Source organism: Populus nigra, chromosome 6 (genome assembly GCF_951802175.1).
Source record: "Populus nigra chromosome 6, ddPopNigr1.1, whole genome shotgun sequence".
Taxonomy (NCBI): Eukaryota; Viridiplantae; Streptophyta; class Magnoliopsida; order Malpighiales; family Salicaceae; genus Populus; species Populus nigra.
This window is the reverse complement of record NC_084857.1, coordinates 7,819,407-7,886,217: the sequence shown is the minus strand read 5'-3', so window position 1 is coordinate 7,886,217 and position 66,811 is coordinate 7,819,407. Positions and strand designations below refer to the sequence as shown.

The following is a 66,811-nucleotide window of genomic DNA, read 5'->3' as shown; positions in this document are numbered from 1 at the left end:
TACCACGTATTACCACGTAGTCCTTGACTGATAATTATTGAACTCCATGTTCAATGAATTATAGATGGATGAATATTGACTTGATATGCGTGAAAATATTCAGGACTGTTCACTGGGTGCTTCATAGCCCTCTTCGTTGGTTATGTCATAATGGCTCATATCACGGGGATGTACAGACGGCAGCCAGATACTGTGTACATGGAAACTGTCTATCCTGTGCTTAGGCAAGTAGCCCTCGGATCTACCCTTGTATTAAGATCACATTTGAAATTCTTTTAAAGAAAGGCAGCTTACAGAAAAAAGGGACTTAATTTGTTATTTGCAGCATGTTCACCTTGATGTTCCTGCACTTCTTTCTGTATGGTTGCAACATTTTCATGTGGAGGAAAGCCAGGATAAATTATAGCTTCATCTTTGAGCTGGGCCCTACAAAGGAGCTGAAGTACAGAGATGTATTCTTGATTTGCACCACATCGATGACTGCTGTAGTGGGAGTCATGTTTATTCATTTGTCACTTCATACTAAAGGACACTCGTTTTCCCAAGTTCAAGTCATCCCAGGCCTTCTGTTATTGGTAAATTGTTGATTAAAAATCTGACAAGACTTAAATACACTTCAAGTAACTTCTTTTGTTTGGAGCCGAATTCTTGATAAAATTTGTCACTACGTTATGCGCAGAGCTTCATGTTATTGCTTGTGTGCCCCTTCAAGATTTGCTACCGCTCAAGTCGTTTTCGCTTCCTTTGTGTGCTAAGGAACATCGTTCTATCACCTCTCTATAAGGTAAAAAATAAAATAAAATAAAATCTGTTGAAGTTTCAAACATATGGTTTCGTAGGCTTAGCCTTCAGTGTGAGTTTCTTCTGTGCTCAAAGAAATTTTAACCAAATCATCTATTTAACTGCTTGTAATTATTGTCTCCGCAGGTTGTCATGCTGGACTTCTTTATGGCCGATCAACTTTGCAGTCAGGTTGGTTTTAGTGCCAAATAAAGGCTTCTGGTTGCAAAACAGTATTAAACCTCAATAGTTCAGTAGAAGTCAGAAAATTTACAGCTTGACTGATGTTATTTGTTATTGAACAGGTGCCAATGCTTAGGAACCTTGAGTATGTAGCATGCTATTATTTAACTGGAAGCTACAAAAATCAGGACTATGGCTACTGCATGAGGGCCAAGCATTTCCGCGATCTTGCTTATGCAGTGTCGTTCCTACCCTATTACTGGAGAGCAATGCAGGTATGGTATTAAGCTTTCCAGCCCCTTGCTTAAGTGCCGATCATTTGCATCATTCGCTTACTTGTGGTTCAATCTATCTTCTTTAAACAATTTCAGTGCATCTGATTACTAATTTATTAAACTTAACTGCGGGTGCAGTGTGCTAGGCGATGGTTTGATGAAGGACAGACAAGCCACCTTGTCAATCTAGGCAAATATGTATCGGCAATGTTAGCAGCTGGAGCCAAAGTGGCCTATGAGAAAGAAAGGAGTGTTGGATGGCTGTGCCTTGTTGTAGTTGTCTCAAGTGCTGCAACAATATACCAATTGTATTGGGACTTTGTAAAGGATTGGGGTTTGCTTCAGATCAATTCAAAGAATCCCTGGCTAAGGAATGAATTAATGCTTCGTCAGAAGTTCATTTACTACTTCTCCATGGTACATGTTATGTCTCCTTAATCACTTTCTTTTGCAGTGGAATGATATAGTTTCGTTTTGAGTGGCATACGAATTTAATTGCCAGCAAAGCCAAGATCTCAGAACACTCCAACCGATTATCCAATGCATGGATATTGGCACCAACCAAGTTATTCTGATTTCTGATTAGACATCCAACTTGCCCATTTTCATTTTTAGATATAAGATGATCAAGATAAGATTTTCTTCGAAAGAGCAGAATGAACATATTCTTATGACAAGTACTGATAGTGGCATTTTACAATGAAAGTAAGATTCCTATCCCATACCAGCCAGGCTAGGAATAGGTAGACAAGTAAAGAGAACTAGATTTCTGAAATTAAGGACACATTGCAGACACAGATTCGATTTGATTTCTTTTCAAGTTGCAAGTATAAGTCATTTCGATTCCAAAGTAAATTCTAGATCGAACTTTGGATGTTTCCTGCAGGGATTGAACCTTATTCTCAGGCTTGCTTGGCTACAAACTGTTCTCCATTCAAACTTTGAGCATGTTGATTACAGAGTAACTGGACTATTTTTAGCTTCCCTTGAAGTCATTAGGAGAGGACAGTGGAATTTTTACAGGTAATAGATTGTTTGAAAATGGATGTAGCCATTTGTGTTTTGTTATTATGATCATGCAAAATCAAATTGCAACATTTCATAACTTTTCATTAGGTCTCATAAGGTCTAATAAAAGAAAGTGTTTCAATGGTCCAGGTTGGAGAATGAGCATCTAAATAACGCTGGCAAGTTTAGAGCAGTTAAGACAGTGCCACTTCCTTTTCATGAAGTGGACGAGGAAGACTGATGATACTCATTGGCAGCAGTTTCTTACAGAAGTCGGTTGGGATTTACGTACATTTTTCAACTCAAATTTTTCTGATAAGAACCTTGTTGTACAAGTTGTTTAGCAAGACATCAACTTGGTCATAATTGTTCCAGGGATGGTAAAAGGTTCATACTTGTATACAGATTTTTCTTCAAGGAAAGAAAATTGTGCGCGTAGGGCACTTGCCTTAATTTCTAGTTAACTCTTTCTTGCCAATATTTTTCGCCTTTCTATCCAGGTTCTGCAAAACAGAGGACTACGTTAAGAAGTATTTAAATCCATAACTAAGGCAAGACCATAAGCCAGGACTATAGTAAAGCAACATTTCTTTCTTTCTTTCTTTTGGTTTTTCGAGTAACCGACAGCTACTTCACCAAGTCATCTGCAATGCTTTCCGATGTTTTAACACATCGGTGGATTCAAATCTTCTTCTTACTTGTGCGCTCATGAAGAAGAAGTGATTCTGCAAAACCTTAACTAAAATAAGCCCTGCTGCTAGCACGCACAAGAAGATTCTGCTCTGAACGGTCAAGATGCCATTGTATCTTAAAGAGTAACATAACCTAACTTAATAATTTAAACTACGTATAAGAGAGATTAACATGTGGAAATTTCAAGTTCAAAATACTTACATTTAAAAGATAAAGTTAAAGAATAATATAAAATTATTTTTAATTTCAACTTTAAAGCTTTGATTTTCGATATTTTATAGCATAAGGACACCTTCATACTAGACTAGTACCTGCAGTTAGCCCAGGCATAATTTCTTCAGTGGCTTTGCTGATCCCAATAAAATGAACTTATAACATTACACTGAGATTAGGACCGGTGCATTCATTTTTCCAGAACAAGATGGTTAGAATGGCAGGGACTACAATTTATAGGAACTTTCGTAAATATCATTCAGACAAGGAGGCTTCGAGGTTTAAACAAGAAGTGACTGGCACTGGCATATAATCCCGAACAAATGCTATATCACTCACCCATTAGTCCTCATCAAATGAAAGCAAGTTCGTTCGTTCTTTCCTTTTTTGTGTAAAACAAATCTTCAATTGACTTTCAAGATCAATCACAGGTTTGTGTTTCTGACATCATTTGTTTGTTTTTACGTATTTTCAAACACCGATATAATGGATTTTGAGCAGACCATCTACCCACATATGCATGCATTTCTTTCTTTTACAACTTTGAATCACAAAAACTTTCTGAAGGAAATAAACAGAGGGAGAGGCAGGCTATTCTGAATGCACAAAACAAAACTCCGTTCACTCAAATGCCCAAAAAATCCTCACGGTCTTGTCTTCAGATTTCATAATATAAACGGGATTAAAAATGTCAAATCCTTTCACTTTGTTGACTAGATAATAATAATAATAATTAAAAAAAAGTCCATCGTGCTGATGGGTTTTTGAATTTACTTCTTTCAGATCCTGCTATGGTATGGTCCAGATGACTCTCTCTCTTCTTACCCTTCTCCTTTTTGTTCTGGCACTATTTTGCTGCTACGAGTAGTCTTCGCTACTCCTTGTTGCTGCATTCGCCGTGTGTTTTTCCTTTCGTCCTTTTATGAATCCCATGGCTTATTAAAAAACAAAACAAAAACAAAAAATCTCCTCTCATCAAAAGAAATCTGTGTCATAAACGCTGTGGCCATCCATCTGTAATCTGGTTTTGCGATCTATGATAGGAGGGGGCTGTGGGTGTTAATGGTGCGGCGGCCAAGCTCCTATGGGCAGCAGTGGGTGGATCCACATAGATGCTGTCATTTGAGATTTGATTTCTTGGATTTTTTTTCTTGAATAGTTTTCGGTGGTTTATGGATTTCACAACCGTTTCCCCATGGCATGTAAGGGCTAGCTAGCCGACAATTTTACTACTACTATAAAACGACATGTCATATAAGAATTATCCTCTCCTAACAAAAAGGGTATATATATATATATATAGCCTGAAATAACTAAAAAACAGACAAAATAGTATCAGAATTCAAAAAATCAAACCACCATGGCCGCCGCCGCCGCCACCCTCTCTCAATGCAGTTTCTTACCCACCTTAACTTGTATGAAACCAAATCCCAAACGCAAACCCATTAATCCCCTTCTCTTCCCCAACTCTTACAAACCCATTTCTTTCTCCACCACAAACCCCAGGTCACACTCGCTCATGAAGTCTCTCTTTAAAGTTTCAAACTTTACTACTAGTGAACACTAAAGATCAAATCTTTCATAACTTTTAGTTGTTTTTCTTTTCCTTTCCTTTTTTTGGGCAGGTTGAGAATCTCTCATACAGAAGCAATATTACCAAAACGGCCCCGTAGGCTATTTGTGGTTTCTAGGTTGGTGGATGGCAATTCTGAGACATACCCCGAAGTAGAATCAAATGATTTGAATGAGGTATGTGGTTTTTGGTAATGTTAGTGTTAGTTGCTTTTAATTTTGATAGATTTGTGTTTTAAGTTAAGAGCAATATTTGGGTTTTTACTGTTGGTGAATAATTGTGGTCTTGATGATGCATTACCCGTTTGCTGTTTCCCAGTTTTCCTTGTTTTTTATTATATGTGTATGCATGTGAAGAGTGAGTCAATTTTACTAATAAGTAATTTGCATTAGTTTGATGCTTTAACCAAAAAAGAAGAGAAAACAGAAAATTCTTAGTTGTTTTATTTTCATGCATGTTCTTTTAGGAGAGTGCAACCATTGACATAAAGCTGCCAAGGAGGAGTTTGCTTGTGCAATTTACTTGTAATGAGTGTGGCGAGAGGTCCCAGAGGCTTATAAATCGCTTAGCCTATGAACGGGGACTTGTATTTGTGCAGGTACTCATCTGTTCTTCTTGACTGCTAGAATGACAATTCTTTTGTAATATGTTTCTTACCAGTAAGTATTTATCATGTGGTGTACTGTACTTTAGACTTAAAAAATAACAACAACAATAAAAGAGTATTCTGATGTGGTATTTTTCTTGGAAAAGTATAATCTAAAACTTCTGATACAAGCCTTGTATGCTTTATCTTCAAAGTGGATGCTCCATAGAGAAATGATATGAATTCGAGTAGAAAAATAGAGGGCCTTAAAAGGAATATGAAGCACTCAAGAAAATTAAAATTCCATTGCCTTTTCGTAAGGAAATGTTGTCGATGTTATTAGTGATCAACATGTTTTCAAAAAAATTTCTCAATAGAAATTAACCTGATACCATAAGACATTATTCTTATATAATAGCATGCTGCATGAAAAGGGGCTGTTAAAGGGCTGGTTCTGCTCTGGTTGTTTTCAACAACTGTTGGAATAGATTGGAGCATTCTCTGGGAGCTTATTTAGCATTTTGCATGAGGTTATTTCCTGAATAACCCTTATTTATTTGTTCATGGGAATGAACATGGTTATTCATATTGGTTCATTTCTGCCTAGGGAATTGTTTCATGAATGTTATTTTCTTCTTATTCATTTTTGGGGAAGCTTGCAGAACCTTAGTTTTCCCTTAGAACATTATAGATACTCTTCAGGGAAGAACAGTTTCTGATACAAAACAATGCATCTGAAGCAGATTGGTTTTTTGTTTTTATATTGATGTGTTATATATGCCACCACCTGTCTCCAGAATTTTGTCCAAGGATATTTTCGTATGCTCCCCATATTATGCCTCAGGTGCCCAATCTTACAGATGGTTTTTATTATTTTTTTTCCTGAACTATTATCATTATTTTTTCACTGCACTAACTCATTAATTCACCACATACAACGGTTATCTCATTTAGGGTTGGGTTATTATGAACGCTCAAAAACACCAAGCTTCTCTTGCACACCATGCAGCTAGCAAGAGCATATGGCAACATATTGTCTCAGTAGTACTTGAGTTTGCTGCCACTGCTTGTATACAATGAGTAGTTGAAATTCATGCTGGATTGTTGTTTGTCTGGTTATGATGCTGTATAAAAGTAATACAATTTGAAATATATTGCTCATGGCCAAGATATTCATTTACAGATACAAATCAATATGTAATCGAAAATAAAGACTAGCAAGATAATTTATAAGTATTTCCTGTTTATAAAGTTTGTTGAATATTATGTCTTAAAAAGACATTGTTGACTGGGGGTGTTAGTTTGGGAGGAAGTAGTGAATTTTTCTGCTTTGCCTTCTAGTTTAAATAAAAACTTCAGTGCTTATCTTACCAGCAGGTAGTGCTTCTTGTAGTGTGCAGGGTGTGAGAGGTATCACAAGTTAGCTGATAATCTTGGTCTTATTGTTGAGTATGACTTGCGGGAGGAAATCAGTGCAGAATCAAATGCAGATCAAGTTTGATAAGAAACAATGAATCAAGTTTCTATTCTGTTTCTTCTTTTGAATATTTTTGTTCATGGTTGTAAGGTTCGTCTTTATTATATACTTCGAGGGACTGAAAATGTACAAAAATGTTGACAATTTCTTGGCTTGCCTTTTACATTTTAATTCCTATAATATGAATTCCATACCAATCTTATTTTGTACATATAAAATAATCTCTCTTTTCATTATAAAAATAATTTCATGGCTTGGTAAGGTTTCTAGAAACTGTAGCCTGTAACAACCAGCAGAGAGGCAAATGCTAACACTGTCCTTGCCCACATTCTTGCCCTTCCTTCCTGGTGATACAATGTATTTCCTCCATTCTGCAAGTTAGAAAAAGCAGGGTACATTCTTTAGAACAATTTGACACTCATTACGATCTTTTCTGAAATGGAAATATTAGCGCATTCAGTTAATGGTTTAGAGTAAATAAATTTAATTGTTTAAAAGCGTACTGGGGATGGTGCAGGAGCTGTGTCCTCAGATGCTGTTGTCACTGTAGGTGGGGCTGGGGGGCTGGGGGGGTTTGGTGCAGGAGCTGGTGCATGATGATGATGCTTGTGCTTGTGTTTTCTTTTCTTCTTGTGTTTTCCAGGAGCTGGTGCTGGGGAAGGCACTAATGATGGTGAGGGGGCTGGTGGTGGAATAGCTGGTGCTGGCACAGGTGCCGGTGGTGGTGTTGCTGGTGCGGGTGCAGGTACTTCCTTAGCTGGAGCTGGTGCTGGTGGTGGTGTTGCTGGAGCTGGTGCTGGAGACACTTGTGGTGGCGGTGTAGCTGGTGGCGGTGGCAGTGCTGGTGGTGGTATTGGAGTGGCAGCTGGAGAACTTTGTGGTGGTGGAACTACTGGGGTGGTAGCTGGTGCGACTTTAGGAGATGGTGATGATATAGGAGTGGTTGCAGGTGGGGGTGTCACTGCACTTGCTGGTGATTGTGTTGGAGTGGTTGGTGTGGTTGTGGGTGGAGGTGTGGTGGTTGTAGGTGTTGATGGCGAAGCAGCTGGTGTTTGGGCATCAGTAATAGCTAGTGGGAAACTCAGACATGCCAAGATGAGAGCCCAATGCACCGAAGCCATTTAGTTGTGATGAGAACCAACAGGAAGACGTAACATTGTTATATAGAGTTATGGAAAGGCTTTTAAATTTAGTAAATGTTTGGTGGAATGTTAAGAGGGAGAGATGTTGTCTTCATTTGAATGCGACATCCCTTCTAATGATCTGGAGTGATGTCGTATTCGGACAGCTCTGCAATTGGCTGGTCCTATCAACCAAGATTTCGGGCCTAAAATTGAGAAATCTTGCTGAAGAAAAAAGATGTACTGCTTTAAGTTTTAGCTATATGGATGCAGTTATTTGTGTTGATAGGATTGTCAATAGTTGTGCTGTGTTTGATTTTTTGCTATGCATTTTCAACTCATTTAGAACCGAGCACGAAGAGTGAAGGCTCTGGAGTTTCTTTTTCTTCAAGGTGGAATGTCGTAATTAGGCAATATGTGTTTGCTTTTTACTAGAATCTTGAAACTAACAAAAACTTGAATCACGAGTTTATATTTTATGATCATAATTTCCGCAATCATCAATATGTTGTTGTAAATATGGCAAAATGGCAGGACAAGTGATGGAGTGAAATGAGAGGGAGGCAATGCAGCCGGCAATCCGGGCTAACCTTTCACCTACTCAGCAGAGACCACGATGTCGATCCTAACACAACCTAAACATTGGTAAGCAGTCCCTGTCCGATTTAAGGAAAGAAAGGTCAGGTTCCCTTTTCTTCTCTTTTTTTTTTGTTGGTGTTTAATATTATAGTGCATGGTATTTTAAAAAAATATATTTTTAATTTGAAAATATATTTCCAGATTTTTATTTTTAATATCATCAAAACCATTGGAAAATACAAAAAATATCAATTTAATATTTTTAAAAATTAAGTACATCCAAATACAATTTCAAATACGAAAACAAATTGTGCCTACCCGGTTAAGGACTATTGTTAGTTCACGGAGCACTCTCCGATCGAATTTTGAAAGTCGTAATCAAATGCATAATGCCCAACGCAGGAGCTGATAATTGTCATACCCACAAGTTCAGGCTTGAGACCATCTGTTGCCAGATTCTAACCACCCACAATTGGGAAAGCAAATTTTATCAACTTTCATGACTTGAGGCTGTTCTGCCAACCTGACGATATCCACCAGTCTCTGCCAACGAACCCACCCCCCCGCCCTTTTTTTTTTTTTTCCACAACGGACATACAAAATTTCTGCAGTTACAATTACAGATAATAACTCAAAAGGGTTTACACTTTACAGTGGTTTGCCACGGCTGATCTATGACAATTGCTACCGCAGGCCCACATGGAATCAAGATATCTGGGCCCTGAGGACTGATATCTGTGACTATTTTCAATGATTTGATTATCTCTCAATGTTAATAAAAGGTTTTATTCCCTAGTCATTTTTCACCTTTAGACGTGGCGATTTGAAGTTTGTTGGATTTCATATTCTCATAAAGACACCGAATACATATTCAATTGGATTGCAAGATAATACAGTTTCCAGAAGGTTTTTTATTTAACTTACCTGATGGTGTTCTACCATCTCTTACAAACAGAACATGGCATGGAAGATATCTTGCATCTTACCGAGGATTTTAGATTGAGGGTTTGTTATGGGAAGACATGAAGGTTGAGGAGGGGAATCTTCTTTCTTCTCCTTTTTCCTTCTCCTAAGCTGGAAAAATTGCTGCATTACATCTGCACACTCCAATTCCAATATTCCTCGCCGGATTGCCATCTTTGGATGGAAAGGATGGACTGGAGCGGCTGGCTTATCTGCCAGTTCTGAGCCATTTCCATCTCGTCCATCAGGAAAAAGCCTGCAAGGATTGTCACACAGGAAACTTTTGGGAATCATAAGCCTCAGAAATTTCTGTTATGAGTCGGCTGAATGCCTGATCAACTTGAATCTAACTAGTGTGTGAATGGTGGTTTGTTCTATCCTCTATACCACCAACACCGGTCAAGTAGAGATTCATGTAATACCAGCCATTTCAGCTAAAATAAGATAACGGCTATGGAAACCAATTTATCATTTTCTTCCCAATAAAAAAAATATAATAAGAAATAAATGACTGATTTAATAAATGTGCTCTATTAATTATGTTTTGATCCACGGATGCATTGGGAGCACTATGAACATTGATGACAGAAACAGGATAGGGGAACAATTCAAAAGGAAGAAAATGTGCCAAGTGTATCTAAGTCTAATTATATTGTAATGGCAAGGCAATGTTAACCCTTTCCCATTGGGACATAATGTATGGTCAGATCACTTTAATAACCATTAACCAGTCTCAGCAAGGACGGACCAAATAAGGCATTTCTGTTTTGAAACGAATTTGGCACTCATAATTTTTATCAAGTAAAACACTTTAAGAACAAGGCTTTGATTCTTCATAAATAATAGTCAGATGTACAAAAGACCAGTCTCCCATTTCAATGAGATTTCAAGGAAGATGAGCTTACCTAATCCAGCTTCCATTAGCTCCAAGAAGCTTATTGGGAGCTCCCCATACAAGAGTATTTATTCTTGCTTGAAGTATTGCTCCAGCACACATAGGACATGGTTCAAGTGTTACATAAAGAGTAGTCTCCTGCAAATCAAATCATTAAGCCCTCGCTGTGAATATCAGCAGAGTTAGAACAGTTCCTTGAAAAGTGATTTCCACTTTGAAAGTCAGCTTTCATTTGATAAGATATAATTTTCTTTGTATCTTTTCCTTTCGTATGTAAAACTTAGTCAATGAAGAGGTTAAAACAGTTGGATAATGACTAAACTAGTTAAGAGTGAATGCATTAATTAATAATTATAGTTTCTTTATGACATTGATTATTTCAAAAGAATCGAGGGAGTAAATAAAAGCTGTCAAAACAAAGAGAAAGTACCGAAAGCCTCCATGACCGGAGTTGATTTGATGCCTCCCTAATGCAAATCATTTCTGCATGGGCGGTGGAGTCTCGGAACTCCTCCACTCTGAAATATAAATCTCCACATAAAACCCCAAAATAAAGAAGCACAGTATAAGGTCTTAATCACAAGTGCATACAACTTACAGGTTGTAGCCACGAGCAATAATCTTCCCATGATGCACCATCACGGCCCCAACAGGCACCTCCCAAGAATTGGCAGCCTTCTTGGCGTCTAGCAGGGCTTCCCTCATAAACATTTCATCAATTTTCCGCTGCTCACTTTCACATAAATAAGCCTCTTCCCATTCATTGAATCTGTCTCTCCCAACTTGCTCATTTCGTTGAAGCTTCCTTTGTTTCAACTCCACACCCTTCCCCTCAGAGCCTGCTACTTCAATTAACTTTTCACTATCAGGTCGCTCCATAAGCTCCATTGAGCCACTAACAGAAATATTATTTTTAGCAGTACCAAAACTTTCTTCCACAATGGGACCGCTTGTGCTAGAAGGCAGCGATAAAACTAGTGATGATACCCCTACTTCCATGCTAGATGTAGCAACTTGAGAATTGTTCCTATCTTGACTACAACCAAGGTTTTCCTCTTCAGAAGGTGAGGAAATACTTTTTGACGTGAACCCAATTTTTAATGTAATTGAAGGAGATGAAGTGTCTCCTTCAAGCGGTCTTATTACGTTCTTTGATCCAAATGTGTCAGATGCTTTTACCTCATCTGGACTAGAAGTCTGTGTTAGATGCAGCTGGTGAGAAGAGGCAGCTTCCTTAGGCATAATTTTTCTTTCCCTTTTCAGATTCTTATCTCTGTTTTCATCAGGTTCATGGCCAGAAAAGCATGCTTCACCAATAACAGAATCATTTGACAAACTCTTTCCACCTGATCTTCGAGTTGATTTAGGGGTTTCAGCATGTGAACCCCAGCGCAGTCGTACTATATTTGAGATGATATTCCACATGGACCTTCCAGTTCTCCTAACAACAATACTCTTGATTGCTGTGCTACCTGCTGGTGCTTCTGTCTCTGGAGGTTCCTGAACAGACGGGTTTGTTACATTCCACATTTCATCTGAAGGACCCTTCTCTCCAGAGTCCCCAGATGATTGCATTGAGTCCTGCCTCTTCAACTGTAAGTCTTTAGTATCATATTGACTTGAACTCTTTCGCCTCTGCTTCTCAACTTCATTTGCCAACTTTGTATCAGAAACTGTCTTCTCCTTTTGGATTTCAGAAGTTGACACTTCATGCCTAGCTTTCTCAACAAACTCTCCAACAAACTGCATTGATGACGCCTCTAAACGATGAGCTGAACCAAGAGCATCTTCAGTCAAGGTAAGATTTGAAGCCTCCCCATATATCTCATCTTTCTTATTTCCACCATATTTTTCCCGCTGGAAAACTGCAGTTCTCCCTCCAGAATTTCTATACAGAGTACTAGAGCCGCTTTCCAAAGATTCTCTGGAATCCTCTTGATTTGCGATACCACCAGATGGATTCATATGAAATGAACCTCGATTTAACAATTGAGGTGAGGGAGGCATCGTTATTGTCTGTGATGTTCTTTCATTCCCCTCCCCCACATCAACCTGTTGAATTCCAACTTGGGAAACCATATTTGTAGATGCTTGAGAATCAAAGGCCTCCTGTGAAGTTGTTTCACGAAGCCTTGACTTGTTAGTAGCCCTACAAACCGCACTTGAAGATTTGGACTGAGTGACATTTTGCTCAATTTTATCGTCTCTCTCCCTTGTCTCACAAATGGCTTTCACAGCTGATGTCAATTCATTTTCTTGATCAAAAACTCTCTTTCCAGAAGTTCTGCCAAAATTGGTGACCATTGTCATATCGCTTGCATGGACCAGTGACACATTGGTGACATCCAGAGATATATTGGTGGCATCTCCAGATACCTTGCTGGATTCAGTTCCCTGACGAGCTTTTTGATCTGTGTGCGACTGGTGCTCTTTTGCTTCGGTACCTGATCTAGAAACAACACTTTTACTTACCTCCCGCTGCTTCATTCTAGTTTCTGATTGTAGAATCGAAGTCTTTTTGTTACTACTGTCATGAACTTCTGATATTTTAGGTAACAGTTGTGAACTTCTTCTTGACTGAACTTGTCCACTTGTCTGCCCACCCATTTGGAATTTTTGCTCATTTGTCTCATAAAATGATCCTAGAGCTCTATCTTCTACCAGAATCTTCATTCTAGACTCAGATTGCCTCTGCAAATTTGAAACTCTTTCAGTACTGGCATTCTCAGTTGTTGATGTGTCAATGAGTTGGTGAGTGGCTCTTCTTATATTGTTTTTTGCAGCAGTTTCACCAACTCTTTTATAACGTTCATCCCTTCCTTCCCAAACCAAATTTGCATCCACTAGATTTTCTTCTCTACCACTGAACCGCTTTTGGGATTGGGAAGCTTTTTCAACATTTATTCCACTCCTCTCCTGTTTATTGGTAATTTCCTGGTAACTTCTTCTGAATTCAGATTGCTCTTTGACTTGATCCATCTGACAATATCGCTTTCTTGTTTCCTTCTCCAAATTAACCGCCAAACTTTTCTCATCCTCATTGCCAATCTGGTTATGAGAACTTGATACCTTCCTGTAATCACTTTCATTGTTTCTCGCCATTCTTGATTGCATTTGTGAGAATTCTCTTTCTGATTGTGTTTCTTCAATCTCAGTAAGTTTCTTCTCAGATTTCTTCCTCGGATCCCACTCAACACCAGTCCTTCTTGCACTAGTTCTCGCTTCCAGAACCTCCCCCTTCCACCCTGTGCCATCTCTATGCCTCCTAAACTCTTCCACAACTTGCCCCTCTGATCTACCCTCTCCACTTCTTAATTCCTTCCTGTATCCACTTGATGATTCTTTGGGACAATCAACATATTCATCCAGAGATTCCGTGTCACTCTCAACATCTCCTGCAGAAGAAAGTGAATAATATGACGAAAAACTAGAGCTCACTCTCCTTCCCCTGTGATTCTCCCCTTTTGAAACCGCTTTCTTTTCTTCCTTTTCTTTCTGGTCTTCCACCTCTTCCTTCCTTGTAAACTCTTCCTTCCTCAACTCAACTTTAGCTGACTCAAATTCACATTTTGCATCACTCTCCAATGAACTGAGCCCAACATTCTTCTTCCTCCTCCTCCCCTTGCGAGTTCCGCCACTGTGATTCCCCCTCTTCACCATTTCCACTCTCTTCGACAAACCCCAATTTCTCTCCCCGTCACCCAAACACTGTCCACTCACTTCCTCGCTCAACAAACTAATCACAGTCTCTGCATCATTAACCCCACTAAAACATCGCCTTCCACGCAATCTTACCCCCCCAATCCCTCCCTTCCTTCTCCTAAGAATTTTCTCACTCCCATTATTCTCCTTAAAAGAACAACCATGATCAACACCATAATCCGCGACGCGGTAATAATCCCTACCCATCCCACCCAATATCAACCTTCTAGAAGCTGAACATTGAATAAGACTAGCTTGCCTCAACCCAAAAAACAAACCTGGGTTTATTGGCACTCTATGTAAAGTAGCAGTAGTAGTGAATGATGACGATGCACAATAAGAACAAGAAAAGCAACAACAAGAACCACATGATGAAGAACAAGATTGTAATAAAAATGGGTTTCCTTCATTTAATGAGTTAGAGTATTCATTGAAAGAAAATGAAAGTGGCCCTTTCGTTCCAAGAGACAAAGAAGCTAAGCTAATGTAAGTGTTGTGCATCTTTTCTTTTCCAATGTTATAGAGAGAGGCTTACCTTAATGGATTTTGTGGAGTTTTTTAAGCTGAAACTGGGAGTGAAACCATGTGAGGTGTTCTGTTTTTGAACTGGTTTCATGATTTCTACTTTCGGTTGAGAGAGAGCTAGTGGTTTTGAATCGGATGAGTTGACTCTCTCTGGGTTGGCTTAACTCGGTCGACTATACAGAGTGAAACAAACTGGGCTGCTGGCTTTTCATGTGGTTGCACTTAACCAAACACTACTGGGCCTTCAATGTAATACCAATTGGGCTCTGATCTAGAATTGTCTTCTTAAGAAGTCCAATCCATCCAGCCCACTATAAAGACTGAGTTTTTGTGCTTTTACTTGCCGAATTAAAGTCTCATTTATTAACTAGTAATCATTATTGATCGGCGCTATTCCGGGCCAATTTAAAATTTTATTAATATATATAAAAAATATTCATAATATTTTTCTTAGTATAAAAAAATTAATTATATGGAGGTTAATTCAATGTATCCTGATCGATTTGATGGATCTAAAAATAATCGAGATAACGTAAAAATATAGTTTGATTCATAAAAAATCAAGAAAATATTTTTAAAAAAATAATATTGAAATGAAAATATATTGAATCAATCCGGGCCAACCCGAGTTAATCCCATATAAAGCAAATCGAAATAAATTATGAAGTTCAATTCTCAATCAACCCAATGTTGAAGAATGAAATTGAAAAAAATTAATAAAAAAATAATTGAATTAACCTGTCAAACTCATTACTCGGATTATGAGATTATGATAATCTTATAGAAAGTAAACAAAAAAAATGATATAGGTCAATTTAGATTAATTTGTCAAGCCCGCAACTAAAGTCATGAGACTCGGATAACTCCATAAAAAATAAATCAAAATAAATTAAGAATCTCGGTTTTCAATAAATCCAATGTCAAAGGTTGAAAATGAAAAAAAATCAATTTAAAAATATAACACGATAAAACAACGTGAGTTACATGGGATAACCTGCAAAACATATTACTCGAATCATAAGACTAAGATAACCTTATAAAAAGCAAACCAAAATAAAAACATAAAACCTAATTCATAATCAACCTAACATTAAAAGATGAAATAGAAAAAAATATCAATTAAAAAATATAAAAACTACTCGAGTCAACTAGATTAACTCGTCAAACTCACGACTTAAATCATGAGGCTGATATAACCTTGTACAAAATAAACCAAGATAAATCATGAAGTATAATATCCCATCAACTCAATGTTAAATGATTAAAGTGAATAAAAATGTCTATTAAAAAATAAAAATCGAGTCAATCCGTCAAACTCGTGACACGGGTTTTGAAACCAAGCTAACAACGTATAAAGCAGATCAAAATAAATTATGAAACATAATCTTCAATAAACTAAATATTAAAGTATGGAATTAAAAAAACAGATTTAAAATGAAAAAAAACTATTAAAATGAATATTATTTTACAATGTAGTGTACAATAAATACACAATCTCTCTTAATTTATACTATATTAATTTTATATAAGTTAGAAAAAGTTTATAATACTCCAGGATTAACAAACGATGGCTACACTGTCAACCCTCCTTAAAGATACAGACAAGTAAATAAAAAAAAAGAGATATGTTTATTAAAAAATTATTTATTAAAATAATTTTTTAGAGTTTAATTGGAGATGATAATGTAAAAAGAAACTCACTTATGAAATGAATCAACGTTCAATTATGAAAAGTTATGCTGCTTGCAAAATAAATTACAAGATTGCGTACGTACTCTTGTTATTTTAACTATACATGGGATTTAGATAATAATATCATTAAGAGGAGCTCAACCCATAAAAATAATGATTTTGATGATTTATCGTAGTAGATTAATATTATACATGTGTTACGAGAGTATACTCGATGACGTTTTCTCCTCTTTTTTTTTTTTAGATAAAAACATAAAATCTCAATGGCTTGAAACTATCGAGGTGCCAATGATCTTCGCAATGATTTTTTTAAATACGATTCGGTGTCTTGGTACTGCAATTGGAAAGTTTTTATAAAATATTTTAATTTTTTATTTTAAATTAATATATTTTTAATATTTTTATATCATTTTAATATACTAATGTTAAAAATAATTTTTTTAAAAAAATATCTTTTAAATATATTTTAAAATAAAAAATATTTAAAAAAAAAACCGTCACTACACTCTTAAATTTTAACAACAAACTGTTTTTTCAAAAAAAAAAAAAAACCTGTACAGTACTGGCAATCTAGATATGAATTAAATAAATATATTTATTCGATTGATTATTCATCACTGGATACCTAATTTCTCTGTGCCTAATAAAAAGTCAGCAATTCTGTTTGATAACTTCAAATCAAGCATGGTGCCGGCCCGTGGAAAAAATCATGCATGGTGGCCATGGCTAACAAGCACCTTCAAAGTAGATTCTCTCTTAAATCCCAATTCAGAGCACTCACAATTGACATAATTCATTAATTATTATTCATTTGTCCGTGGAAACGCAGTATACGTTGCCAAAAAAGACTCGGTTTATCATTTTTTAATTAAGATGATCAGCTAGCGGCAACCCTTTATTCTGGTGATTATGCTTTGATTTTGTAGATTGATTAAACTCTTGACTTGGACAAAAGTCATGAATATATTTGGTTATAAACAATGTTTAGCTTATTTTAAAAATCATTATAAAATTAAATTAAAACTCTACTTTCATATTAGTTCTCAATCTTAACTTGTACTATTTTTCTTTAGCCAAATAGACGTTTCGAGTCCAAAAGATTCATCAACCATGTTTTTAACTTGATTATTTATAAGTTATTCATAAAAAATAATTAATTATTTCAATAAATAATATTAATTCGCGATTAGAATCATAATATGAGATAACAATTGAAAAAAATACGAGACTAAAAACCTCAGTAAACCTAAATGATGAAATTGCTGTTAATGGCAGTACACATTTGTCGGAACTTAGCTGTGTTGCGCATAAAATATTGATTTAAACATCTCTAAATTGAGAGCTGTTGCAGCTGTTCTTCTTTTTCCGCACGGTCCGCTTCATTAAGGCACATCTTAAGGTCTCAGCTAATCTCTTATATTCGTCAAAAGAAGATTAAATGATTAATTAGCTCCTAAAATTAATGAAGCCCTGGCATAAATAACATGTATTTTTCTTTTTAGTACAAAGACATGAATTTCACGTGGCACAAATAGTTTTACTACACATCAGTCAACATGCTTTTTTTTTATTAAGAAATCAAAAGACAGACTCGAACATGTATGCATGCATGCATGCATGTATGTATGTATGAGTGAGTGAGCAACAACAACATGATTAATGATAGTATAAATTAAGTAGATATACTATTTGAATGATAAAATCAATTAATCCAAGGATCAGGGGGTTACAATGGCTTGAAATCTCAGGCGTTGACGCGTTCGTATGAATAATTGAGTACAGGTCCTCAAAATTCTTCAGTCCTCTTCGACGTCTCCATTATTCCTTGGCCAGCATTACGTATAGTAATAAAACTCATAATATACAGAACCCTTACACACACATAATGTATATAAAATCTCCTGGGATGGCATGTATAAGTCTTGGTGGCTAAACTGGCTGGATCTTTCTGTATTTGTTGCTTTTGATTAATGAAGAATAATTCTAGTTTATCTATAAAAAAAGACTAACTGTAGAAGCTCTGGGCCTGAAATGTTTTAATATACACTCCAACTTGTTGGACGCACGCGTTTCAGGATGCCTGCCATTCCAATTTTGATTCTTTTATTTTTGTAAGAAAAAGAGAGGTTATTTAATGGGATAATGATCACAGCTACATAACATTAGAACGTGTGTGTGTGAATATATATATTCACACACACACGTTCTAATGTTTTGTGTTTTGAAATTAACGTCAATCATGATGAATGCAAGATCAGTTTAATTTTCCTTAGCAACTGCCGCGTCAGCTGGATTTGTGATTGGGATTTTATCTATGATGTTATCGGAGAATGTTAGGGAATAATATAAATTATATATTGGATTTTATTTAATGGTTTAGTTAAATAGATTTTTTAATGTGATATCGAAGTTTTGATAACCAAGCGATCATGAATTTGAATTTTATCATTCACATTTATTTAATAAAAAATAAAATACAAGTTAGTGTGAATTTGTATAAATTTCAAGTTTAAAGAGCTTTTATTTGAGAGAGTGTGTTTAATAATAATATAAATTATATATTAAACTTCATCTAATAATTTAAATTTTTAGATTAAATTGATTCTTTAACCATGATTGCTTCAAAAATAAAAAAAATAAAAAGAAGGAGGAGGAAAAGAAATGCCAGATTCTCTTCTCTCTTTTATCTTTTTTATGCATATCTATCCTGGGGTGTTTTGGTGAAGCCATAAACGTAACTTATCTAAACGAAGTCCCCCGCCATGATCAGTAGCCTTTGGCGGGTGTCATTTGATGTTGAAAGCGGCTTCATTTATGTGAAATTCCTTTCACCAACTTTCATGTGTTGGTATTAAACATTAGTACTATCTACGACTACTAGTAATAGGCAAAGTCGTGGAGAAAGATTGACAAAGAAGTGAGCCATTTTCACTGTTAAATCATCCAATATATATAAAGTCTTCCTTATTGTGTAGGTCGAAATTGGTGTGATATTGTTGGTTTTTCTTAGCTCTGTGACGCTATGGCATTGGTAACTTTCGCCTGAATATTGATAGTTCCTTCATAGCCTTGCAGGGATATTAATTAAACCAGAAAAAAAGAAAAGAAAAAAACACTCCTTATGGTCACAGGTTGGATACTGTTGTGAATTTTGAATTCTAAACACCTTATATGCACCCACGATCCAGTGACGAAGCTGTAATTTTAATAGAAGGTGACAATATTAGTCGCGAAGGGAGAAAGAATAATCCATCACTATAGTTTTTTTAATGATAATATTCCATTAATATTTCCAGGGATATATAGTATTATTTAAAATAAATAAGTAGCAACAAAACAACATTGTGGTCAACAGTATCATTAATAGAAAATATATATATATATATATATATATATATATATATATATATATATATATATATATATCAAACTTTCCCAAAACAATTTTTATAAATTATAAAAATCATTTTAAAACTCCATTACACAATCGATAGGTTTGTAATTGACAATTAGCGATCTTTCTCAATTGCATAAATTAAGTATAAATAAAAGTAAGAACGAAATATTCCAAAAATGATTGAATACATTAATTTACAAAAATATTTTAATCAAAAATATTTTTTTAAAAAAGTTAATAGTTTTTTTACCGATTCAGGTGGAGTCAATCATTTTTCTATTTCTTCTTAAACTCTATATGTTAAGGGTAAAATATAATTTTTTTATATTTTGTTTATCATTGTCACACCCGGACATCGTGGCGACCAATTAAAAAATATCTGGATAATGAAAAAAGAACAGATATCTGGCATCTTGTTCTTTTAGGGGAAAAGGTCTTGTCCAAGGAGTCGCTACTTAGTATTATGGTCACTAGGAACCCTAACTGGTCAACAGAGATTTTATGGTACGGGACCGGTTACGCAAAAGGGAAGATGTTATCACCCTTTAAGCGTCCTATCGAAGGCAGGCTGCATTGTTGGTTTTGTCTAAAATTGCTAAGAATTTGTTCTTCTTTTTCCTTTTTTTATTCTTCCTTTCATGTTCCTGACTCTGGCATCAGTGAACAATTTCTACGAATATTTCCAACTCTGACGTTGGTAAATATTGGACAAATCCAAAAATATAATACTCCTGACTCTGGAGTCAGTGAATATTTTCGTGAAAAATGAATTTGAAGAAGAAATTTTCTATGTCATTTTTTTCCTTATTTATCCTTTATTGTTATTTGCCCTTTTTAGATGGAAGTAAAAAAACATTGCACGACATATTTGCATTTAACAGTGATAATCCACAGATTGAGCACATCTATAAAAAATACAAGCACAAAAAGAAAAAAAAATCAAATAAAGTGTGAGGGGCCCACAAATAAATCAACGAAGACCCATAAATATTTTTGGAATTTTCTGATATTGAAAAAGTGGCTCGTTTGGCCAAACGTCAAACTAGAATGGGTATAAAAATTATGGCCAAGGTATATGGGCGTGTTTTGCCAAACACACTTGTGGCCTGGCTGGGCCTAAAGCCCAGACCCGACCCACTCTTTTTTTTTTCTTTTTTAGTCTGGATCTAGCCATGCGTGAAAGGTTCACGCGTGCATGCAACAATAACCAGTTAATTATTTTAGCAATAAGAAAGGAAACTTACCTAAACATGCGGCTGCTGGAGGTGAAGTCGAGGGAGACTGGGTTAAAGAAAAGGGTTGAGGGGGGCCGCGGCTAGTATAGAGTTCGCCGCCCCTTTCTCTCTTTATATTTCTCTCTAACTGTCCTCCTTTTCTTTTTTCATACTTAAGATCTGTATTTATAGTACCAGAGTCTTTTCGCGTGTGAGAAACCAAGTTTCAATCAAACTCATTCTCTTCTTTGAAGTTTGAATTTGATTAAGAATCAAATTTAAAAGCGGATAACTATTATTATCTTAAAGACAAGGATTATCTCGAAGATAAAGATTATCTTGAAGATAGAGATTATCTTGAAGATAAAAATAGAATGATAAAAGTACATTATAGTTCTTAATTTTCATGAAAGTTGACAAATCACACTTTTCATCGAAATAAATCTCTGATCTTTTAATTTTTCATTTTAAAACCTGTAAAAATTAAATTAAAAGCCAAAGAGTTCAAATTAGGTTATGACAATCATAACCAAATATGATATAAAAATAATTATTTTATTATGTATATTATTATCAAATATATTTTTTTATTTTTTTTAATCGTATCTCTATTATTTTTATATTGTTTTTGTATTTTATGTCCTGTACCAAACGCTTCCATAATATTCCACATGCTTGCCAGATAAAAAGCCCCAAGGCACTACTGCCGAACACCTGGGATCAGTGCGGCAATGGCTAGACTTTTTATTTGTCCGTCATATATTTCGTTGCCCCAGACTCGGATAATGTTAGTCCTTTTAAAAGAGCCATAGAAATGGAATATATTGTGCATGGGATCTACAATAATAAGGTGATTATTTTTTGTTTGGTTTGGTTTTTATTAAAAAAAAATAATTAAATTGATTTTTTTAAAAAAATTAACCGAAACCAGTTTAAACCGACCTCTTTCGGTTCGGTTTTTTAGGACAAAAACCATTTCAAACCGATTGGTTTCAGTTCGGTGTTTAGGACAAAAACCGATTCAAACCGGTTTGGCTCGGTTTGGTTTTTTCAGTTTCAGGCTTATAAAACCAAAATCAAACCGATCGGTTTTTTTAAAATTTTAGTCGGTTTTTTCAGTTTTTTCAATTTAATCGATTTTTTGGTTTTTTTACTTATCCTTGTGTATTAGCACCATATGCATTCGAATAATTGATTGATAAATACATAGTCCCTTTTTATCATTGCATTTTTAATTTTCAGGCTCGTCGTTGTCTTTCTAGATAATTCTGGCAGGCTCCCAAATGAGACGGTAATCTAATATATATTTCCCAGAAACTGTTGTCACAGTACTCCAATGACCATACGAGCACAATTTCTATGTAGAGTTTTGGACGTCGTACATGACAGTCTAGAATAGTTGACTAGTCCAAGTTTGATGACAAGTCAAGGTCCAAGGATGAAGATAACCTTTCTTCCAGTTAACTATCAACACGTTCAATATAGACGCTTAACGACGACCATTTCAAAAAACATGTATGGACTTCTTCATGTGAACACAAAATGGCATGATTTGGTATCTATACAACAAACTAATTAATTCGCCCCGGATAATTATAGCACAGCAAGCTGGTTTTAGCTTGGGCGATGTAAATCCAGAAGGATCGAAGCACCAAGTCATGAATCAGTGATGAATTTAGATTTAACAACAAAAAATCTTTATAGATGATGAGATTGGGTCTTAGTTTATAGTGTAACATATACTAGGCTCAGTTATGTGTTTTGTTGCGTGCCAGATTAAAATTCATATTGCTATCGTTTTAACCTATAATTAACCCTAACTTAAATGTGAAATAATATATTTGTCAAATGATTAAATAGCAAAAAGATTCTAGAAGTGAAATGAAAATATAGCAACAACACATTGAATTGCCTCGTGTTAACCTGTAAAATTGACAACTCAGATAATTGATACGATCACAATAACTTAACCCGATTAGCCAACCTTCCTCTTCTTTTTCCTACCCTATCCTTTTCACCGTTGGGCCTTGATCAGATCTCAATTAACCTTAGGTTCGATTAAAGAATGAAGACAAAATATAAGAAATAAATAAATGATGAACTCAAAAAATATTAGCTTCAAAAAAGGGAAAAAAGCAAAACCAAACGAATCTCCCAAACTTTGATTAATCTTCTAAACTCGCAACTCATGAAATTTTAAGATCAAGTTCAATAAAAAAACTCAATTCCTAATTAATTTAATGTTGGAAGATAAAATCGTAAAGAAAAATAAAAAAATATTAAGGTAAAAGAAATTGCAATAAAAAGAACAAGGATAAAATCAAATAGAAAAAAATTGGAGGATGAAGTTATAAAAAAAATTCAATTCTAATATGTAAAACAAATAGCGATCAAGGGAATGAAGATCAATTTTAATAGATTAAAAAGAGGGAGGGGGAACCAAGCAAATCTGGGCACCTTCTCCAAACCTCGATTAACTTTTCAAGCTTGCAACTTGTGGAATCTCAAACCTTGGTTCAATCAGGAAATTCAATTCCTGATCAATTTAATGTTGGAGGATGAAATTGTTTATATATATATATATATTGCCAAAGCAAAAGGAATTTGAATAAAAAGAATAAGGATCAAATCATATAGAAATTTTGTTTGAAGGGGGGTGGAATTGTAAGGAAAAGCTTTAATTTCACAAATTACCTAAAACAAAACAAATAGCAATCAAGGGAAAGATGACCAAATCTGACATAAAAAATTAAAGGAGAATGAAATTGAAAATAAAATATAAATATATAAACCATCTCAAAAAAATAGTGATAAAAGAAACAAGGATTAAGTCTTAATGAAAAATAAATTGAATGGTTACTTGGAAAATCTAGAGTGACACGTGAAAGTCGAGGTGTAAAGAGAAAAATAGAGGAAAAAAAAGTTCATCAGCGTTAAACTAAAGGTCAGAATGCCACACACATTGTCGTGAGAGGGAGAGATTGTCGAGACGATTCCAACTATACCAAAGAAGTTAATCATTGATCGTTGAACATCATTGCTTTGAAGGCGATAAAGCATTTGACGTGTGTGCTAGCTAGCTTTCAATTTTTATTATCATTTTATATTTATTAAAAGAATAAATTATAATGTAAACGTAATTATAACATAAAAATCAGGTTAGAAAATGAAATAACCCTGGAAATAAATTTATTAGTTTTTGCTTTCTAAGGTTATTTTTATCATGGTATTATGCTAACTAGAAGAAAAGAGATGAAAATGGCCTTTGATGACGGTTTATTTTTTTTTAAATGGTAATTTAGAATTGCATTGTTAAAAAAACAAAAACAAGGAAAAAAATCGAGTTGTCCCTATTGAATTTTGTAATAACTAACTATTATGTGAAAAGATCAAATTAAAAAAAAAATTACACAGTAAATAGTGATGAAAAAAATGTTTTAGCCTTCCGTTTCGTTTTAGTTTTTTTTTTATTATTATTCCATGAACAATCGCAAACTATTTCCCTCCCGGCCTTGATAAAATTATGTAAAATGACGTAGGTGTTAGCTCGGTAATCGTCCACTTAGTTAATTTCCATGCCCAACATGTTTAATTGGAATTAGTGATTCGGTAACCGTCCACTTGGTTAATTTCCATGCCCAACACAGTGATCATTAGGTTCTCCGTTCCTTCAATTCATTGTCTGATGTCTACTGAGTTTTTTTTATTATTATTATTAATTTGTGCATATCTCAGTTAATTTTACGGGTCTAAAGTTAACAATCATATAAATCTTCAGTAATTATAAGGTTTGTGGAATTCAAACTGATGATTTTTAGAAAACAAACATAAAACTTGAATAGTTGACTATACCCACGAGTTTATCTCCTGAAATTTTAAAATAAACAAGAATGCACTGTGATTGTGATTTTGCTGTGTCTTTAATTTCCTTGATCATTATCATCTTCATTTATGGACGGGCCAAATCCTTGGGAAGGGAAAACCGATAATATGGTATTGTTTGAAGACATAATTTATCTACAAATGGGTCAATTTTTATTTGAATAAAGAGTCTTTTATCCAACTCAAACAAATATTCTACCTGAGGCTGAAATCGTTTTAATATTTTTCTGGAGTGAATGATTTATTCCATCTTATATATTAACTTGTAGAACAATTTAAGGGCTTCGACCGTATAAATACAAATAAAATTCATTTTAAAAAAAATCAAGGACGAGAATATATACAATTCTGTCATCCACATTGGTGGACCTAATTGCAGAAAAATTCGTCCAACATTTGGAATGAAACCTTACAAGAATACTATTCAAATCTGAGGGCTGCTGCTGCTGTTCTCCCTTGTCTCTTCTAAGACCCACCGTTGTACATAGACGAATCATATGGAGTGCACAGATTAATTGATTGATTTCAGTTATTTACCATTAGGCAAAGCCAAGAGCTACGTGACTGCGAACAAGATGGAGTAATGCAGAAGAGTAAGATTTGAGCTATTTGGTAATTTACGAGTGGTCAAGTCATTTTCGTAATCCTGGAAAATAGAGGGTAAATCCCACCTATATATTACGAATGGTCACAATTATTTTATTTTCATAAATAGTAGCCTCATTTATTTGTTTTTTTAATCAGTAAATCCAATGAGATTGAATTCTATGACAAGAGCAGCCTTCACCATCCCCAAACCCCACCTCCATCCACTGAACTTAAAACTTTCAATTGAAAACCCTAAATCTTAATTACCTTCAGGGATGTTGCTCGACGATCTGACAACAACCCTAGATCACGAGCAATCCAAAATTATTATCATGATTTTTACCGTGTTTGAAATTATAGTAATAATTATTTTTAAAAAAATTTAAAATATATTAAAATAATACTTTTATTATTTTTAAAATTTATTTTTAATATTAGCAAATCAAAATATTAAAAAATAATTTTAAAAAAATCAAAATTCTAACAAACAACATTTTAAGTACAATGCCAAACAAACTTTTCACGTCGCAAGGGAATCGTCTTTTCGTGCGAGAGACAATTAAATTGGCATGATACGGACATGGAAGCATGCACGTTCCTAGTATCAGTTATCAGAACATGATCTACGAGGATATGCAAACATGGTTGTAGAGTAAATGACAAGGCCATGTTTCTTTCTTTCATGGACTGCCCGTCCCAAGCGCCAATGACTTCGAGCCCCTCTCGGTCTCTCCCTCCCCCTCGTTCAGATTATGGACACCATTGGATTTGCTTGGTGAGGCACTATACTTGCTCCTTCATTTCCTCCAACTTAAAACTGGTGTCAAGACTCGACATGCATGTTCTTTCCCATCGAAGAAAAAACTCTGCTATTACAAGAATGGTCTTCTATCCAGACCTAGCCAAGGGGACGACGTCTACGTACCTTTCCTTGGTTGTAAACAATACAAGAACGATGGGTAATTTGAAGATCTTAGATCAACCCTGTCATGGGCTCCACGCCATTCATTTCAAGTGGCCTTCTAGAAGATCAGGTAGAAATTAACATATTTTGAAATTATAACACAGAGGTTGAATTATAGAACTTGGTAGCTTTTCAAGTTTTTTATATATAATAATGTAAACTCAGTACTGATTCCGTTCAATATTGATTTTTCTTTTAAACTTTGTCATGCATTTATATTGAACTTGTTTGATTTGCCTCTTTAAACCAGATTCATTTTCACACAAAATATATAAGCATGCCCAATGATATATATATATATATATATATATATATATATATAGACACACCCCTGTTGATCTCGTTATGACCTGTTTTCAACTAAAGAATCTCCACTAGCATATTTTTTATTTTTTACAAGTCAAAAGGAGAAATAAAATAGAGATAAAATTTAAGAGGGGTAATTACAATAAATAAATAAATAAAATGCACCAAAAGACAACATTACAGGTTGGAATAGTGAAATTACTCTTTCACCGTTATCAAACAAAATCAACGAATTTATTACTAAAGTAATATGATTTTTTCACTAGGTTCTGTAATCATATTGATTAGGAATAAATTGTTATTCTCATATTTTTTAATCACTGAAATAACTTAATTACTTTTAAAACAAAAAGAAAATATTATATTGGCATCCAATAGCTTTTTTTGTCTCTCATTTTTTTAAATAGTTAAATAACTAAATTATCATTCAAAGTAAAATTTACTAAATTAGTGTTCAAGTGTTTTTTTTTATTTTCATCTTGTTTTTTTTTTGTTATAATCAAGTTGACCGAGAGATAATTTATTAATTTGATAAAGCTAAACATTATTTAAAAAAATAGTTAACACGTGCATTGTACATGTCAACGTGTAAGATGTGACCTTAATATTCAGTTGGTGGTGTGAGAGGGGGCTTCGAAAGCCAAATGGTGGTTTATGGGGTAACATTCAAATTCAATTGGCAGCCATTCCATTCCTAGGCGGCCCGTGTGGTAAATAGACCTTCGGTTTGGTGTCAACGACCTTTTCTTCTTTTGTTTTTTCTTTTTTTCTCTTCTTTTTTATTTTTGTGCCCAACCCTTTGAATTTTCAAAACAACCCTTTAATTTGTGTCTTTTTTTATATTTGATTTTTATTCTTTTGATTATTATTTGTTTTATTTAAAATAATTTATAATTTGTTTTTCAATTTTACTCCTTTTTTATTTTTTTAATCTGTCAGATTTGACTCTTATTACTTTTATTACTATTTGTTTTATTTAAGATAATTTTTTAATTTTTTTTCTTTTTACAGTTTCATTCTCTATTTTTTTTCCTGTTAAATTTTATCCCTATTTTTTTTTTGTTGCTTTTTTTTTTTCCTTTCACTTTAGCTATTTTTTTTTAAAATTGATATTTTTCACAATTTCATCCTTCAATTTTGAATTGGTTAAGAACTGAGCTTTTTTATCGAGCCCGGGTTTAAGATTTCATAGGTTGTGAGTTTGGAAGATCAATCCAAGTTTAGGATATTCATCCGGGTTTACTTGGTCCTCCCCTTCTTTTAACTTTATTTTTTTTCAATTTCATCATTAAACATTTATTTAATTGGAGATTGGGCTATATTATTATTTTTTTATTTGATTTTTATAGGATTTTTTACTGATTTAAAAATAACTCAAGTTATTTCAGGTCTTTTTATTTGTCATTCTTTGTTAAATCTTGTTTTTTAAAAAGAAATTTTATTTTTTAAATTAAATTAAAGTAATTGATTAAACATAGGCGTTAGATTCTCACTTCGTGATATTTTGTTTGTTTTGTTTTTCGGATCGTTGCTCTTACAACATGTGCTGCGTCTTTTAGCGTCGCTAAGCATCCTATCACAATGATATTAGAACTGTCTCTCTGAGCTTTTTTCTAGCAATGAGGTGATGTTAATGGCAGAGCGACATTGAATATCCAATGAGCTTTTCTTTTTTTCATTCCAAATATTATATTAACAATTTATTTTTTATAATTAATTATTATTGATTTTTTTTATTATTAAAATTTATTAAATTTAATCAAATCAATGATTGAGATATTAATATTATTTTTTTAAAAAAATATTAGAACCGCCTGAATATCTATCTTTATATTATGAAAAAATTAACTCGATTCATGACGCGGCGCGATTCACCAAAATATTGACCATCATATAGTGTAAACAAAATATTAATGGCAGCAATTCCTAAATTAAAAAACCCTGGCAACTGATTAAAAAAAGAAAAATTGACCCGCGCCTGCTTCTGTCGCCGTCATGACGGCGCCATCTGGCAATCCAAAGTCCAAACAAGACCATGGCCCAAAACGTTCAATTAAGAAGCACACACCTAACGGTTGGTATTATTATTAAATTAAAACCCGAGGTTTATTGCGATTTGATTATTTTTCTCTCTCGATATGTTTTCTTTTTTCTTTCAGACTCGATAGATAATTAAATTAATTGGAAGACCTCATTTCCGATTCTCTTTCTTAGTTATTTTCTTCCTATATTATCTTACCTACATTATCTCATGATGTCTTCTTCCCTGTCTCCTAGGTTTAGGCCCTGAGCTAAAATCTCAAATGTTTTTTTAGTCTAATAATAAAGTGTTTTTGAATTAATTTATATGTCAACTAATATTAATTTTTATTTTTTTTAATTTCAAATATACGCTCCTACGTAACTTGGTATATTTAAATAATTTTTTTTGAATTTAAAAAATAATAAATAAAAAAATAATCTCATTAACCATTAATCAACTCTTAAATGTAAAATTACGAATAATAATCTAAGAAGAAAATGCTTACCCCTCAAAGCAAGTATCAAAATCATATTAATAATCTAGTAGATAGTTCAATGGTAAGAGTTTTAGATTAAGAGATTTGTTCTCTCGTGATTTCAAGTTCGAGTCCTGTAATTGCTAATATGATGACAACTAAAAATTTATATAATTATCAACTTTAAAACTCGTAAAATTAATTAAAATAAACACAAAATAGCTCGAGCACCACGTTAATTAAAAAAAAAATCAAAATCATCTCTTGTGATGTTTATAAACGGATGAAAGTCTAAAAATGCCATATTTATGAAGGAAGCACTGTTGCCGTCATTCACCGTCAATTCCAGTAACAGTTATTAATCAATCAATCTTACAGATCTCATGCAAGGCTTCCCTTCTAGAATTACTCGCGTCATCGTAATAAAATTACCTTGCAATAAATAATAATAATAATAATAATAATAATAATAATAATAATGAAAAAACAATGCCACAGAGTCGTCAAAGTCTCGAAGCCATCAGTCCTCGCATATACGGTGCTAAATTTCCATGGAAAGCATTTTGACAAATTCGTACATCTAGAAGGAGCGTGTTTTCACAATTAATATAATATTTCATAACAAGAAGACTTGCTTTTCTTTTTTGAGGTTAAACAAGGATATTTCCGGATTAATTTTCATTTATCTATATAATAAAAAAAAAACAGAATGGCCAAACAATTAACTATTTTCTTTTTTTCCAAGAAAAAAAGTTGACAGAGAGTTAAATGAGAAGAGAAAAATCCAAAGGTAAAAAAAAAAAGGAGGGATCTAACTGAACCAAAGTCTACGTTCAAAGCGTACAAGATGCGCCATCTCTCTTCTTCGTTTTCCTGCTGCTTTCCTTCTCCAAGAAAAAATAAAAGAAAAAATCCAATGAAGGAATATCTTAATTTAATCAAAAATACCAATTCAATGTAAGACTGCCATCATACACGTTGACATTTTTCTTCACTATCTATTTATAAGGAGAATGGTTTGTTTGAGGACACAATCCTGTTATACCTTTGTGTCCTTCAGAGTAAACCACCCTTGTACTCTCTTGCCTTTGTGTTCTTGTTCAAAGGTAGAGATTACATATAATAATTCACATGATCATAGCTTCCCTTGTACTCTCTGCTTTTCTCTAATCCCCTGTCAATTTTCCTCGAAGTTCTTTGCTTTTCCCTTCTTTTCTTGTTCAATTTTGATGCTTGTGTTTTTGGGTTCTTGAATTCTTAGCTTTTAGGGTTGAATCACATCTGGGGTTGGATATTACTGTGAATTCTGCTTCTGGGTATTCCTGTTTTCATTCAAAGGAGCTGCATTTTTAGCATTCTTAAGTATAAAGCCAAAAGGTTCTGGTGTTTGTTAGAGAAAGAGAGACATGGCTGGTGGTGGTAAAAGGAAGAGGTTGAGTCTGAGCAAACTGTACTCGTTTGCATGTGGAAAGACATCTTTAAAGGGTGATCAGTCCCAGATGGGGGCACCTGGGTTTTCCAGGGTAGTTCACTGCAATGAACCAGACTGTTTTGAGGCCAAGATTAGAAGATATAGTGGCAACTATGTTAGTACTACAAAGTACAATGTTGCTACTTTCTTGCCCAAATCATTGTTTGAGCAGTTCAGAAGAGTGGCTAACTTCTATTTCTTGGTTGTGGGTATCTTGGCTTTCACCCCTCTTGCACCTTACACAGCTGTCAGTGCTATTTTCCCCCTTATTGTTGTTGTTGGAGCTACCATGGTTAAAGAAGGTATTGAAGATTGGAAGAGAGCTCAGCAGGTATGGTTTTAATTTTTTATTTGTTTGCTCAGATTGGATATGTTTATTGATTATGGTTTGATGTGTTTGTAATATCTTCTTGACTTCTCTTAAAGTGAAGTTTCAAATTACTCTCTATTGATTGAATGGTATTCATATGATTTGATGATGAAATTTTGGGATTATTTTTTTACTTTTGTTTGATTTTTTTCATGTTATTTGCTTGGACATATCTGGGAAATATTTTGCATAGAAGTTTAACAAGGCTTTAGATGACACCGATAAACAAAATGAAAGACCAGAACTTTAACTCATTTTTACTGATTCATGCATCTTATCCTAGACTTTGAGTAACTTATAAGAAATAGTGAAACATCAGATACAGGATGAGCCTTCTGCTCTCTCCTTGGGTAATTTGTGCTACACTAGTTAGCATCGAAACTCCTGTTCCCAAGAAACAGGACTATACAAATTGCAGTCCTGTTGATATTGTATATGTTTTACCTGCAACTTCTAAAATGCTTCCATGTTCTCGTGCATGCTATCAGAGATGTCTGAGTGGCAAATGATAAGTATGCTTGATCATCTATCCTCTATTGAAATTTCTCATATCTGATTTGTACTCTTTTCTTTCGGAATGGATTCTCAGGATATCGAGATGAACAATAGAAAAACTAGAGTGCACCAGGGTGATGGAACTTTCAAATCTACTGGATGGAAGAATCTGAGGGTGGGAGACATAGTGAAGGTGAAGAAGGATGAATACTTTCCAGCAGACCTCCTCTTGCTTTCATCAACTTTTGAAGATGGAATCTGCTATGTTGAGACCATGAATCTAGATGGAGAAACAAATTTGAAACTCAAACAGGCATTGGAGGCAACAGCATTCATGCACGAGGACTCTTACTATAGGGATTTCAAGGCTCTTATCAAATGTGAAGATCCAAATACAAATTTGTACTCCTTCGTTGGCACTCTGGACTTTGAACAGAACCTGTATCCCCTCTCTCCTCAACGGCTTCTCCTCAGAGACTCCAAACTCAGAAATACAGAGTATATATATGGGGCAGTTATCTTCACTGGACATGACACAAAGGTTATGCAAAATTCTACAGCTCCCCCTTCAAAGAGAAGCAAATTTGAGAAGCAGATGGATAAAATTGTTTACTTCTTATTCTTTGTTCTATTTATGATGGCATTTATTGGATCTCTTGTTTTTGGAGTTGCAACTGACAATGACTTGGATGGACAGAGGATGAAAAGGTGGTATCTCAAACCAGATGAGTCTACTGTTTACTTTGACCCTAAAAGAGTGGTCATAGCATCAATTTGTCACTTTCTGACTGCTCTCATGTTGTACAATTACTTCATCCCAATCTCCCTGTACGTGTCAATTGAAGTCGTCAAAGTTTTTCAGAGCAGTTTCATCAACAACGATATCAATTTGTACTATGAGCCATCTGACAGGCCAGCACATTCTCGCACCTCAAATTTGAATGAGGAACTTGGGCAAGTGGACACGATACTTTCTGACAAGACTGGGACATTGACCTGCAATTCCATGGAGTTCATCAAGTGTTCTGTCGCGGGGACTGCTTATGGCCATGGGGTTACAGAGGCTGAGCGGGGAATGGGTGTGAGAGAAGGTGAAAGTGTGAATGGTTGGGACCAGAGCAAGGATTCTTCCACTACAAAACCGCACATTAAAGGTTTTAATTTTAAAGATGAAAGGATTATGGATGGGAACTGGGTCCATGAACCCCAAGCTAACATCATTGAAAAATTTTTCCTCTTGTTGGCAATCTGTCACACTGCCATACCTGATGTGGATGAAGAAACGGGGAAGATTTCATACGAAGCTGAATCACCAGATGAAGCAGCATTTGTGATTGCTGCTAGAGAAATTGGTTTTGAATTCTACAAAAGGACTCAAACAAGCGTTGCAGTGCGTGAGTACAATCCAAAGACTGGGAAGAAAGTTGAAAGGGTGTATACAGTTCTGAATGTTTTGGAGTTTAACAGTGCAAGAAAGCGGATGTCTGTGATAGTAAGAAATGAGGAGGGGAAACTGCTATTACTTTGTAAAGGTGCTGACAGGTTTGTGATCAACTACCTTGAAACCATTGAAATTGGAAAATTCCTTGTCTTTTAACCTATTGCTTATTAATTAAATTTAACCTGTATCATATGCAGTGTCATGTTTGAAAGGCTTGCTAAGAGTGGAAGGGGGTTTGAAGAGGAGACCAAGAATCATGTGAATGACTATGCTGATTCTGGCCTGAGGACCCTAATACTTGCCTATCGTGAACTTGCTGAAGAAGAATACAAAATTTTTAACCAGAAATTCACCGAGGCTAAGAATTCAGTTAGTGCAGATCGGGAAACATTGATTGATGACATGGCAGAGAAGATCGAGAGGAATCTAGTTCTTCTTGGCGCAACTGCTGTTGAGGATAAACTCCAAGAAGGGGTGAGTAAGAAAACCTAAAATGTTCTAAAATAAACCGGCCTTGTTAGAGATCTTGAATTTTTTGTTCTTATACTGTGTTCCCTTTAGGTTCCTGCCTGCATAGACAAACTTGCTCAAGCTGGAATTAAGATGTGGGTTTTGACTGGAGACAAAATGGAGACTGCCATAAACATTGGGTATGTTGTTTTTTGAAAAAGAGTGTTTGTACTGACACTTTTAAGATGAGTGGACATTTCATATTATACGTGGAGGCATCTGACTTAAAATTTTGAATATGCAGCTTCTCCTGTTGTTTGCTTAGACAAGGAATGAAGCAGATCATAATCAATTTGGAGAATCCAGAGATCCTGTCATTGGAAAAAACAGGAAACAAGGATGCCATTACTAAGGTAAAGACTGCTTTAATTCATCAAAGATTTCAGTCCACTTCAGGTTATTTACCTGTGATTTATTTTCCTTTTCTCCTGGTGTCATCTCGGTTGGGAGAAAGGGTGTTGAAGTCAAAGATGCACCTTAATTGTTATGAATCTATATGTGATATTGATGGTATATATATTCATTTTCCAGGCATCAAGGGAAAGTGTTCTTCGTCAAATAACTGATGGAACGGCCCTGCTTACTGGACCAAGTGGAACTGCTGAGACATTTGCATTGATAATTGATGGAAAATCACTCGCTTACGCATTAGAGGATGACATGAAGCATTTGTTTCTAGATCTTGCTATGAGTTGTGCATCTGTCATTTGTTGCCGTTCATCACCAAAACAGAAAGCACTGGTGGGTTATTATTCTTAGTTTTTCACTACTGTAGGTGCATGTGTTGTTAGATAGTAAAGACATTCTTCTGTACACTTCTCTTGAAAGAATAATTGTTTTAAATGGTAAAATACAGGTTACAAGACTAGTCAAATCTGGAACCAGGAAGACAACATTAGCAATTGGTGATGGTGCCAATGACGTGGGTATGCTTCAAGAAGCAGATATTGGAGTCGGAATCAGTGGCGTTGAAGGAATGCAGGTCTTTTCCACAGAACAGCTTACATCTCAATTAATTGTTGAAAATATTTCTCTACTTGATTGTAATTCTCACCACCTGTTAACCCTATTTTATGCTTGTTTTCAACTCAGGCTGCCATGGCAAGTGATGTTGCAATTGCTCAGTTTCGGTATTTGGAGCGTTTACTACTTGTACATGGGCATTGGTGTTACAGGAGGCTCTCATCTATGGTAAGGTCATTCATATGTTTGGATTTGGACATGGCTTAATATTTCAGTATGGGCATTAAATTAACGTCAATGATTATTGATGAATGTGAAATGTCATCATGAGTTTTCACCTTTTCATGATTATACTGATATATATATATTTTTGTTCATATGCAGATATGCTATTTCTTCTACAAGAACATTGCCTTCGGTTTCTCCATTTGGCTATACGAGGCTTATACATCATTTTCTGCACAGTCTGTATACGGTGATTGGTTTTTGTCATTTTATAATGTCTTCTTCACGGCTCTTCCAGTTGCCGCTTTGGGTATCTTTGAACAAGATGTATCTGCTGCAAGCTGTCTCAAGGTATCTCACTCACTCACTTAGCAGACTCAATTATGGTCATTAGATGGTTAGTAAAGCAAAGTAAACATCTTGGCCAAATTTTGATCATTTTTTGACTTAATTCATATTTCAGTATCCTCTACTATACCAAGAAGGCGTGAAAAATCTCCTCTTTGGTTGGCGCCGAGTACTTCATTGGCTGGGTAACGGGTTCTATACTGCACTAGTCGTTTTCTTCTTCTGCTCAACTGCACTGCAGCACCAAGCCTTCAACCGTGATGGAAAAACTGTTGGGATGGATGTTTTAGGAGGAACCATGTATACTTGCATCGTGTGGGCTGTGAACTTGCAGATGGCATTGACTGTTTGTTACTTCACCAAAATACAGCGTGGCCTAATTATATATTGTCTTTGTATGTTGTACATTTTCTTCGTGGCATTTGGGTCCCTGTCTCCGTCAATGTCTGCAATTGGCTACAAACTCTTTACAGAAGCCCTTGCCCCGGCTGCTTCTTACTGGTTTACAATCATATTTGTGATTATCGCAGCACTGTTGCCCTTCTATGCATATTCAGCAATTGAAACAAGGTTCTTTCCCATGTACCACCAGATGATACAAAGGTTAGAGAGTGGGAAACATGAAGATGATCCTGAGTATTGTGATATGATGCGACAGAAGTTATTGCAGCCACCAACATCAGTAGGTTTTTCAGCACGGTTGGCAGCACGAGCTAATAAGTTAAGGCGTAAGAATAAGAATCAGCCACAATAATAGCTGATTGTTCCTGGAGGGCATCTGTCAACATTTCTGGGTTGTGGTTATCTGCTCAGAAGCTGAACTCTGTCCCAGCTGTATACGACTTAATGAGGCTTCTACTTTACCAGAAGGTATGGCCCTGCAAGTTAAGAGTTTTTGGTGATTTTTTATGGAAGCATCGTTCAGCTGTACCATAAGTGGAACAGGAGACTTGTGCCAAAAGGAATTTAAATTTTGTTTGTTGTAAAAGAAATGTAATTTTTATACCAACTTGTATTATTATTACAATGTATTTAGGACACCATTGAATTGGTCGTAGATTTGGATTGTATTTGTTGTTTACAAGAATAAATTCTTCTTTTTCTTATTGTAACTTGTAGTTCTATTGAGTTTATTATTTTTTATTACTTCTTAATAAACTTGGATTCTTTGTTTACTATTGATTATGGAGTGGAGGAATTTTCGTTTTCTTGTCTTTATTTCCCTATGCTTGATGAATTTGTTGAATCTCCTGAAGCACACAACGGATATCTAGCTTGTAACTGCAGTCAAATGTTAAAACAGCAGGCGGCCAAACGCCCTCTCATTCCTAGCTGAACATTCATTCATTGGAACTTGAAATTCTCGGCTATAATGTTCTCTCTCTTTTCCTTTTTGGTACTCTTGGCCATAACGTTGTTTCCTTGGCAGAATAAATGTCAATATAATTGTTTGTTCTTTACCTGGGAAACACCAGAGAGGGAACTGATAAGTGAACTTCCTTATTGCCCTGGTTTGATTTCTAAATGAGTTAGTTGCACAAAAGTTTTAGCCCTAATCTCAGTGGTTTCAGGTTGAATTTTAAATGAGTCAATTTGATCTATAATTGTGTTGCCCTTTACTGTAAGTTCCCATTCCATCTCTCACCCACAGTTAGCATCCGTATCTGAGTTTGCTCTTGCCAAGCCAGATTAATCCAATTGTGCAGAATTCTTTGTAAGGATCACAGAACAGAATATTGATTTACGTACGACCATAATTTTCAGCACACATTTGTTTTGTTACTGCAAAAATGTACTGAGCCAGGATTAAGTGAGTGGTTAATCCATTAGCTGATGTATAGAAATGGCTGTATCTGGATGGATCTGTAGATGATATCGCCTCAATTATGATAGCGAAAATAGAGTTACTCATACAATGAGTTCTTCACATAAATGCAACTGGCCATCATCAGTAATTGCAAGAAACTGAAATTCATGCAAAAACATCTTACATTGCCATAACCATGATCTTATTCTTAGCAATCCAATTACACAGATTAACAACTGCCCTTTTTCCATTGAATCATTGCATCCATTTTTCATGCATTCAGAGGCCAAATTGCTTTCTCAAATGCAGATCGTTGACCTTGAATGATATGGCAGCCGGTTTCCTAACTTCCATAGATTGGTGATGCCACCAGTAATGTCATGTAGCAGAAAAATTAGTAATGAAAATCTTGGACTGGTAGATAAAATGTCGTTTTCATGTTATTTATTTATGTCGACAATTCCAACCACTACAATAAATATAACATTATGCAATCTACAAGTTGTGTTAACGATGTTTCAAGTGGGATTCAGGTCTCTCCTCCTTCCATCTTGTTTACAGGTATCCCATGACCAGATCTTAAAAGAATTACATCTACACACACAAGAAATTACGAGAAAGATGAAAGAAAAAAATAAGTGAAAGGAAAAGGTCATCGGATCATGCCAAACCATCAATGATATTGCAGATCCCCATCAGAGAACAAAATGCTAATGACACATTAATGGATATTGCAGATCCCCGCCACGTCCATGTCCATGTATTAACAAGACCATACCCATCATCGATCAGGCTCTATGGAACTTTGATGCCAAGAAAATCAGCAGCAGATTTTGCCATGACGTTTGCAAACTCATTAAAACTCAAAACACCATCTCCATTGGTGTCAGCCTCTCTCATCATATCTGATAGCTCACGATACGTCAAAGGGTGTCCCATTTTAGCCATTGATCCTGCAAGCTCAGCAGCAGTAATGAATCCATTGCCATCCCTGTCAAATGATCGAAAAACCTCCAACAACTGCTCCTGGTTGATCAATACTTCTTCATTCATATCAGGCAATATAGCACTGACCAGCTCATCAAACTCAACATAACCATTTCCATTAGCATCCATGTTTGATAACAGAACATGAAGTTGATCACCTGTAGGTTTGAGGCCAAGAGAACGTAGAAGCGCAGCGAGCTCCAGCTGCGTGAGGCTGCCATCGGAATCCATGTCGAAGCGAATGAAGATGTCCTTGAGCTGCTTGAGCTGATCGGTCTGAAGGGTTGCCATCATGGCTGGATGGAAATGGAGGAGGTGAAAGGAAAGGAATGGTTTTTTTTCTTCTTTTTTTTTTGTATCTGTATTTTGGCTGGTTAAGGATGTGGGGCTAATTGAGTGCTGTTCTTTTCAACTGGAATGGTTCTCAACCAAAACCGCGTTATATCATTGCCGTGTTATGTGGGGGGTAAAAACGAGCAAAGGAATTACGCAGTCAAGTTTCTGAAATATTCTCTGTGAACGTTGGGGCATGTGGGCGTTGCCTTACTTTTTTCAAAACTCCATGTTTGCTATTTTTGTGCTCTATTTTGATCTTTCTCAGGACATAGTTATCTTAGAAAGAATTATTACAAGAAAGTATCTGGAACAGTCATCTAAAAACCCTTGACACCGGCTTTGAAGGGCGTTGAGTTCTCTTTTCATACTCTATTCATTATTATAAAATTAATCGAGAATAAATAAATATTTTTTTTAATTTAGATTGCACAATAAAAAAACTATGATATAGCAAAATAAAAAGAATATGGCATGAAAGAATATTTCAAAATGATTTTTTTTTGTTATTATCATTTAAACTTATAGAAAATTTTTATCTGATCAAATATAAAAAATAATAAACAATTAAAATGTATAGTAAAATAATAAAAATACTCTTCAACTAAAATAGAAATTGAATGATCTTTTGAAGGTTTAGTATCGATAGTAAAATATTTTAATTAATTTAATACATTTATGTGAATAAAATTAGAATGAATCATCATTAATTGTGAACGTTTTTAATTTAATATGTATCTTATAGTATTTAACACATATGCTTATTTTATGTTTACGTTTAAATATATCATATTAATACGTTTGATTTTGATCCATAAAAAATACACTTAATCATAGAAAATATTAAAGGGCTTAATTTTAATTAGTGGGTCTATAGAAAAAATCACAAAACAACTATTAATTATTGAAATAAATAAATTTTAATAAAATAGTAAATAATGGGAAAAAAACAAATTAAAAAAAAAAAGGAAAGTGGGGTCAGGGTGTGACAGCAGGGCTCGCGTGCTTCGTCGGCTGGATGTGCATGGCCTTGGCGTTAAAAAAATCAAGAACAGAGGTGAACAGCGTGTCATCATCTGCAACAAGTGGAACTTTTGATGACTGTTTCGTCGAAAAATCGGTAGCCGCTAGTTTTGACCCTCAAAAGTCAAAACCCAATTTCTATACTATTTTTACCTTTAAACCATCCCATCAATATTTAAAAAACTATTTTTAAACCTCAAAATATATTTTTAATCAACTCTAAGAAGTCAAAAATTATGATTCTCTCCTCCCTTCTCTCTCATGGATTCTCCCCTCATTCTACATACACGGGCCTCATGTTAACACTAATAAATTTTGGGGACCATTCTATATAAACCTTGAGCACTGAGGACCAGAATGAATTCACGTTTGTAAGAAATTACTTTAATTTAATTTTAATTTAATTTTTGTATAAGGATGTTGTTTTTTTAGCAAACATGGCTTTTTTAGCACCATAGCTAGCCTATTCGTAGCTGCAGTGCAACCCTTCGTTATCTTTTAGTTAATTATTTTTAATTTAATTAATAATAATGTAATTTAATTTAGTCAATAAATAATATTTACAGAGGAGGCAAAAAGAAAGAATAAATACTGTTTGGGAATTTGTTAGAAATTATTTTTATTTAAAAATATATTAAAATAATATTTTTGTAATTTTTTAAAATTTATTTTTAATATTAGCATATCAAAACAATCTAAAATTATTAAAAAAATTAATTTGAAATTAAAAAAACTCAAAAACATTTAAAAATAAATAGTAACTTGGATGACACGGGAAGGTTAGTTTTTGAATGGATTGGCCTTGGGAGCATGAAGGTTTGAAAGTTATCGCTCCTGTTGAATGTTCAAATTGAGGAGAGAATTCAGTGGTTGACTAGTGAAAACCATTCAGGGTGTGAAATCAAAATTGAGTTTGCTAATAAAACCAATAATTAATCAAACCCATCTGAAAAGATTCTCATCCTCCCCCACAATCCACAATGCTAATCGTTGATTTATCGCATTACACATTAAACAATGAATGCAGCGTTGAACATTCTTAGAAAATCACCATATTCGTCCTCCCAGACCAGTATACACAGGAGGGGAGTGAAATTATATCGTTGGATCTATCTAAATTCTTTTCATTGTTTTATTTAAACCCAGTAAACGTAAGATAGGTGTCATCATTGTACAGATGCCTACTCTCTTGACTCCCTCTGGGATTGATTGGCATGTTAAAAGCAAAATATGCTAATGGTGAGAGCACCATATGGAATTTTGATTATGGATATGTTCATAAATTGGCAATAATAATGGTGTGTTTTCATTCTTCCAAAACTCTAGCTCCTCTTGACGCTTCAAAACATGGGATAGAAGCCATTGTCACGAGCTGAGATCAATCAGCCCAGATTTCGAGTCTTTCACTGTGGCTTTCTTTATTTAACACTTCATTTGATCCCCGATCAATGCTTGTGACACACACTATAACTAGTCACATCGGCACCACCCTGTACCGGTGCAATCATCATTTGCTACAGATGTATAACTGGAGATATCCACACCATTCATTCTTCATTACTTTGTTATCACGAGAAAGTAAACTGCTTGGCATGCAACCAGGAATACAAGAGAAAATGGCAAGAGTCAACTGAGAGTGACACGACTCTTACTTGCTTCAAGATGAATGAAGAAAAAATTGAATCGAGATTTTATTAACACAAAAAATACTGTTCAGAACAAAAATTTGCAGGCACTAATTACAAGAAGAAAGAATTACAGCACCTGTGACGTGGGAAAATTAAAATAACCTAGCTACCAGTATCAAGGGCTTGAAATCCAATCCCTACAGGAGACAATTCATTTCAGAGACCATCCTGTACATCGTGAGCTTGTATATGTTCCATCTCAAAATTCATGAATCCTACTGTTCATAGATGAATTTATCTCTAACACTATTTACCATGTGCTCTTTAATTATCCAGGCTATAACAATCTATACTGTAATTTTGACTACCAAATGCCATCCTTCGAAACAGTCTAATTTCTTCAGATTGTTGTGCAGAGTTGAATAGCTCACTTTCTCCCACTCTCATTCCGTTGGTTAGATCTGCTATCGCTAAAGTATCAAAAGCTCTAACAACCTGAGAAGCATAGGCAGGCTTAGAGAAATACACCTAACATCTCCAAATCTCAACTTTTAATGGAGAAGCAAGAATTTTCTGCTAGTTCAGTGATCAAATTGCAATTACCTGTCCCATCCGTGGCCTCTTAGAAGCTAAATGCCGCACACAGGCCGCAGCAGCCTCAATCATCCGGAACATTTCACTTTCAATGTAGTTCTTTTCAAGCCTTGGATCTGCCAAACTTTCAAGTTCCTCATTTTCTAGTGCATGATTTAGCAAAGGTCGAGCCTGGAAGAAAGGTAAGAAAAGTTTCAGCATGAAATTGTGGAAAATCAAATATCAGTTGAACACTTCTATTTCTTTCAACATGTGCATTTTTTAGTTTTCTTTCTATACATTCCAAAAAAAAATTACTGGAAAGAGAACAAAAGAAAACTACAAAAAGCAGGATTATGTATTCTCCACCACAAGGTACAGAGAAGAGGAAACAACATCAAGACAAAATCTTTCAAGACATAACATTGTTTCACCTCTGTACATTTGTTTCATTGGTTACACACTTTTTTTTTTTTATTCTTGCACCGAGGAATATCATAATTATGCACTGAATTTAAATCAAGGTTCAGTAAGATTAGTCCTAGATCTGGGAAGGCTTTTAATTTTCCATGTACTGAGTTATTTTCTTCAGTATAAAATCTATATATGATTAGAGGCCACAGGCCACGGAATCAATGGAGCTCCAGAAAACTCAACAGAACCCCGATCCCCCACCCTGCATCCACCAAGGAATAACATCCACTCAATAAGCAAATCTTCCAAACAACCTATTTCTAAAATAAGCACACCTGTTCCTGAATCAAACCACCATGGGAATATATAAGAAGTTCAGAACAGGTCTTGTAGCCTTTTACCGATTCTATCCACAATTCAAATGTGAGAAGCTAGTAGTGTTTCGAGCAGAAGGTAACCATGTTTCTATTACCCTTGTAACTAATTTTCTAACAAATGTAGCAACTTTAGAAACATCTTCTCATATCAAAACTAAGCAGTGAGAAGAAAAACATATAACAGAAAGCATAAAAAATTACACGACTCAAACTAAGCTGTATCGATATAACCAGAAACTTCAGGATAAATGATCTAATTGAATTTATCATTTATGCATGCTGAAATAAAAGGCAAATCTTTAGAATAGATCTGCTCAGCAGATGAGGGATGCTAAGAATAAGGTCCACAGAGTAATTGATCCATCAATAAACTGTCATTCAAATCCTTATTACTTGCAACTTGGTTATTGGATCTGGATGTATCTTAATGCATGCTCCAGTTAACAATCAACAATTCGTGAAAAATGAATGAGTCTTTCGTCCAGAAGCAGAATGCTAGCCAGGGTGCATAAACAACTTACCCATTCAACAAGACTCTCCTCTCCCATGGGCTGGGATGCATCCACAGGCTTCCGTCCAGTGATTAGCTCCAAAAGCACAACTCCATATGAGAACACATCAGATTTCTCTGTTAATTTGCCGCTTGATGCATATTCAGGGGCCATGTATCTGAGTGATCAATTAAACATTAGATGCACATAGACATGGCTGATATATGTTCATTGCACAGGAAAAGAAAACCAAATACAGCTGTACTTTGAAAATAGTATTCCCATCAACTCCCAACTGCCCAAAAGGGCTGAAACCCTCCCTGCTCACACCAAAAAGGGCAGAGAGAGAATAGGGGTGCCCCTCAGTGGCCCTGTAGTGGCAGGTATTTAAGCAAATAATAGATGATCTCTTACCCAAAGGTTCCCATAACACGAGTTGTTACATGAGTGTTTGAATCAAGAGCTAATTTGGCAAGCCCAAAGTCTGAAACCTGCAAATTAAAATCTAGAAACAGTTAAACCACAATCTAATTGAAACTAATCATAAACAAATGTTAAAAGGGAAAATTGTGCATGCCTTAGCTTCATAGTTGTTATCTAAGAGAATATTTGATGACTTAATATCCCTGTGAATAATCCGAGGATGACCTGAACAAATAATAGTAAATCAAATGAATAATACCTACACCATATGAAGTCTAGTAAGGAATCCCATTCATTATTTTAGCGTTAAGGAAATAGTGCACCTATCAATGAACATTATATGGCTGGAGTTCTTATTTACATGTTCTTAACTCTAGATCATCAGTAGTACCAAAATTGATATTTTCATACTAATCTTGATTGAGGTAGAATTCTGTATGTGCTTTAAGGATGAGAATATTGTGAAATTGCATTCGGTTATTAGATCCTAGTTTTTTATTACTGAAAGTTGGATCATAACTTTTGAAAATGAAGAGTGGGTACGGATGGATGGCTTAACCTTTCAATAACAAGAAAAGGGAAAAGGAAAGCAGCTGCCAAGTGTTGAAAAAGAACAAAAAACAGGTGAATAATGTCTTGAGCTAATTTTGGAAGTGAATGTGAACATTATCTAGCTAATAAAATCCAGATTTGAAATACTTACAGTCTTCATGGAGATAAGCTATTCCCCGAGCTGCTCCAGCAGCAATCTTAACACGTGTTGCCCAATCCAGAGCCAGCCCACCCACCCCTGCAGAAAGAAAGACCAACAAGCATGACTGATGATCATTTTTATGAACTGACATGCCAAATCTCGTCTATAAGTTGTAGCTTTACCATGGAGATGGAAATAAAGGGTATTGTTAGGGACATAATCATATACGAGCAATCTTCGGGTCTCAAATATGCAGTAGCCCACAAGAGAAACCAAATGGCGGTGGTGTACGCGACTAATAATCTCAACTTCAGCTTTAAATTCTCGCTCGCCTTGCCCTCCACCAATTTTTAGCTGTTTCACTGCCACGTCTCTCCCATCTGGAAGGTAACCTTTGTATACAGAACCAAATCCACCTTCTCCCAAAAGGTTCTGGGATGAAAACCCATTTGTTGCCTTGACTAGCTCTTCAAACGCAAACAAAGGCCTTGAATTACCTAATCCGCTTGATTCAGTTGGCAAAGAAACACAATCACTGCTAGAACCACTTGCAATTAGGGGAGCCGTAGAATGAGTCTTTGTGAAAGTTGAACCTGAGGGGGCAAATTTGAAAAACTTCAGAGTTCTTGTCAACAATCCCATTCAAAGTGCTTAGCAGCAATCTCATTAAATGCAAGTTTGCTAAGAATAGATTACCTTCTTAGTAGGAGAAATCAGAATAGATTAACCAATTATCTGTATTTGTATAAGATCCAAATGACCATATGATTTAGTTTTGCCATTTTTATTTGTTAAAGAAAATATGCTCTCGAACATTTGATTGCATGTCAGATGCAGTTCAATTGGCAAAAGTTGAATCAAATTATGAGAATAAACACCTACCGAAGTTTTGGGACCCTCTTGGCAGAATTCCTAATAGCGTTACCTAGTGACTAGGAGTGGTACTATTGAGAAAAGTCACAACAAGCTAAAGAAGCAATGGTGAAATGCTGTTTAAAATAAACACCTGATCTTGGAGAAGAGCCCAAAGAAGATGGCATAACATAAACACCATTGAGCCCAGAAATCTCTTTTCGCCGCCTCCTCATGCACCAGAGAGCCAGTCCAACAAGGCTGAGCATTATAATTCCTATTGCTGCACCAATAGCCACCATACCTCCAGTACCGATGCCCCCATTACCTGTTCCAGGTGAATTAGGGGCGGTATTGTTCGTGGGTGATGGCGGGGAAACAAGTGCGGGTGGAGGCGGAGCCAATCTTATTTTTGGCGGTGACAATGCTGGTGGATTGGGATCTGATGGGACAGGTGTTGCTTGAGGAGAAGTTGGAGGAGTACGCCTAGGAGGTGGGGGCACATTACTGGGACGAGGGGCTATTGAAATTGGTGGAGGTGGTGAATTCTCAGGTGGAGTTGATGCTGGTGGTGGAGGTGATCTTCGAGGAGCTGGCAAGGATGCTGGTGGGGGGGTCGGAGGAGGTGGTGGTGGTGGTGGTGAATTTTGAGGTGGCCCAGATGAGGGTTGTGATGGAGGTGAACTCTGAGGTGGCGGTGTTGATGGCGGTGGAGGTGAACTCTGAGGTGGCAGAGATGGTGGTGGAGGTGAACTCTGAGGTGGCGGTGATGATGGTGGTGGTGGAGATGAGATTTGAGGCGGTGGTGGAGATGAACTTTGAGGTGGTGGAGAATTTTGAGGTGGTGTTGTTGATGGTGATGGTGGAGAGGAACTTGTAGGTGGATTCAACAGTGGTGGTGGAGGTGCAGTTGATGGTGGATTAGATGGTGGTGGTGGTGGTGGAGGTGAGCTCACAGGCGGAGTTGCTGATAGTGGTGGAGGAGAATTGGAGTTTGATGGAGGATCTCTACTGGATAAAGGCGGAGAAGGTGATGTCATAGGAGGTGGTGGTTGTGGTGGAGGGGTTGATGGTGTGGCAGGAGGAGGATTAGAAACAGTAGGAGGAGGGGTTTGGGGTGGTGGTGATGGAGCAGGAGGGGTTCTTGGGTCTGGTGGATTGGCATTGGGCTGTGAAGGTGGGGAAGTGGGAGGAGGAGAGGAGGCTTGTGGTGGTGAACTAGTAGTGGATGGTGGTGGTGTACTGTTTAAAGGTGGTGTAGTAGCAGAGGGGGGTGAATTTGGGGATGGAGATACAGTTGCCATCACTACAGTTCCAAATCAAGCGACTTCAAATCACATCACAGAAATTAAACTTTCATTGGCTTTTCACCAAGTTCTCCCAGTTCCAGTACGAAAGGCAAGGTTTGGATCAAAACACACCCATCAATTTCAAGAAATAACTCCAAAATGAACAAACTTTAAAACCAAGAGAGATTCAAATCACCAAAACTTCACCAACCATGCTCTGAAAAGTCACCAAACATTCATACTTGAAATCACAGTAACCTCTTTGGAGCCAGACCCTAATCACTTTCGGGCTTTTTAGCTAAACCCAGATTTCCAATCTCTTTACCCGCTAAAGATCAGATCAAGAATCACAAACAAGACCAAAGCCACTTCACAACCTTTTAAGCAACACCCAAATTGCTAAATTTAGAGTAGAATTTAAAAGACCCAGACTTCGATCAGTAAACTGATTCCAGCAACGCCAATAAGATCCTCTACATTCAGCGGGCAAATGCAGCGACACTTACACCATTAATTACTCTACAAACAAGAACCCAGATGCTAAAAACTCAAGAAACCGTACCTTTCTTTTACTTCAGGTCATTTGCATTGCGGCCAATATCGGCTGGTTCTTTAAAACTCTCTCTCTCTCTCTCTCTCTCACCTACATATGAAACTCTCTCTCTCTCTGTCTTACCTACATATGAAGTTCAAATCAGGAACACGGATTGTGGGGTCTCAAATCCAAAGCAGTGTCGATAGAGACCGTCAAAGCTGAAGAATAATGAGGCAGTTTTTTTTAGCATGAAAAGTAAACATTCACAGATTTTTCATTTTTCAAATCATCATCGTCTCCGTCATAATAGTGTTATTATTAAATTAAAGGTCAAGGTCTATTAAAGCCTGGGACTTGCTTCATGGTAACGTCAAGTCCATGATATATTTTATCAACCTATGACTCTTTTTTTCATTATGAACCTTCAAGGATCAGCATTCATGTCTTTAGGCTCTCTCTCTCTCTCTTTTTTTTACTTTCAATTACTGTTTGGCAATACTAGTTCGATAATGATTGTAATTTTCAAGTGTTTTATAATACTTTGAAAGATAATATCATAATTTTTTTATGTATTATTTTTAGAATATTTAATTTTTAACTTTTTAAAAATCACATTAGCAACTAAAAACCATAGCTTTATCAAACTGATTCTCTCATTTGGATCTTTTCTCCCAAGTATTAACTAGATTCTCTGTACCGGGTTTGTACATTTAGAAATTTTGTTTCGTTTTCTTTAAATTAATTGAATATTAGATAATTACACGTTGAATGAAAATTAATGGTTTGTTTATTTTTGTGTTTTAAAAATATTTTTAAAATAAATTTATTTTTTTAAAATTAATATTTTTTTTTGTTTTTAAATTATTTTAATGCGTTAATTTTAAAAATAATTTTTTTAAAAAAAATAATATTATTTTAATATATTTCAAAGTGAAAGGTAGTTTAAAAAACAATGAATCTTTATTTTTATTTTATTTTTTGCTCAGGATGAAATAAAAGGTATTCTCTCGTAATTAATTGTTACTCTCTAGAAACTAGGAACTTTCTATTGGTGGATCTTTGTATATCATAAAGTTATTTGTTTATCGATGTTAAAATGACATAGATTTGATAAATTAAAAAAAATAAACAAAATGTGACTAGATACCCACCTTCCCCACAGATAATGATTTTTTTTTGTCTTCAGGCCTTGTTTGATACTGTAAACTAACCCATAATGGTCTGTAATCTGCATGTTCATTTGGATTCTTTTTTTATAGTGCCCTGGTTTGACTGAAATTAATTATTACAAAGCTCATTTTAATTCAACATAGTTCTCATAGCTTTTTAACTGGTGTTTTGGACAACTATGAAGGTTAAATTTTAATATTTTTATTTTTTAAAAAATTATTTTTAACATTAACATATTAAAATAATAAAAAACATTAAAATATTAATTTAAAATAATATATATATGTATATATATTCTCCAAATAACAAACCATCAACATTGATCTTGTATATGTAAGAGATGCCATTGTTTTCCGTTTTAGAAATGTGTTTCCGATGAGAACAAAGGAATGCTCAGAGTAAAATATCACCTCTGATGCAGTGGAATCTGCAAATATTCTTTCCATCCATCTGCATTTCTTCATAGGGTAAACTGGTGTCTTGTCACCCCATTCAATCTTCTATGCTTTATTTACTTTGCTTCATCCATGTGAATCTCGCACCACGCAGATGCAATGGCCGTGTCGTGTGCGAAAATAACTTGTAATACGTGACAACAAGCTCTCTGTTGTCAATTTAGATTGAGCTATCGTACAAGATAGTGAGTGGAACTTGGATGGGGGAATAAAGAGCGGTGAACAGGAGATTTGTCCGGTGAGAAAACTGTGGCTGACGCAGAGGTTGAAAATGGCAGATCAAAGTGGACAAAATATTAACAAGTGGTGGTGGGCCAATTTTGTCCAATCATTGAGGCCATCCCGTGAAACTTCAAAGAGAAATTTTGTCCAATTGTTTCCAGGTTTTGACCCTATGAAAGAATTATAGATTTTGATTTTATTCTAGAAAAAGTCCATGTTATGATCCTTTTTTACCATAAATTTATGTTGAATTAAGCAATTATGTTCTGATAAATATGACTTAGTCTCCTTGTAATAACAATTTTTTTTTTCCACTCTGAAATGAATTGAATAATATTTTTATTTTATTTTTTAAAATAATAAAAAACACAAAAAAAAGTTTAATAAAATAAAATAAAATTTCATAAAATATCATCTGAAACACAATCTCAAATCACGTCTTATAATAAAATAAAATCCACTAGCCATTTCCTTAGAATCTATTTAGCTTTTCTCCCTTTTCCTTTTCTGCCCTTGGCACGCCATACATGTTTTTCCTTTAATCAATTGCCTCCAGACTTTATCACTGCAATCTTTTTTCGCCTGGCAAGCCTGGCTTGTTTAACTGAATCTTAATTTATGTTTTGATTTTTGACATAAATAGTTTATTGCCTTTAATTAATCAAATTAAAAAAAAGTGTCGGTGGAGGAAGATAGGCAAGCAAGCCGTAAATTTGAACACACGCGTCCATGATTCATGCATGCACTTCTACAGCAATTTGGGACTTCTAAACCCAGCAAACTCCTAGTTAATAAAAGCCTATTGAATCGGTGCGAGTGAACCGTTAATATTAGTAGTCAAATAGTTTACATGAAAGCGCTACTATCCGAGGGTCGGATAATTTCTTTTAAACGTGATTAAAAAAATATCACCATTTGATATTTTTACTAAAACTGGCTAGTGTCTTAATTTTAATTTTTTTATATGATTTTTTATCTATATCAAATTTAAAATTAAATTATATTGATATTTATTTTAACATGACTTAATCTACTTAGCTAGTTTAAATACATCCTAATGGACCAGTAAAAAAATATAAACATAAAATTAGTATAAAAAACCTCTTAGTCAAACAAATTACCTAGTTTATATTTAAAAGTAAATCATCTGAGTTTTATCTTGTTATTACTCGATGAACTTAACTAGTCTAAAGATAACATGACTAGCCAACAAAAAAGGTTCGAGGATATAATTTTTTTTATAAAAAAAATTAAGTTGACTGAAAAAAAACTCTACATCTATTTTAGATTTAAAATTAAATATTAAAAAAATTATCTTAATTTAATTTAGTTAACTTGATGCGTATAAAAATAATTAAAAATATTATTAAAAAAGAGTGTGGAAAAAAAAATAAGGGGGTGGGGGCAATTGGAAAACAGAAGGTGCAAGGATGAAGAGCTTTAATATTCGCCTCGATGTTAATTCTCAAGTCCAATTGTATAGAAGCAGTGATAATTGCTAGCCTCGAGTCTATTTTAATTACTATTAATTAATTGTGCATTCTATATTTAGCTTTAATGCTTCTCGGTACAGAGAAAAGAGAGAGCCTCGTAAGTTTTCAAATGTCGGGAGCCATTGGGTTACGTGGCAAGGTTGATTTTCTTGACGACGGTGATGTGCCGCAATCTATCGGTACAGTGGTTGGTTTCCTCTAACTTTATAGAAGTTCAGAAGGTAATGTTTGTTCTTTTTTAATTTTTTTAATTTAAAAGTATTTTAAAAAAATTAAATTTTCAAGAAATATATTTCAAATGCAAATTTATTTCTTCTATGTAAATAGTTTACATAGTCGGGGTGTTTTTCTTATTATCCAAACTTTTATAAAATATTCATATTAAAAATCTGAAAAATAATTTTTTAAATATGCATCATTCTGATTTTACATGACCTACTTAAGAATACAAGAAACTTAGGTTGAAAGTGGGGAAAGAAAGGGAACGGTAGCTGGCGTAGTCTGAAACATGAATTGCTAACTGGGTATGGTCAAAAACAGGCACATCATGTAATGTGCTCAAAATCAAGATGTAGAAATATGAATGCTAATTGCCCATTTATTTCCTCCCTTCAATTGCATTTTCCATAAATAACCATGAAATTTCTCGCCTCGGGTGGTGGTCGGGCAAGATTCAAATCTTGATTTCACCTGGAATAGGTCAATTAAGGATTATTTGAAGGGCTGCTACATGGGCCCGAGGAACTATTAACAAAGACTTCCATTGATTCCAATTGAATGTGTTTACACTGTTCGCTTGTATGTTTGGAACCGTGGATGGTTCGAAGAAAAGAATGACTCTGACATGTACCTTAAAAATAAATAAAAAAAATCAGGCAGGGGTTGGTGGGCAGTGGCAATAGCCAGTGATACACGGGTTGGATTTGCGTTTGGTGATATTATTTTACTGCATCATTAAAAAATGTCTCTGCACTGTTGTTTTATGTTTAATGAAATTTCATCACTGCTAAAAATGTATGTTTTTTTCTTTTCTAAACAGCATTAGTAAATATAGTATCAGTTATTTAGCGACGCTGAAATTGTAGCAACCAGTAAGGGAGATCGAAGTCTATTCTGTCTGCCAAAAAACAAAACAAAAAAACCACCCTCGGTTTAGGGCCTCCACGATAGAATTGCTAAAAAAAACCAAGAACGATTTTTTTAAAAATTTATCACACTAAATTAAAAGTTTTGATGGAATACATTAAATTTTTTTATATATAAAATAACATGTTTTTAAATTTAACAAAGTAGTTGTCTTGCTTTAGAATAACAATATTTAAATATGTCATATTTTTTAAACGTTAACAAATACCAACTAGTAGGCCGATTAGATATAATTATATAACTGATTAACTGTTTCACACAAAAACCATGAATCAATAAATTTTTTCTTTTAAATATGTTTTATGAGTAAAAATATATACTTTTATCCAACTTATAGATTATAAGATAGACTCAAATTAAAATATTAAAAAGTTATTGTACATGTAATATTTTTTCACAAGTGATTCTGAGCAATCAAATATGATCTTGCCATAATTTGACAGGGATTTGCTTCAAACAAATTATGTGAATAACTTAACATATGCATTTATAAAACAATAGAATATATCTATGCTCAATAGGAGGTCTGGTCGCATCAAATCATGATAATGGTTCAAAAGAATCATAATTTTTTTTATCAAACTACTGGAATCACGCTTAAATTTTTATAAGAATTTCAAAAGATCATTTTCCTTTAAAATAGCATGGAATCTTTATTTCGACCATTGAATATTTAAATTTAAAAAATCTTGCTTCGAGACCTTGATTTCAGCAGTTTCCTTACAAACCAATTAATCCTGAATTTAAATAGATATAATAACCGTGAATCGTGGTATCAATTATAATTTTATTATGGTTTCTAATAAAATTATTTAAAAGATATTGCGTTTCACTATTATAATATTTAATAAAATATCACAATTTCCAACCATTTCCAACCATAATATTTAAAAATGTTATTTTACCAAAAAAAATTGCTTTAATATAATTTCTCTATTTATTTGCATTTTTCATGCTAACTGTACAATATATATATATATATAAACAATATGAGAGGTTCATAATCATGTAGCCTCGAAGAACCACATGCAGCTAGAGATCGACCCATGACAGGATCAAGTCAACTACTAGCCTAATGCTCCTAGTCTACAAGACATTTGACTTTTAGTACCACGTCTCGCCCACAGCAACTAGGCCTCGCACTGCTGCACGTGCAAGCCATCGTATAGCTTAAAAACAAGATGCGGACCCTGTTTCGAACGATTTCCTTTGACTACTCAGAACTCAACTGAGCTTTTAACGAGTCAATAAATCTATGCAGACATAAACATAGGCACGAGCCACGAGCACAAAGCAGAATGCATAGGCACGAGCGAATATTCAAGTACGTATCTGATAACAAGATACAAATAATTGGATGTTTTTAGTTTGTGTTTGGTAATGATATGTAAAATGATTTTGAAAAGTATTTTTTGATATCTTTTTATATATATATTTTTTATTTTTAACACTAACTTATTACAACCATAAAAAAAACCTTAAACACATTAATTTAACATTTTTTCAAGTAAAAACCAATTTAAAAATACTTTAAAAACAGAAATTACTACAACATTTAGATGATTTTAAAATTTTTATATCAAAACCATTCAAAAACATAAAAACTAAATAATTTCAGCCCAAACACACATGATCATAACAGCCTTATTGATGTTTCGTCAAGGAAACAGTCATGCATACATCACAAGCTAACATCTGAAGAGTTTCATTGCTGCTTTAGTTGGCCAGATGACATCAATGAAAATTGCAACCCCTTACTGAACTTTTCACAAGAAAACAAAAATATTATTACACTTTCCTTTGAAATTTAAGCATGACTCGATACAACAGTCGTTACACTAAATTCTGGAATTAGAACTCTTTGGTCGTTAGTTGCCTATGACAAACCCTGTGACGTCTCGGGAATGAACCTCTTCGGCTACCTCTGGAATCAATCTAATCAGTCATCCTTCCATACTCAACGACCAAACCAGGTGCTGCAAAGAGAGCGTATCAGTTAGACAGACGGCAGTAGCCAAGGGAATGTCTCAACCTGAAAGGGAAGGATAAAAAAAGAGTGGATGGTCGAGGAGATCAGTTTTGCTTCCTGGCCAGAATAGAGTTTCTTCTTGAAGAAATCTCAGCTGCCCAGCTCTTTCCTATCACAGTTTGAAATTTTCCTACAGATAAAAGGGATGTATGAATATCATGAACAAAAATTTTGACACGGTAAAATTATATAATCAGAAAGCTCCGATCGTATGCATTTTGAGATGAACAAGTAGTAGATTCTACCTGCTGTTGAAAAGAAACACTCATCCAACACCTTCCCATGTTCTGTGAAAACATGACATCGAATGAGAATTCCTTGGAAGCGGAACATTTAAATTCGTCAGATAACCCACCCATTTCATATTCCAATGCTCGCAAAATCATCTCAACCTGAACATGAGACTTGGAACTTTAGATTGCTAACAAAGAATTGAATGGGAAGGGATATAAAAATATAAATGCAAATCAAGTGCTATAAGAAAATGTGGTTTATGGATTTGCTTCAGGAGAGCATAAAACTTCATTGGTTTAACACAATGAAGTTGATTCCAGTAGAAGCTTTTTATAGCATTAACATTGGGAAGTTTTCCGAGTGAACATCTAGCGAGAGAAAGGGAGTCACCAAACATTTCAACAGCAATCGGTGAACATATTAAACACAAATTGAGGAGGATCACAATGTCAGTGGATGGAAGAAGTCCCTGGGCAGTAACCAAACTACTTTAACGCTTTTATTTTCTTTTTAATAATTCCATTAATCCTTAACACATAACGGCCATCAGAAACAGCTTCCTGCAGCTTATCCAAAAGACTGGTCATCAATAATTCAAAAGTAGATGAGGATATATGACACACATGGCAAACACATTTGATTTGAATACTGTCCTGTGTTTCAATGACTTTCACCGCACATTGCAATAACAAGAAAATCAATTGAAGAAGCATTTGGAACCATAGACCTGTTTCTTTATAGCATCATTCAAAAATTCAAACTTTGTCAAAGTCTTCGACAAGGTTGGCCTCCAAGGAAGCATTGTTTTCATACTCCGCCCATAACTCTTTGATCTCTTCAGCTGAAAAAATGAAAATATTTAGTTCCAGAAAACTCAAAGCTGAAACTGCTAAAAGTCAAGATAGCAAGATTCAGTATTTGAGCAACCCTCAGTCCACCAAGAACTCAACACATTTCATTTAAAGCCGCTTGCTCCAGCCTACTCTTTTCTTGTTTAGGCACACCATTTGATGGTGTTATATCTCCAACAATAGCTATCAAAGTCCAAATCCCAACTCAAAATTCAAAACTCCATCAAAATATATGTGCATATTTTGCAAAAAGTAAAACACAATAAGCTCAATTACATATATAAAAGAGAACTATTACAAACATGGAATAGAATCGCCAATCAATGCTGTTGTTGTTGTAGGGCTCTTCTCCCATTCTACAATTATCAACAATACACGATTCTGATTTCGGACTGCAAAACAAATATTTGCAGACACACATTGTTCTCTTACTCATTAGGTGTAAGCTTGGGTATGCTCTGTGGACTATTATAGCTTTGGAGCATCAACTTGTATGTTTTACTTTTATGGCCTGACAAGAGTCAAATATTGACAAATTAACAGTGTCAAATGTGCTCTTGAAACACATTGATATCTGCTCTCCTAATTTTTAGCCAAAATTCAGTTTTAAGTGAGAGATCTATTCTCCAATAATTTAGTCCATTTCTTTTCCTGAGGTGGTGATCTATTGATGACATGCCAAGGCTGAAGCAGTACAAGTAAAACATCGAGCCATTTATGCAGCAAGGAGCTATTTTCAAAAAAAAAAAAAAACATTATGGATTCAAGACATGATTTTGCTTACGCAAAATACCATAACCCCACGCCCCCACATAGGCCCATACCACCACTAAATCCATCCCCTATACATTCTCAAAGAATCATGTAAATTTCCATTAGAGCATAAATGAACCTGTATCAATGGAAATAACATATCATTTATCAACCATATTGATCAATTAAAAGAATCCAACATAATACCATCTTTTTCTACCAGTCTACTCTGTCCAAAATATAAGGCAACCAAGTGTCGCTCAAAGCTAATTTAAGTGGTAAATTTGCAACAATGGCTTGTTTTAAGAATGAAAACTACAGGAATACATTAGGTGACTTTTTTAAGGACCTGTAAATTATATGGGTGCTAGATAAGGTATCAACAAGTAGAGTTAATCAGATATCCAACACCATCCTGCCTCTATTCTCCTCAAAAGACAAAAAAAATGATCTAGTCTAATAGCAAATTGAATCTCTGGCTTCTCTCTTCTGATTGATAACCCAAGACTTTCCTGTTTGATCAAAGCCCAATAATCTTCCCTTGTATCTTAGCATGGCATCAAACCATTTGTTTCCAATTAATCATAACATTTATGTAGTTAAATCATTTATAAATTGGTCTATTCTGCCCTTCAGTCTACAAATTTGAATTACATGATGCAAGAGTGTAAATACACACATTGACTTTCTTGAAAAACCACACAAAGAAAGAAAAACACAAGTCTTCTCATGATATAAACTGTTTAACCTTTCTCAGTTCAGCTTTTCACAGCGAACTAAAACGATCATCAGCAATCAGAGCCATCAATGACATACTGTACATATGGTCAGCAATTGATTCAGGACCCTTTATCCCATGGTTGATCCATCCCTTCAGTTTTGTGATCTGAGAGAGAGAGATTAGACATTTCTAAAATGTAATCTAGACCTTTACCTACATCAGATCAGGCTCACATAGAGTAAAAAGGCAAAAAGAAAAAAAAATCAAATGAGAACCAAATATTTTGCTCATGATCAAAGCAAAGAGAAATGCAACAAAAAAAACATTAAGAAGCATATGTATACAAGGCATAAATACACAAGCATGTACGCACCCATGGTATTTGAAAAACAAAGGAAAGGAATACTGGCTCCAACCTCTTTCAGAGTTGCTTACAGGTGAAACAAGCAGAACTTCAAGGGGCTTTTGTACCATAATAAGCCACTTGAATATATGTAGCGGAGACACTAATTCTAAAACACATTGCATTGTCAAGGCTGAGAATTTATGATAGAGATTTCAATTACAGGTACAGGGGCCACTCGATTTCCATCATGCAAGGTTTCACTATAATTCTTAAAGCACAACAACAGTAGTCTGGTAATCTCTGCAGACCAAGCTAGAGCATAATTTGCATAAACTCATCGGTGAGAACACTTAGTACAGCACATGCACATGGATTTATGGTAAAATGGGATGCCCTTGAATGCCAGTTTTTGAAGTCCTAATTAATGTAACAAACACAATAATATCCAGTCTTTGCACTGACCTACATACACAATCCAATCCAGTCCTGACAAACTAATCAACTAGAAGGCAACTCAATAATTACTCTCCTTTACTCCAACAATATCAACAAATTTGCTTAAGCTTATAGTCCTTACAATTTGGAAAGCCAAATCGCTGCTAACTTTTAGGGAATAAAAAAGTGAATAGAACAAGAATTGGATGATCTTGTTCTTGCATTGATTTCTAACCTAAAATCATAATTTCTTAATCAATCACAGACACAAATTATCTGCTCTAAACTGGAAAAAGAAACCCCATTTCATAGTTAACAAGAAAAAGGTGAAAGCTTTTCCATTTCCCAATCTATATTCTAAGAAAAGAAAAGCAATCCTTTTCCCACTCTCATTCATACCTTCAATCGATGGCACAATGTGGGGAAATCAATAGCCGATGAAGCTGATGAGTTGCCCGTCATAGATTCGGACTCCTCAACGGATCTCATGGATCCTAACGCTTCCGAATTAAGCTTTTCACAGCGAACTAAAACGATTCTTGGGTTCGGAGCTTCGTATAAGAAAATGGGCTGCCTCCTTTTAAAGAAAGCAAGGGAGGAGCGAGTAGGTGAGGTGAACTCAGTGGAGGAGTACAGTGAGTCCGTGTATTGGATTTGAAATAAGAGTGCGTTTGTCTAAGCTTCTGTTTTTATATTTATTGTGGGGTAGAATTCTCCACGGCACAAAATACAAGAGCAAACATATGAAACTGTGTTTTTTATTTTTAGTGATTTATCCTATTACTAAGAATAGAAACACAAGTTTAAATTTAGAAATTTCAAGTTCAAATTACATTTTTATCTACACATTTTTCTAATTCAGAGCACATTCATGAATAAAAACTGTACTAGCAAAATTCAAAGCACATCCAAGTTTCCCAGCTATTATATGCACTCATATTTTGAAAGAAAAAAGAAGAAGATAGGGCACAGAAGGTTCCTTCGACATACTTAAGTTATAGTTGATGGACAGGTACTGCGATATGGTTGGAAATCTTGGATTAACTAGATAAGCCCGGCTAACCATTAAAGCAAGTTTGTTTGGCTATGCGGTTGAATTTATGTTTGATCAAATTTAAAAAAAAAAAATTTTGCTAAAATTGAGTGCGGTTTATATTTTTTGGATCGTTTTGATGTGCTGATGTCAAAAATAATTTTTAAAAAATGAAAAAATATCATTAACATGTATTTCAGTATGAAAAGCTATTTGAAAAACAACCACTACTACACTGTCAAACACACTCTTTAGGTCTAGTCCACGCGACTCCCATGAATTTCTTCATTTGTTCTTTATTTATTTGTGGCTCAGAACAAGTTTCCTGTCTCACCGCAAATAAATTTTTGATAAGTCCTTTTTTATTCTTTTCTCGATAAACTCGAACTAAATGTTTCAGAAAAAAAATATCAGAGAAAACAACAGAACCTCTATTTTCTTTATTCTTTCTAGCGCGCGGAACACGCCGTGAAAGCTCCCTGACCTGTGATTAAGGATGCAAGATATAGGGGACCACGGCTAGTTTCTCCTGCTCATTTACGAGGCTCCAATAATTTCTTTCGCCGAGAAATTATATTTTGAGCTTGTGTATGAATTGAAACTATATTTTTGAGAGACGAAACACGTGAAACACGAAGAAACGCAAGCCATTTATTACTCCCAGGAAACAATCGGATTATAAACATGGCATGTGTGAAACACGTTCAAACAGGAGCCCAACTTGAAAAGCTAGCAGGTCCAATACAGAGGAAACAGAAACAGGGAATCGAGAAACCATGGAGCCGCGGGTCCAATACAGAGGAAACAACAAAACAGCAGAGATCGTAGATGGTTTTTCTCTTTAAAATACTTGAAATCAATGGTTAACCATAAGCATGACAGACACACATGCTTCTGCTACTACAAGAACCCACAAAGACAAACCTTTCACCACAAAGACAAACCTTTATTTGAAGTCACAATTCCGACTATTTCTCGTGTTGTTCAAATAACAGAGGAAGTCTTTTCTGTTTACAGAAGTCACAAAACAATAAAAGATAATTGTGACTTCTGTAAAAGTGAATGATTTCCTCTGCTGTTTTGTTGATTCCTGTAAAAGTGAAAAATAGTCGGAATTGTGACTTCAAATAAAGTGGACAAGACTCCTGTAAAAGTGAAAGATTTTAATGGTATTTGATTAATTAATTGAATTGTGGCTTCAAATAAAGTGGACAACAAGACTCTTCACCTTAATTAAAAAGAAGAGTACATTTATTTTCACAAGGATTATATTTACTTAAATTTACATAACTTGGACATGCATTAATAATACATTTACAAGTACAAAGATTCAAATTAAAATCCCTTAATTCCACATAAAACTCTTTAATACTCGGAACATTGTATGCATAAGTTTTATAGCGACAGTAATGCCGATAAAAAAAAAAAACAACCAATATATTACAAATATAAGCATAAAATAAAAAAATAAATTTCTGAGCTAAATCAATATCATTTACATTAGTTTTATATACAAATAACAATTGCATCAAATTCACATATAAAATAAGTTTTGAAAAAAAAATAAAACAAATCAAATTATAACCTAGTAAATAAAGTTAAAGGGTATGGGGAAATCATTCTTCACCCACACCCATTGCATTATGAATTATAATTTATAATAGTAATCTCTAGTGCATTATTTATTCTTTTTTTCACTTTTTTATTTTTTTCACTCACAGTGTATTACTTTTTTTTTCCTAAATACTTTCTCCTTTTTTATTTTTTTTGTTTTTTTCCCATAAAATTATCTTTGTAAATTTACTTTTTTAATATTGAGCTGGTTAAAAATTTCACTTTGTAATTTTTTTCCTTTAGAATACTATGGATTGCTACGGTGTTTTTCCACGTGGTTTTTCTATTTTATTTTTTTATTTTTCAAAATTATATTTGTTGATTTTATTTTTTTATTATTGAGCTGATTGAGAATTTAGTTTTGTAATTTTTTTTCTTTAAGACATTGTTGATTGCTACAATGTTTCTCCACATAGTTTTTTTTGTTTTTGTTTTTTTATAATTTTTTCTAAAATTATCTTTTCAATTTTATTTTTTAATATCGAGCTGGTTAAGAATTACAGTTACAATATATGAGGAAAGTACTATAGTTTATTAGGGAAAGCATTGTAGTTTTCCTCACAAAATATTGTCAATTGCTACAACGTTTTTCCTCATTAGTTTTTTTCCTTCCAAAATTATGTTTTTTGATTTTTTTAAAAAAATATTAAGTTGGTGGAGAATTTAGCTTTGTAATTTTTTTCTTTTTATTAGCAGAAAAGCTAAATCATATGGTAAAAGCACTGTATCTTTCCTCACAAAACATTGTGGATTGCTATAAATCATTTTGTTCAGTCTCTAAGTTTTTTATCACCAATATAATATCATTTTCCGTCATGAAATATTAACTTCATCATACCTTTAGTTTATATTACTTATCTAATGTTGGTTCACAATTATAACACTATCAAGTACATTTGTTTTATAAATCTACGGCAGTGCGCGAGCATGCCGTTTCATAATAACTTATTCCTCGTACTTTAATGGAGTTATTTGATTACTCCTCATGGATTAAAAAACTATTATGTAGCTAGTGTCTATATTTTTAAATTCATTAATAACTAAATCTAATTCTTTATTATTTCTCACCTTGTTTTCTTAAAAAATATAAATAATAAAAAATAGATGAAATTGGAAAACTTGGATTGAGATCTAATTATAAAAAAAATCTTGATATTCCTAATACTTTTCTTAAGTTTAAAAAACATAATCCTACGCACGGCAGAATTTACTAGTACCCAACTACGACGCGTCCCCTAATTCATTGTATTCTGTGGTCACCACCTCGGTGGAACTTCATTACTGTTGATTTGTAACCTTCAAGTCTTGAAAATTCAAACAAAACATCCCCTCACGTTAAAGGGGACTTGGATAGGACAAACCTAGCTACCAGACCTCGACATCGTCACTGAGTACCTTGAAATTCAACTGCTGCAACTGCCCGCAGAGAGAGTTTCTTCGATGTAAAAGTTGACTAGTTTTCAGCTGTCCAGAAAAAAAGCAACATGCTTACGTACTCAAGGCCAAGCATTCAACTTAATTTTCCAAAATAATCTTCCATGCACGTTTCAGGAAATTCAAGAGATCGTCCAGGAAGAAACTTTGTTTTTCAAAAAACCAAAACAAAACCGACCACCTCATTCACTGTTGCTATATGTGAAGTCTATAAAGGTCACCCATTACCCCCATCTATTTTGATACAGAACCATTTCCTCCTTGTTCATCTCTCCCACCACCTTTTCTAGCTCATTTTTGTTGTTGCGACAAAATTAGCCTCTAAACTCAACCAATCATGTTCATCAAATACTTAAATCTTATTAGTGCCCATCTCAGATGGGCATTTAATTTCTTGTGTTACTATCCGTTTAGCTTCCAAGAACACGAATTGTTTGCTGTGACTGCAATTGGTGAAGAACTAAACACGGTGATCAATGAAGCTCCTGCGGAATGTGCTGTGTGTCTAAGTGACGTTCAAGAAGGCGAAGAAATCAGAGAGCTGAGATGTGGGCATGTCTTTCATAGAGCATGCTTATACAGATGGCTTGACTTCCGGCAATCGACTTGCCCACTTTGCCGAGAAAGTCTTGCTCCCCGGAGAACATTGATCCTTGATCAGCACCGAACAGAAGTATTGACGTTCAAGTTCTGTTCTTTCACATCCACCGATGAACGTGATACATGGTGGCTACGATGAATCAAGTCTTCAAGATTTTAGTACCTCGCTCAGGAGAAAGTACAACGGAATAAATACCTTCTCCCCCCTTCTTCAAAATATCATGGCATGTTCGTTAACGAGTTGCTATTGATGCAAACTTCTCAAGCATGAAGTGATGGTTAATTCCTGAGCATGTGACAGACTAATTAAGCTGAAGGTTCATTGTTAGAATATGATGTCTTTTTATTTCTTCCTATATTGCATTATCAGCTAATTTACCTGAAAGGGTGAAGCCATCTCCCTCTCAGCATCTCTAATAACATTCCTGCAATGTCATGTATGTTGGCTCTTAGCCATGCTTGTAATAAACTTGATGTTTGGTAAGTGTTGTTTTAGTTAATTTTGGTGAATCTTTCAAAATCTGGCTAGGATCCAAGCATAATACAGGAGAGAGTTGAATGGAAAGACGATGTTGAGATTTTTGTTTCATTACTGGGATGTATATGTTAGTTTGTCCACTACCACAAACAAAAAAATCATTATTTTTCAGTTTTCTATATTACATATTATTTATTTATCAGTTATATATACATATACATATATATTAAGATGATATTTTTTTCTTTTCAAACCGGTGCAAACCAAAATTATTCTGGTTGAGTTTTTTCTTGGTTTTTTATTGATCATATTTTTTAGCACTTTTATTTTTGTACTTGTTTTTATTTTTAAGAAAATCAACTCTAATTTTTGTTTTGATAGATCCTTGCCCAGAAATTAAACCCATAAAAAAAATACACAAAACAAAACAAAAAAGAAGATATCCCTGGTTGTGATTGCTTTCTTTGCAGTTAAGTTAACTAGTTCGCTTTTTCCTGTTCTTCAAGCCTAATGAGCTTAGGGTGCTGTTACACCCCTTTAATTAGAATAGATCTGGATTTAGTGTTTTTTTTCCTAGGGTTTTGGAATTTCCTGGAAAGTGTGAAATAAGAGTAGTTAGAAAAAGGAATTGTTGGAACTAGATGAAAGTCAGTGCCGATTAGAAGTATTTCAAATTCTACTTACAAAATTTCGTAATAGGATAGCATCAAGACTGTGAAATTCTTAAACCTTTCTTTGCATATTCCCATTGTTTGAGATGAGAGATTAGAGACGGAAAGCATGAAGGAGAAAAAAATAGATTTGAGAGATGAGAGGTAGAGAGCAGGGAGAGGGGGCGGCTGAGAAGTAAGAATGTTGATTTAAGTTTAGGGTTAGAAGAAAATATGTTATTTATACTTGTTTTTTTTTTCAAGTGCTAGCCTAGTTGAACCAAGCCGATTCAGTTCGGTTCAATCGGTTTCAAACTTTAGAAACCGAACCGGAAATATTTTGTGATTTTCTAATTGATTAGTTTGGTTTCTTTTCCGGTTTTCTCAATTTAATCAGTTATTTGGTTTTTTTACTCACCCCTACTATAAATAAAAGTTACAGAATATCATTGCAACAATTTGCGTTTTAGAAACTAAAATAAAATTGCTGCAACAAGATACCTGGATGATGAGGACAGGTTAATGGCATCAAAATACTGTACGTGATTTTCCAATTCCTAGCATCCAAGTTTTTAAAGTTACAAAAAGCAAAACTACTTTTTCCGACATAAAACTTGGATTTTTTTTTAATGTAAATCAGATAAACCTCAAATAAGCATCTAACTACTACTTGACGTGAGACCATCAGCCCTGGTTTGTCATGTTTAGCTTAAGTAGCTGAAAAGCAAGTGATTTGGAGGTGCTTTTGCAATTAGTTTGCAAACGGGCCCGTAAAGATTTGGTGACTTGTCTTCCTGAAGAAGGTGTATTAGAAGTCGGAATGGCAGAAGTGATCGTGTTGCTAGGCTTAAGCAGTACAGTATAGTAACATGTTCATCTTAAAATTCTTCGACGCCGTCGAAAGAGGTTCACACCATACACAAGCAAGTAACATGTTCAGTTCAAAATAAGGAAAACGGCTCTGTTTTACTTTGAGATTTTTTGATCAAAACGTTCTATATGCATGAGAGCTTGGTCTCAAACTTTCACGAGGCCCAAGGACGTCGAATTCTCTATCCATCTTTCAGAGTTTGTTCAATTGCAGAAAAGGGAGAAAAAAAAAGCAAAAGAGAGAGAAAGGAAACTAATTGCACAGAAGGTTCAAAACGATTTGTTCAAGATTAGTTCTACGTGTTTGGTACTATATCAGTGATGTCTACTGGGGCAATATTGAATTAGAATTTTGTTTACGTGGCTTCTTTTATTATTCGGCATATAGTTTGTTTTGCAATTTCTGTTCTTCCGTTATTGTTAATTTACGATAAAAACAAGGGATTTTCTTGGAAACAAAGGCAAGGTCAATGATTATTAAGCCAATTAATATAGACTTGCCGAATCTCCTTTGCTAGAAGCAGAGGCTAAAGCAGAGAAAAAGAAGTAGCAGATCAACAATATCGGCTACGGACAACAGGGCATTAAATTAATGAACAAAATTTGGAGTGCACTGTGCAAGATGAGAATCCTAAAAATAGCTGCATAACAGCGAAACCCCATCTTGATAAAAGACTTGGCCTTTCCATGGCATGAAGCACCTACAGAACTAGAAAGAGATCTCCTTTTCTTCAACAGCACACCATTTTGAGTATGTCGGCACTCTCCGCCTCTCATCTGAACATATCCGTAGCCATATTCCATAGACAGTAGCGGCAGTATGCCGAGAAGCATAAAATAGATAGCAGAAGACATCATGTATAGTACAGTGCTTGAAACTTCTAACTGACGAAAGTTTTGGAGAATACAGAGAGATCACAGAAGAACTAGACATGTAGAAACCTCACCATGAACAGTGAAAGAAGATTTGTGGCTTGTGATTATTAGCAGGAAATCACAAAAGTAAACGATCATGGCCAACTTGACAGAAGCAATAAATCTTGAAACGTAGTAAAGAAAAATGAAGCAGTGTAGACAGCGAATGAAGTGAACCCAGAGGCCAAACCCATGCAGAAACATCAACACTAGAGTAGGGCAACGCAGAAACATCAAAACCACCAGTATGTCAGCTATAGATTGACCAGGTTAGAAGTTTCTCATCACCCAAAAGATGATTTGGAGCATAATGCAATAGCAATAGCAGTTTAGATTGCAGAAAAGTCCGAACAGAACAGTGTAATTGCCGAAAAAATTACTTTTTTTTTGTCAGCCTAATTGGAAGTGCAAAGAACATGTAAACCAAAAGCAGATAAAAACAGCCATATGATCTACCAGAGATAAACTGGGGAACCAGTGCAGCAAAATGATGGAGAATCTGAGAGTAGCAGCGTTAGTCATAGGCAACACACTGTCATGAATATTAAGCTTCTTGTCCCCTTTGCCCACAAATATTTAGATCACAGAACAATAATGATCGTCCAATCCAAATATGGTTATTCTCAAGGGACTTCAAGATAAGCCCGTCTTCAGATTCTGCAGGAAGCATGCGCGTGTTTTTCTCGGAACACTTTCTCAATTTTTTAATAATAATTTTTCGTTATAGATCTTTTATATAATTGACTTTTTCCGGTGTTATTTTTTTTGGGTAGTTTATTATTTATATCTTTTTAAAATTTACGAGCTTGTAATTTTCTTTGGGTAAAAAATTTGGGTTGTCAAATGAGTACTTGAATTACTCGATTGGATAAAACAAACTGGGTAAAAAATTTTCATATAATCACTTCAAATTGCGAATTTAATTTTATCTAAATTATTCGAATGCTCATTCTCAAATAAGGGTCTAGCAATATTAAAGAGAAAAAAATAAATTAAGCTCAGATGCACTGGAATCTTTTCTGTTGGGAAAAATCACAGGTTAGTTAATTGTTATTGTATGGTTGTTGAGGAGTTGCGTAATCGCCTGACATCGAGTCTTGTACACGTGCGTGATGCATGGAAAATTCTCCAGGAGCTTCATCTGTAGTTTTTAATATACACGCATTGTGAAGGTTCAACCTTCTGTGGGTCAGAAGTAATTATTCTTTTATTTAAATAGACCTTTTTGGATATGCGTGGATGCTTTCGCATCACCAAGATTAGTATAAATTTGAATTTTCAATAATACTTGTTTTACATGCCACAGAATGCTAAAATATTATCTCTCTTGTAAAAATGTTTTTTCTTAAAAATATTAAAACTTCAGAAACATTATTCATTGCATTATTTTTTTCACTAGTTTTATTTTTTATTTTTTTTTCAAATCTATATTTATTTTCTTTACTTTCTATAAAATTATCCTAATTTCATAACCCGTGAAATGAATTTGACGAATTCATCCGGATATTAATTTTGTTTTTTCAATTGAATTTTTTTTAAATTCAATCATTTAATATTATATTAGTTTAGAATCATTTATGTTATTTTTAGATTTTTTTCAAGTCGATCAAGTTATATCATATTGTTAAAATAATCGTGTATTGAATATATTAAAAAGTACTCCTCTAAATAACGTTTTTTAATAAGAGAGCACATAAAAAAAATTTATACTATTTAAAAATTAATATTACCAATCTAACTATTCTAAATAACTTCCAGCGTTCGAGAGATGCTCCTGATAGCTATTGCGTGTTTTTTCTCCGCAGAAGATGCCCAGAACCTAGTGAGCTACAAAGATTAGGCAGTGAAAGAATCAAACGTGAAGCTTCGAGCAGCTCCCAAGTCACATCTAAAATCAAGTCATGGTACAGATAAAACTTGATATCAAAACTCAAATAATCAGAATCACCCCATGCAGGTGATTCTGATTAATTGAATATGAATTTATTGTATTTGGATAGTGTAAAAAATCTAACAAATATATATTCAACAAACTTGAAAAGTATTAGGTTATCAAATTACTTTTAACTCAGTCATCAAATTTTACTAGAAAATTCAACAAACTTGACTCTCTGATCAGTTTATATAAGAAGTAATTAACACAACTCTTTTAATTCTTAGGTTCAAGATTTTAATATGCTGTCGTTGTTCCCAGGAGCACAGCCAGTGGAGGTGTGATCCTAAATAAATATTTTTTAATTTGAACTGTGATGCTCTTGCAAATTTGTTTCTAACATGTGCTATTTTGTATAAAAAACAGAAGAACACTCAAATAATTGAGATTTCTTCCTATTCCCGATATACCACGCCCGTTAGTAGCTGAACCTGTCATCTTCCACTGACTTGCCATACGAATCTGAAGGGATCCATGCGTAATAAATATGTCCATCTTCTTTTGTCTGCAAGGTTCACCGATAAGGTTTTTGACGCAGAGATTGAAAGTGAGATTGTTGGGATGATTTGCCGACCGATCGTTGATCTCTGGACCCGCCCATGAGGAAAACAAGGTCTTCCATTTGGTATATCATTTCTTGTGGACTAAATGTGTGGTTGTTCTAGCAACAAAAATGGTTTGGTGGGTGCCCATCTCCAAAGGTACATCACACGGGTCTGCCTCTTTTTATTATATCACGCCCGCAAGGAGTTAATATTTTTTAAAAAATATCAAAAAAATATTAAAAATAATAGAAAATATTTTAAACTCCTTGAATCTGAGAGTCATACTAGATCCAAACGATATTAATCTGATAGCAATGACTGATTCAAGAACCTATAAGAAATCAAAAAATATTTAAACTATCATTGAAATATCATAAACATAAATTTTAATTAATTTTTTAAATTATTTTTATAGGTTTTTGGGTTTGGTGGCCATGTTAGACCCCTTGCCTTGGGTTTTACGTCTATATCAGACCCAACAAACTTGGATCCAGTGGTCATGCTAGACCCAAACAAACAAG

The 66,811-nt window shown here is 34.7% G+C and overlaps 8 protein-coding genes across 12 annotated transcripts in view; 3 read left to right on the top strand and 5 right to left on the bottom strand.

The window, feature by feature from the left end:
* Nucleotides 1-2,699, top strand: part of LOC133696237 (phosphate transporter PHO1 homolog 1) — a 5,953-nt gene extending 3,254 nt beyond the window's left edge. For both annotated transcript variants that reach the window (XM_062118361.1, XM_062118360.1), the window contains 8 exons: nucleotides 104-224; nucleotides 326-575; nucleotides 680-784; nucleotides 928-972; nucleotides 1,086-1,238; nucleotides 1,377-1,655; nucleotides 2,125-2,261; nucleotides 2,397-2,699. In XM_062118361.1, coding sequence (XP_061974345.1) covers nucleotides 104-224; nucleotides 326-575; nucleotides 680-784; nucleotides 928-972; nucleotides 1,086-1,238; nucleotides 1,377-1,655; nucleotides 2,125-2,261; nucleotides 2,397-2,487 — 1,181 coding nt within the window. In that variant the 3' untranslated portion in view covers nucleotides 2,488-2,699. The remainder of the gene's footprint in view (nucleotides 1-103; nucleotides 225-325; nucleotides 576-679; nucleotides 785-927; nucleotides 973-1,085; nucleotides 1,239-1,376; nucleotides 1,656-2,124; nucleotides 2,262-2,396) is intronic.
* Nucleotides 2,700-4,433: 1,734 nt separating this feature from the next.
* On the top strand, nucleotides 4,434-6,985 carry LOC133697581 (mitochondrial protein import protein ZIM17). Of its 2 annotated transcripts, XM_062120228.1 has the most exons (5): nucleotides 4,434-4,658; nucleotides 4,778-4,901; nucleotides 5,192-5,323; nucleotides 6,109-6,155; nucleotides 6,705-6,985. In XM_062120228.1, exons 1-5 carry the CDS (start codon nucleotides 4,513-4,515, stop codon nucleotides 6,733-6,735), a joined length of 480 nt encoding a protein of 159 aa, XP_061976212.1. In that variant the 5' UTR covers nucleotides 4,434-4,512; the 3' UTR covers nucleotides 6,736-6,985. The 2 variants fall into 2 exon arrangements, with proteins under 2 accessions (XP_061976212.1, XP_061976211.1); XM_062120227.1 differs by lacking the exon at nucleotides 6,109-6,155 and having other exon boundaries at nucleotides 4,448-4,658.
* Nucleotides 6,914-7,944, bottom strand: LOC133697579 (lysine-rich arabinogalactan protein 19). Its single transcript, XM_062120226.1, has 2 exons — nucleotides 7,292-7,944; nucleotides 6,914-7,159 (listed from the first exon to the last, which is right to left on the bottom strand). The coding sequence occupies exons 1-2, from the start codon at nucleotides 7,907-7,909 to the stop codon at nucleotides 7,055-7,057; spliced, it is 723 nt and encodes a 240-aa protein (XP_061976210.1). The 5' UTR covers nucleotides 7,910-7,944; the 3' UTR covers nucleotides 6,914-7,054.
* A 1,364-nt stretch (nucleotides 7,945-9,308) lies between these two features.
* On the bottom strand, nucleotides 9,309-14,750 carry LOC133697578 (tRNA(adenine(34)) deaminase, chloroplastic). The gene is made up of 4 exons (XM_062120225.1): nucleotides 10,945-14,750; nucleotides 10,777-10,864; nucleotides 10,357-10,484; nucleotides 9,309-9,707 (listed from the first exon to the last, which is right to left on the bottom strand). The coding sequence occupies exons 1-4, from the start codon at nucleotides 14,547-14,549 to the stop codon at nucleotides 9,434-9,436; spliced, it is 4,095 nt and encodes a 1,364-aa protein (XP_061976209.1). The 5' UTR covers nucleotides 14,550-14,750; the 3' UTR covers nucleotides 9,309-9,433.
* A 15,235-nt stretch (nucleotides 14,751-29,985) lies between these two features.
* Nucleotides 29,986-36,112, top strand: LOC133697203 (putative phospholipid-transporting ATPase 9). Its single transcript, XM_062119616.1, has 10 exons — nucleotides 29,986-30,916; nucleotides 31,545-32,992; nucleotides 33,089-33,365; nucleotides 33,453-33,541; nucleotides 33,646-33,754; nucleotides 33,933-34,142; nucleotides 34,258-34,383; nucleotides 34,494-34,592; nucleotides 34,749-34,940; nucleotides 35,053-36,112. The coding sequence occupies exons 1-10, from the start codon at nucleotides 30,521-30,523 to the stop codon at nucleotides 35,689-35,691; spliced, it is 3,585 nt and encodes a 1,194-aa protein (XP_061975600.1). The 5' UTR covers nucleotides 29,986-30,520; the 3' UTR covers nucleotides 35,692-36,112.
* A 1,047-nt stretch (nucleotides 36,113-37,159) lies between these two features.
* LOC133696823 (probable calcium-binding protein CML16) lies at nucleotides 37,160-38,280 on the bottom strand. Its single transcript, XM_062119102.1, has one exon. The coding sequence runs from the start codon at nucleotides 38,023-38,025 to the stop codon at nucleotides 37,540-37,542; it is 486 nt and encodes a 161-aa protein (XP_061975086.1). The 5' UTR covers nucleotides 38,026-38,280; the 3' UTR covers nucleotides 37,160-37,539.
* Nucleotides 38,281-40,754: 2,474 nt separating this feature from the next.
* Nucleotides 40,755-46,665, bottom strand: LOC133696822 (proline-rich receptor-like protein kinase PERK9). Its single transcript, XM_062119101.1, has 8 exons — nucleotides 44,694-46,665; nucleotides 43,870-44,280; nucleotides 43,697-43,783; nucleotides 43,148-43,218; nucleotides 42,985-43,061; nucleotides 42,601-42,748; nucleotides 41,319-41,480; nucleotides 40,755-41,210 (listed from the first exon to the last, which is right to left on the bottom strand). Exons 1-8 carry the CDS (start codon nucleotides 45,841-45,843, stop codon nucleotides 41,040-41,042), a joined length of 2,277 nt encoding a protein of 758 aa, XP_061975085.1. The 5' UTR covers nucleotides 45,844-46,665; the 3' UTR covers nucleotides 40,755-41,039.
* Nucleotides 46,666-52,479: 5,814 nt separating this feature from the next.
* LOC133697670 (uncharacterized) lies at nucleotides 52,480-57,155 on the bottom strand. 3 transcript variants are annotated; one of them, XR_009842907.1, is made up of 4 exons: nucleotides 56,618-57,155; nucleotides 53,840-55,602; nucleotides 53,124-53,270; nucleotides 52,480-53,008 (listed from the first exon to the last, which is right to left on the bottom strand). XR_009842907.1 is itself a non-coding variant. In XM_062120389.1 (4 exons), exons 1-4 carry the CDS (start codon nucleotides 56,705-56,707, stop codon nucleotides 52,991-52,993), a joined length of 369 nt encoding a protein of 122 aa, XP_061976373.1. In that variant the 5' UTR covers nucleotides 56,708-57,099; the 3' UTR covers nucleotides 52,584-52,990. The 3 variants fall into 3 exon arrangements, 1 of the variants encoding a protein (XP_061976373.1); XR_009842908.1 differs by lacking the exon at nucleotides 56,618-57,155 and having other exon boundaries at nucleotides 52,584-53,008; nucleotides 53,840-53,953; nucleotides 55,465-56,611; XM_062120389.1 differs by having other exon boundaries at nucleotides 52,584-53,008; nucleotides 53,840-53,953; nucleotides 56,618-57,099.
* Nucleotides 57,156-66,811: the final 9,656 nt, after the last annotated feature.

Excerpts from the sequence above, each read along its gene's own strand:
- LOC133697581 (XM_062120227.1), top strand. The coding sequence starts at position 4,513 with ATGGCCGCCGCCGCCGCCACCCTCTCTCAATGCAGTTTCTTACCCACC. Across the intron at positions 4,659-4,777 it reads TTCTCCACCACAAACCCCAG|GTTGAGAATCTCTCATACAG; the intron begins GTCACACTCGCT and ends TTTTTTGGGCAG. Across the intron at positions 5,324-6,704 it reads GGGGACTTGTATTTGTGCAG|TGTGCAGGGTGTGAGAGGTA; the intron begins GTACTCATCTGT and ends TGCTTCTTGTAG.
- LOC133697579 (XM_062120226.1), bottom strand. The coding sequence starts at position 7,909 with ATGGCTTCGGTGCATTGGGCTCTCATCTTGGCATGTCTGAGTTTCCCA. Across the intron at positions 7,160-7,291 it reads CAGCTCCTGCACCATCCCCA|AATGGAGGAAATACATTGTA; the intron begins GTACGCTTTTAA and ends TCTAACTTGCAG.
- LOC133697578 (XM_062120225.1), bottom strand. The coding sequence starts at position 14,549 with ATGCACAACACTTACATTAGCTTAGCTTCTTTGTCTCTTGGAACGAAA. Across the intron at positions 10,485-10,776 it reads TCCGGTCATGGAGGCTTTCG|GAGACTACTCTTTATGTAAC; the intron begins GTACTTTCTCTT and ends TTTGATTTGCAG. Across the intron at positions 9,708-10,356 it reads GCTAATGGAAGCTGGATTAG|GCTTTTTCCTGATGGACGAG; the intron begins GTAAGCTCATCT and ends CAATCCTTGCAG.
- LOC133697203 (XM_062119616.1), top strand. The coding sequence starts at position 30,521 with ATGGCTGGTGGTGGTAAAAGGAAGAGGTTGAGTCTGAGCAAACTGTAC. Across the intron at positions 32,993-33,088 it reads CTTTGTAAAGGTGCTGACAG|TGTCATGTTTGAAAGGCTTG; the intron begins GTTTGTGATCAA and ends TATCATATGCAG. Across the intron at positions 34,143-34,257 it reads CACCAAAACAGAAAGCACTG|GTTACAAGACTAGTCAAATC; the intron begins GTGGGTTATTAT and ends GGTAAAATACAG.
- LOC133696823 (XM_062119102.1), bottom strand. The coding sequence starts at position 38,025 with ATGATGGCAACCCTTCAGACCGATCAGCTCAAGCAGCTCAAGGACATC.
- LOC133696822 (XM_062119101.1), bottom strand. The coding sequence starts at position 45,843 with ATGGCAACTGTATCTCCATCCCCAAATTCACCCCCCTCTGCTACTACA. Across the intron at positions 43,062-43,147 it reads ATAACAACTATGAAGCTAAG|GTTTCAGACTTTGGGCTTGC; the intron begins GCATGCACAATT and ends TTTAATTTGCAG. Across the intron at positions 41,211-41,318 it reads AGAGGCCACGGATGGGACAG|GTTGTTAGAGCTTTTGATAC; the intron begins GTAATTGCAATT and ends TATGCTTCTCAG.
- LOC133697670 (XM_062120389.1), bottom strand. The coding sequence starts at position 56,707 with ATGAGATCCGTTGAGGAGTCCGAATCTATGACGGGCAACTCATCAGCT. Across the intron at positions 53,954-56,617 it reads CATTGTGCCATCGATTGAAG|CTGAAGAGATCAAAGAGTTA; the intron begins GTATGAATGAGA and ends TCATTTTTTCAG. Across the intron at positions 53,271-53,839 it reads ATGATGCTATAAAGAAACAG|GTTGAGATGATTTTGCGAGC; the intron begins GTCTATGGTTCC and ends TCTCATGTTCAG.